Source organism: Alnus glutinosa, chromosome 1 (genome assembly GCF_958979055.1).
Source record: "Alnus glutinosa chromosome 1, dhAlnGlut1.1, whole genome shotgun sequence".
NCBI lineage: Eukaryota > Viridiplantae > Streptophyta > Magnoliopsida > Fagales > Betulaceae > Alnus > Alnus glutinosa.
Window position 1 is genome coordinate 25,087,093 of NC_084886.1, and position 65,741 is coordinate 25,152,833.

Below are 65,741 nucleotides of genomic sequence, written 5' to 3' on the forward strand. Positions count from 1 at the left end.
CGGCCCTAAGGTAAAGGATTCCATTGAAGACCCCTTCAGGTAGGAGACCTGGTTGGGAAGCGTTCGTGTTGGGTTACACGTCAGAGAGCAAGGTACGACCACTGCATCGATACATGTGAGTGTTACTATCTTATATCTAGCTTCGTCTTCTGAATAGTAGAATTCCTGGGTTTGGCTGCCCTGGAGTGGTTTTTCTCTTAATTGAGTTTCCATTTCGTCAACAAAAATCTCTGTCATTTACTTTCCGCTGTGCTTATTTTTGTTGACACTTTGTGCACACACTTGTCTTTTATTTTAGAAGTCAATTTCAATTTTCACTCTCAGGTAAAGAAGGTATGGGTAAGGAAGGATGAGACCATTCACCCCTTGAGGGGGAGTGGACTCACCTAGTAAAGGTGAAGTCACACCATGCATAGGATTTTGGTTCCTAAATCCTAGTACATGTCAAGTACGTTTGCATTGGATTGTTTATCATGTCACATCTTTCATGCCTTGCATTCTCGTTGAGGAACCATATATGTTTTATCCCCTTGATTTCTCTTGTTGCCTTGAGAAACTTCTATAGATATTTATGAGGATGAAAAAAAGCACGTCGGGAAACTGCTTTTCTGTCTTCGTAATTCCAAACCTCTCTCCCTGAGGTTTGGTTTGCTTTTACCTTACATGCTAGGACTAGATATTATTTCTTTTCTACATAAGCATGTTTTTGTTGTTTTTTTTTTTTTTAACATGTTAGTTTGTGATTGGCTGCATTCTGCTGGACAAAATCACTTCTATGTAATGATGCTTATTATACAGGGTTGATGTTTTATTCAGAGTCTACACTTCAATTATGAACTTCAGGAAGACTCTATGCAAGATTCAAAACAATGTAGTTCAGTTCCCTTGCATTTGTATGGACGACGTGGCATTCTGTCCAGAAGCTTATCTGTCAAAGCATCATCCGTTCGGACGACGAGAACTTTCCTTCCAGACGTCCCTCTATGTCCAGAAGCTTTGAACTGTTCTTGGTTGCATCAGTTCAGACATCTCAGCAACACGTCCAGACGCCTTTCAATGTTCGACAAGTAAAAGGATTTCTTTCCAAAACATAGATATGAGAAGACAGTTGCAACCATTTGGACGATGTAGTGTTCCCGTCTGGACGCTATCCTTGATAAGGCAAGTTGTACAGAAGACGTTAAACCATCCGGACGTTAGACTTCGTGGTTCAGATGCTCAGGCCTTAATATAGAAATTGTGAAAAATTGAAATGACTTCTAAGACAAAGTGTGTGTGTGTGCACAAAGTGTTAACAAAATATCAACAATGTGGAAGTTAAATGACACAAGAATTTTTGTGAACGAAGTTGAAAGTCAATATGAGAAAAACCACTCCGGGGCAGCCAAACCCAGGATATCCACTATTCAGAAGACAAGACTAGTTACAAAGTAGTAGCACTCACATACCCCGATGCAGTGGTTGTACCTTGAACTCGAACGTGTAACCCAACACGAACGCCTCCTAACCAGGTCTCCTACCTGAAGGGCTATTCAATATAATCCTTTACCTTAGGGCCAACCCCTAAGATAGACTTCAATTAAGCACACCAACAACACACACAACAACAGCTTTAGAGAGACAACTCAGCTCAATAATCTCACAAAATAACTCTCAAAGCACTAATGGAATTCAATACCGAATTCTTACTGTTCTTAAGCCTAGGGACCTCTATTTATAGGCTGAGGGTTCAAATGAACGTCTAGCTTGATAAAATATAAGTGCCGTCCGGACGGACAACTGTACGATCAACTTCATGAGAATTTCGCTGAAATTCTTACCTGTTTTTGAGTTGCGTACGGACGGTGATGCCCTGTCGTCCGGACGGTCGTACTTCCACTACAAACAATTTCCATATAAAGGCTTCGCGCATCTGGACAGGGGGGATGGTTGTCCGGACCGTTGATTTGATGCACGCAATTTTCATATCTGATGCACGCACGTTCGGACCATGCTGACTGGCATCCGGAGGTCTGGATTTTGAATGCGATACTTGCCTTATGGATAAGCGCGTCCGGGCGAGAATGCATGTCTTCTGGACGGTTGCAACAATCTTCCCATAACTGTGTTTTGGAAAGAAATCCTGAAGCTTGTTGAACACTAAGAGTCGTCCGGATGTGCTGCTGAAACGTCCAGACGGATGCAAGCTGGAGTAGTTTGAATTTTCTCGACACAGAGGAAGGTTCAGACGGGAAGTTCTAGTCCTCCGGATGGATGATGCTTTGGACAGATGGGTGTCTAGATGGTATATCACGTTGTCCGGACAGATGATGCTTTCGGAAGTTAGGCATCTGGACGGTATGTCAAGTCGTCCGGACGGCTGGCAGGGAACCAAATTTTTTGACTTGGAATCTGTGTAGAATCTTCTGGAAGCATTTTGAATAGTGAAATCCCTGATTAAAAAGCATCATTACAAAGAAGTGATTTTGTCCAACAGAATGTGGCCAATTACAAACTAACAAATTAAGTGCAGCAGAAGTGCAACGGTCTGGACGCTAGGGCAACATCGCCTGGACGTGGCCCTATTCAAGAAAGAATATCAATTGAATTTGGTAAGCCGATTGCACAGTTGTTCGTCTGGACTCCCTCAGCCACTGTTCGGACGCCAGCTAGGAAAATTGTATCAGACTCGGTTTTGGTTTTTTGTAGCCTATAAATAGAGGCCCCTAGGCATGTAATTTGCATGAATTTGGAAGTGAATTCCTTGTAGCTTAGAGAGGGTGTTTAGGGAGATATTGAAGATTTGCTAGCTTTCTAGCTTTTTCCAGTGTGTGATTTAATCAGCTGTGAAGTCTATCTTAGGGGTTGGCCTTAAGGTAAAGGATTCCAGTGAATACCCCTTCAAGTAGGTGACTTGGTTGGGAGGCGTTCGTGTTGAGTTACACGTCAGAGTTCAAGGTACGACCACTGCATCAGGGGTATGTGAGTGTTACTGCTTTGTAACTAGCTTTGTCTTCTAAATAGTGGATATCCTGGGTTTTACTGCCTCAGAGTGATTGAAAATAAATAATGACTTCTAAATTACCAAGTGTGTGTTGACGAAGTGTAAACTCTGTGAAGAGAAAAAGCATTTCAAGGCAGCAAAACCCAGGATATCCATTATACCCAAGACAAAGCTAGTTATAAGACACTCGTACTCACATACCTTTGATGCAGTAGTGATGCCTTTAACTTTGACACAAAGCCCATCGTGAAAGCTTCCCAACCAAGTCTCCTACTTGAAGGGGTCTTTAATGGAATCCTTTACCTTAGGGTCGACCCCTAAGATAGACTTCACACGAAACAAAGAGCACACATCGGCAACGGCTAGAGAGCTAGGGGATCTTCAATTCTCCCTAAACACCCTCTCTAAGCACTATGGAATTCTATATTGAATTCTTACAAGTTATAAGCCTAGAGCCACCTATTTATAGGCTTATAGAAAACCTAATTTTGTTCAAATTTGGACTCTAGTGAGTAGTGTCCGGACGGTCATTTAGCTACGTCCGGACGGTCTTCTGCCACCGTCTTTTCAGAATAGCTCAATTCTTCCCAAAATAGGACCGTGTCCGGACAGCTTGTCCGAGTGTCTAGATGGTCAATGTTGTCACTCCTTTCTGCATCTGTAAAGGAGACCTAGAATATTCTGGAACACTGGGTAGCATACAGACGTGTTGCCATGTCGTCCAGACGTCAGACAGAACTTTCCCAAATAGTGTCGTCTGAAATCCAACTTCGTGTCAAACTCAGAGTAGCTTGACCTAGCATCTAGACGGTGTATAACATTGAAGCTTCTAGACATTGCGGGGCATCCGGACGCCTTCAAAGGCTCCTCTAGACGGTTGCACAAGAACTGATTGTTTTGACTTGGAAATTGCATGGAATCTTCATGGACATCTTCTAGAAACTTGTGACCAACACATAGCATGAAAAGAGACACTGTCCATATTACATGAAGACTCTGAATAGATCCGAAAAATCCTGTTTAAAAAGCAAACGTTACATAAAGTGTTTTTGTTAACTCGAATGTTGCCAATATAAAATACTAACAATGGTTTTTCTCTTAATTGAGTTTCCACTTCATCAACAAAATATTTGTCTCTTTTAAATTTCACATTTAATATTTTGTTGTACATTGTTCACACACACACACACACACACACACACACACACACACACACACACACACACACACAGAGTAATTAGAAGTCTCTTTATTTTTCAATTGGTATCAGAGTGGGTACACTCCGTTTAAAGGCTTTAATTCTTGAGTGTGATTCTTATATTTTGTGACTTCTATTTTTGATTACACCTTTTATTATGAATTCTTCTCACTTATCTAAAGAGAATTCTGATATTAAGCTCTTTAAGGTTTTTGACAAATTGAAGAATGCAAAAAATTCTAAAGTTTCTCATAAAGAGCTTAAAAAGGTGAAGCAAGAAAAAGAGTCTTTGGTTGTTCAATTATTTGAATCACATGTTTTGATTGACTCCTTGAAATCTGAGAATACCATGTTGCTTAATACTACTGATACACTTGAGAATAAATTGGAAAAATTCTCTAGTGATAATTTGAAAAGCATGCATTGTATTCATACAGATATTTCTAACAAGCCTAATTCAATTATTGATGATTTGAGTGCTTCTACTTCACATGCTTTTGTTTTTGAATCAGATTCTATTGTTATTAAGCCTGTGATAGTAGATACAGCTTGTTTAGAAAATTCTTGCTTAAATAATCATGTGATGCCAAAGCCCAAGAAATAAGGAGCACAAGGTAAGTTTGTTCCTACTTGTCATAATTGTGGGAAGATTGGTAATATTAGATCAAATTGTTATTTGTTGAAATCCCACAGGCCTTGGATTAAGCAGGATGCTCCGAGGAAAGGTAAAGTTGAAGATTCTTCTTCATCTAAATATGTCCCTCCTCATAGGAGACATATAAAAGGTCAGGGCAATGTTATTTGCAAAAATGCTAACCATAATCCTGCAGAGAATGTCAAGAAGCATTCAAACAAAAGAAGCCTGTCCACCTATCATCACTGCGGCATCACCGATCACATCTGACCCAAATGTCCACAGCTTCAGAATCTGAAGGTTCAGAGGGAGCTGCCAACAAGAGCTACATCAGGCATTCTATCTCCGATGGCACATCAGAGGATGTCAGGTATGCTTGCATTGCATTGTTTATTACGTCACATCCTGGTCATGCCTTGCATTCTATTTGAGGATTTATTTTATTGCCTTGCATTCTATTTGAGGATTTATTTTATCCCCAAGATTTTCTCTTGTTGTCTTGAGAAATTTTTGCAGGTACTATTTTGGGATGACAGAAAAAGCACATCAGGTTGTTGTTTTTCTGTCTTGGTAAATTATGAACCTTTCATGTGAACAGGTTTGATTTTATCACACATGCTAGGAGGTGTTTGTCCATTTATTTCCATCTAGCATGTTTTTGTTATTTTTGTCTTATTTTTCAAAAAAAAAAAAAAAAGGGGGAGAAGATGCGGAATTTTTATTTTTCCTTTTAGTAGCTTTTTAGATATTACATGTCTTTTTGCCTGATACCTCAGTTCATTATGCATTGATTGAATATGCTTATATATGATTGAGAGTTTATGCCTGATATTTGCTAAGTTTTCCTGTGTATCTTAATGCTAGATAGTTATTTTTCTTATGTGATGAAAAATTGTGCACTATCCAAAGCTCCCCTAAGGTACATTTTTTTCTCTCTCTGATTTTTGGCTTTTGAAAATTCTGATAAGAGAGATTTTTTTTTTTTTTTTTGTGTGTGTGCTAAGATGGTCAAATTGACCAACCCACTAGTTGAACCTAGAACCCATAAATTCTGGCATTCTTTCAAGATTGCAGCACCAAAGTGATAAAAAACATTTAAAATTTAAAAAATATGGATAAATAAAGAGATCCACTGCTTTTGTGCTATAAATCTGTTCTTAAACTTGTCCCTATAGAAACAGTTAGTGACTAAATCATTGCGAAAATAGATGGTCACTAAAGGACTAAGTAAAAGAAAAGTGCCGCAGTTTAGGGGGAGTGTATGAGATGAGGGTGGGTAGGCCCTAGTAAAATAAGGTTTGACTTTTGACTGATCCAACATTGAATCCCTCTCTTGTTTAGAAAATTCAATTGCTTTAAATCATATTAGCGAACATCATATCTTATTAAGAAAGCTTTCTCACACACACGCATAACATGAGTTTGGTAATCTATTTAAAATCTCTATCTGCAAGGAAATTTGTGCTTATTGAATACTTATTTTTAATTTGCTATTTGATTATCTTAACAGTTATTTATACATGCGTGTTCTGAAGCTGTCTTTAGGAAATATATTTTTCTACAAATTTTCTTCTAGTTTCAAATTTTCAGTGTGAAGCGTCCGGATGGTCCTCCTTTTGGGTCCGGCCGTGTGTGGCTCAGTCGTTCGGATGGTTAAGTAACACGTCCAGATGCACGTGGTTCTGTCAAACACTGACTTGGCAACCCACGTCTGGACGGGGTAAGTTCCGTGTCCGGACGGGTACCTTACAGGTTTAAGAACATTTTCTTTTCTCCCTAGCCGTTGCACCAATTGTTTTTCTCTTCAATTTTTCTTTTTTATTTTTTTGGTGAGATTTTCTCATGGTTTCTCATGACTTCTCAGTTCCTTTTGTCCTTTTGTGCATTTTCTCTCCATTCCAGGTACTTTATTTGTTCTTTTATATCCTTTTCAGTGATTTATTAACTGTTAGAATATTGGATCTTTTATGGAATATGTTTGAGATGGAATTTACATAGTATTGATTTATTTGCTTTTGAGATTGGGATATTTGTTCGTCTATTATATGGGCTGTTTTGGCATATTAGTGTGTATGTTTTTGGGAAGTCCATTTTGCTGCCGTTATAATGCCAAAATTTTTGGGGACCAATCAAATTTCATTAGAATTATTTTGGAAATATTTTTTTGGTTATTATTTGCAGAATCATGTTTACTATCAGTTCGCAGCAAAGAGTAAGGTAGAGGACATAGGAAAGTATAGTTGCCACTAGGGCCAGGGTAGAGGCCAAACCTGTGATCATTGAGAGAAACATCCTCAGAGTTGACATTATGGTTCCTCCTTTTGACATTATTGATCAGTTGATCTGGGAGAATCATTGGGATTATCTGTATTAGTGCTTCAGTATTGTCTATCCCAGACTGGTCAGGGATTTTTATGGTTTTTTGGAGGTCATTCAAGATGAGCAGGGCAGTCTCACTTTGTAGACCATAGTTAGGGGAGTGACTTTCAGAGTTGATGTTGCACTTATTGCGACTACTATTAGGACTGATCCAGTGTTGTTTGAGGGCACTCCTTTTTTCGGATTTCGTGGTTTCCCCCACCATGGAAGAGTTGCTTATGTTCTTTGATCCTCAGCATCGAGCTCAGGACAGAGTCTTTCTTTCCATCAGGATTGGCGTATTTTCCTCACCGCATCGTATTCTTGCCAAAATTGTGCAGCACAATTTATGGCCTATGGCTCGACGGAGTGAGCTAGTCTACAAGCGAGCAAGATTTCTCTATGCCTTGATCTAGCGAATTCCTTTCTGTCTCTGCAAGCAGATTGTGCTTACTATGCTTGAGATGCGTGATGAGCATCTGGCAGGTCTCCCTTTCGCTTGCCTTGTTACGAGGATTTGTTTGCAAGTTGTTCCTGAATTCTTGCTATGGAACGAAGGGAGAAGACCAAGGATACCCTTGGGAAGCATACCGTGCTAAAATCTAATGCTCAGCTACACTTTTATTCAGAGTCTACACTTCAATTACGACGTGGTATTCTGTTCGGACGCTCATTTGTCAAAGCATCATCCATTCGAACGACAAGAACTTTCCGTTCAGACGTCCCTTTGTGTCCAGAAGCTTCGAACTGTTCTGGGTTGCATCCATCCGGACGTCTCAGCAACACGTTTGGACACCTTTTAATGTTCGATAGGTAAAAGGATTTCTTTCCAAAATATAGATATGGAAGACAGTTGCAACCGTCTTGATGATGTAGTGTTCCCTTTCGGACGCTATCCTTGATAAGGTAAGTCGTGCAGAAGACGTTCAACCGTCCAGACATCAAACTCTATGGTCTGAACACTCAGACCTTAATATGGAATTATGTGCAGTAGAAGTACAACTGTCCGGACACTAGAGCAACACCGTCCAGTCGTGGCCCTATTCAGGAAAGAATGTCAAGCGAATTTGGAAAGCTGGTTGCACAGTTGTCCGTCTAGATGCCCTCAGCTACCATCCGGACGCTGCCTAGGAAAATCGTATCAGACTCGGTTTTGGTTTTTTGTAGCCTATAAATAGAGGCCCTTAGGCATGTAATTTGCATGAATTCGGAAGTGAATTCCTTGTAGCTTAGAGAGGGTGTTTAGGGAGATATTGAAGATTTACTAGCTTTCTAGCTGTTGCCAGTGTGTGATTTGTTCAGCTGTGAAGTCTATCTTAGGGGTTGGCCCTAAGGTAAAGGATTCCAATGAAGACCCCTTCAAGTAGGTGACTTGGTTGGGAGGCGTTTGTGTTGAGTTACCCGTTAGAGTTCAAGGTATGACCACTGCATCAGGGGTACGTGAGTGCTATTACTTTGTAACTAGCTTTGTCTTCTGAATAGTGGATATCCTGGGTTTGGCTACTCTGGAATGGTTGTTATCTTAATTGACTTTCCACTTCGTTAACAAAATATTTGTCTCTTTTAAATTCTGTATTTAATATTTTGTTGCACATTGTTCACACACACACACACACAAACACTTGTTTTAGATTAGAAGTCATTTAATTTTTCACACAATATTCCTCATAATAAACTCTCTAAGCTCTACAGAATTCAATAACGAATTCTTACAATTCTTAAGCCTAAGGGCCTCTATTTATAGGCTGCAGGTTCAAATGAGTGTTTGGCTTGAAATACCTAGGCACTGTCCGGATGGTAGACATAACGCATCTGGATGGACAACTATGCGATCGGCTTTCCAAATTTTGCAGAAATTCTTTCCTGAATTGTGCCGCGTCTGGACGGTGTTGCCCAATCGTTCGGATGGTCGCACTTTAGCTACTCGCAATTTCCATATCAAGGCTTCGCGTGTCCGGACCATTGGATCTATCATCCAGATGGTTGATATGATGCACGCAATTTCCATATATGAAGCTCGAGCATCCGGACCATGAGGACTAACGTCCGGACGTCTTGATTTTTGAATGCACGACTTACCTTATTAATGAGCACATTCGGACGGGAATCCACATCGTCCGAACGGTTGCATCTATCTTCCCATATCTGTGTTTTGATCTACATCGTTCGAAAGGTTGCATCTATCTTCCCATATTTGTGTTTTGGAAAGAAATCACATAGTTGATCGAACACTGAGTGGCGTCCGAACGTGCTGCTGAAACGTCTGAACGAATGGAAGCTAGAATAGTTTGAAGATTCTCGACACAGGGGAAGGTCTAGACGGAAAGTTCTCGTTGTCTGGACGAATGATGCTTGGACCGTTGAGCATTCGGATGGAATATCACGTCTTTCGGACTGCTGCAAGGGATCCGATTTCACTGACTTTTAGACTGTGCAGAATCTTCTAGAAGAACTCTGAATAGCTGAATCCCTATTATAAAAAATCATTACATAGAAGTGATTTTGTCCAACAGAATGTAGCCATAAACAAACAATTAGGGATGTCATATTTTCCAGAGTCTTCATTTCAAGAAAGTGTTTCAAGATGTTCAAAAAAGGATTATGTGCAGATTCCAACTCAGAGAAGTCGGATCCCAAGTTTCCGTCCAGACGACCCAGTCATGCGTCCAGACGCCTATCAGTGTCAAGGAGCTTCGAACAGTTCAAGATGTTCAAAATACTGAATTCTTGCAGTTCTGAAGCCTAGGGACCTTTATTTATAGGCTTCAGGTCAAATGAGTGTCTGGCTTGATAAACCTAGGAGCCGTCCGGACGGTAGACATAAGGCATCCGGACGGACAACTGTACGATCGACGTTCCGAATTTTTGCTGAAATTCTTTCCTGATTTGAGCCGCGTTCGGATGATGTTGTCCTGTCGTCCGGACGGTCGCACTTCTGCTGCACGTAATTTCCATATCAAGGCTTCTCGCATCCGAAACAAGGGAATGGTCGCCCGGACGGTTGATCAGATGCACACAATTTCCATATAAGTAGCTCGCGTGTCCAGACCATGAAGGCTGGCATCTAGACGTTTAAATTTTTAATAGGATACTTGCTTTATGGATAAGCGCGTCCGGTCGGGAATCCACGTTGTCTGGACGGTTGCAGCGATCTTCCCATATCTGTATTTTGAAAAGAAATCCCATAGCTGGTCGAACACTGAGTAGGGTCCGGACGTGCTGCTGAAATGTCCGGATGGATGCAAGCTGGACTAGTTCGAAGCTTCTCGACATAGAGGAAGGTTCGGACGAAAAACTCTCGTCGTTCGGACGGATGATACTTTGGACAGTTGGACGTTCGGATGGTAGATCATGTCGTCCAGACGGCTGCAAGGTATCCAATTTCTCTAACTTGTAGACTATGCGAAATCTTCTAGAAGACCTCTGAATAGCTGAATCCCTATTTAAATGCATCATTACATAGGAGTGATTTTGTCCAACAGAATGCAGCCAATTACAGACTAACAAACTCCCCCTTTGGCCATTCTGTGACAAAAATCACTTGACCGGTTAAAAATACAATCCCGGTCCAATCAAAAATTTACTCCCCCTTTTTGTCACAAAGGGACTGTTAGTATTTTAATTGGCTACATTCTGGATAAACAAAAACATTTTATGTAATGTTTGGTTTTTAACAGGATGGTTGGTTTTCATTTCAGAATCTTCATGTATTCAGACAGTGTTCAAATCAAAGCATGTGACTGATCAAAAGCTTCTAAAAGATGTCCATGAAGAGTTCTTGCAAAATACAAGCCAAATCAACTGGTTCCTGTGCAACCGTTCGGACGCCCCCAATGTTTAGCAGTTTTACGATGAAGACGTCTAGACGACAGAGTAACACCGTTTGGACACTAGGTCAATCAGTATTCAATAAGGAGTTGGATTGAATTCTACACTGTTAGGGAATCTCTGCAAGATGTCCGGACGACGTGGCAACATGTTCGGACGCTATCCAGCATTTCAAAATATTCTAGTGTTCCGTTCGAACGCTACAAGGAGTTATAGCAAAGACCGTCCGAATACTCTGTCAAGCCGTCTGGACGCGAACCTGATAAGGATAGAATTACGTTGTTTCTGAAAGGATATCGCAGAAAACCGTCCGGATGTGTCTAAATTCTGTTCGGACGCTCGACAACAAAAGTCCTTTTTTCAGTAGATTTAGGGTTTCTTTAAGCCTATAAATAGTGGGCTCTAGGCTTGTATTTTGTACAGAATTCGACAGTGAATTTCATAGCGCTTTGAGAGGGTGTTTAAGGAGAATCGAAGATCTGCTAGCTCTCAAGCCATTACCAGTCTGTGCTCAACCGTTCATGTGAAGTCTATCTTAGGGGTCGGCCCTAAGGTAAAGGAATCCATCAAAAACCCCTTCAGGTGGGAGATCTGGTTGGGAAGCGTCCACGATATGCTTCGTGTCAGAGTTAAAGGTATGACTACTGCATAAGGGTATGTGAGTACGAGTGTCTTGTAACTAGCTTTGTTTTTGGATAGTGGAGTTCCTGGGTTTGGCTGCCCCGGAGTGGTTTTTCTTTTCACAAAGTTTCCACTTCGTAACAAATATCTTGTCTTCTTTGAATTCCGCATTTAAGATATTTGGTTGCAAACACACACTTGGCTAAATTAGAAGTCAATAATTATTAACAGGGACAAAGGGTAAAACAGAGTAATGAGAACAAACACACAAAAATTAATCCCCCTAAATGTCTCAGAAGGACAAGGGTAAACAGAGTAATAATATCCAGGAGTTCTAAACAAAATATCCAAAAAACAGAAATCATAAAGTCTCAAAATACAACAAAACAAAAAAATCAGGATGCATCTGCCATCGATGCATCGTCCTCATCATCACTGCTAGATGGATGATGATGCTTGAGACACTCCTGGATGTCTAGCTGGCTCTGCTCCACTCGGATGTTGATCGAGTGAACCTCCTGCTGTAGAGATGAAAGGGTCAGCTACATAGTACTCATGCCGCTCTGAAGTGTAGCTAAAGCCTCCAAAATCTGAGCATAGCTGGCATCCTACTATGGAGGAGCAGTCTGTGAAGAGGATGCCATGTCAGGGATTGCTATATGGATGGGAAGGGTTGTGGAGCATCATCAAGATCATCATGCCTCAGCTGGGCGTTAGACTTCATTAGTGTCAGCTTGCTGATGGGATCCTGAATCTTCATTTTCGACTCTCCAGTGACGCCGATGCCTGACTGTAAAATAATCTGAGTGAGTAGGCAGCCAAAAGAGAGACAGGTATCACTCTCATCACGAGCCTCCAAAATAACTCCCAAAATATGCTTGCACAAGCAGAAAGGCAAGCGAAGACTGATGGCATATACGAACTGGGCCCTCTTCAATATCAGATCACTGCGCCTAACAACGGGCCAGAGGTTGTGCTGGACAATCTTAGCAGGCATGCGGTGTGGGGTAGATAGGGCATCGATCCTGATGGTGGTGGTACGCTCCTTTCCTTGGGCGACAGCATGAAAAAATTCTCTGAGGTCATCCAGAGAAAGAGGTATTACCACCTCATTGTACGGGCTGCCAGAGATCTAGAGAATAGGCACCCCTACGAACTGACTGATGATCTGGGGATCAACAGTGATAGTATGCCCATCCATAGTGGATTGAAGGACCATCCCGCGGTTATCATCCTGAACATCCTCGAGATTGGGATAAAACAATCTGACCAGCCTGGTGAGCACAACACATGCGCAGTTGTGAAGATATCCCTAGTGGTAGGTCTGGATGTTATCATGAATGATGTCTAGAGGAGCCACCATAATGTCTGCACGAACCACATTCCATTCGGCAATGACAAATCTGTTCATAATTTTGGCTCTTAGGGCTGCCAATTCTCCGTCTGTCCTCTGTCGGACTCTGCGTTGTGGACTGCCAGTAGACATGTTTCTGCAAAAATAACCAATAAGATTTGCCAAAAATAATCCAAAAAGATCAGATTCTTGTTAGTTCCAAAAGAAAATCCCGCATTATGATGGCAATAAATTGGACTTTTCCGAAAATTACATCTAGCAAAGACACAATACAGTCCAAAATACTATGGAAACAAAAGATCATAATACAGCAGATATCACAAATATGCAATTTTTTATTCTAAAAAACATTCCCAAAATAATCAATATTCTAACTGTTATAAAAATAGTGAAAAGAATAAAGTTAACTTGAAAAAGTACCTGGCATGAAGAGATTGTTCAGACGCTTCACACTGAAAAGACAAAAATTGAGGAAAAATTTGCAGAAAATATTTTTCCTAAAGTCAGCTTCAGAGCACGTATGTATAATCAATTGATAAGGTAATCAAATGGCATCTCAAAACTATGCATAGATATAAGAGAGAGTTCAGAGTTTAATCAGCACAGAATTTTCTTGTAGACAGAAAATTTAAATAGATTACTCAACTCATGCATTGCGTGTGTGTGTGTGAAGATTTTTCCCTAAAAGGTATGAATTTCGCTGAAATGACAAAAAGCAACCGGATTTTCTAGACAAGCGAGAAAATCAATGAAAGATTAGTCAAAAGTCAAACCTTATAAGGTACTAGGGCCTAGCCACCCTCATTTAATACACTCCCCCTAAGATGAAGCACCTAATTGTTTTACTTGTACCATGAAGGACAAGGTAAAATTTTACTTGCACCATGAAGGACAAGGCTTATTGCTAATTCAGCACAGAAGTAGTGAATACAAGCATATAGCACAGAAAATTGAAGAGTTTCTGCTTGATTCTTATTGCTGCTGCAACCTAGAGAAAAATGATAGAATTTTTAGGTTCTAGGTTCAACTAGCATGTTGGTCAATTTGGCAATCTTATCAAAAACATCTCTCTTATTTAGAATTTCTAGAACCAAAAAGTCAAAGAGGAAAAGATGTAACTTGGGGGAGTCTTAGATAGTGCACATTTTCATCGCACGAGGAAAGTAACTACCCAGCTTTTACATACACAGGAAAGACTTGGCAGAAATAGTCATAAACTCTCAATCATATCTAAGCAAAGTTAATTAATGCATAAAGAATTGAGATATCAGGCAAAGATACAAGCAATATCTGACATGCCAAGAAAAGAAAAATAGATTTTCCTACATTTTCTCCCCAATTTTTTTTTTTATTTTTTTATTTTTTTTTATTATTTATTTTTTAATATGCTATATGGAAATAACATTATACAACAAACATGCAATGCACGATCAAACCTGTGTAAGCTCGATGTTGCCAATACAGAAAAACAGTCGCCCAACTTGTTTTTTCTATCTTCCCCAGATAGTACCTACAATATTCTCTCAAGAGAAATAGGGGGCAAAAATAACATAGGTTCCAAGATTGCACAACAAGTATAAGGTATGACACATAAAGTTCATGCAATCAAACCTGATGCCTTAGGATTAGGAACCAAATCATAGGCATGAATCTCTTCACCTTTTAGGTGTGTCCATTCCCCCTCATGGGGTGAATGTCTTCCTTCTTCTTGACCCTCGCCTACCTTCCGATGGGTGGTTGTTGGCAAGACTTCATTTGCTGATCCATCCACAGCATCATGCTTTGCATCCAAATAGGTGGCTCCCTGTAGTATAGATCATCTTCCACCTTCTGCAGCTTTTTGGAATGCTTGGATTTGTCGGACTTGAATTTTGCCACTATGATTGGCAGGAACAAATCTTTGCTGAAACCACTAATGCTAAGGCACCTGGTGCCTTGGAGCTTGATGCTTGGGGTCTTGATGCCACGGGGCTTGATAAGGAGCCTGATGCCATGGAGTCTGGTAAGGATCCTGATGCCATGGAGTTTGATGCTGGGCCAGAGGTCTTGTGCCATGATTTGCTTGTCTGGGCACCTTTTTCTTGACCTTTGCTCTCTGAGCTTTGAGGAGGGAGCACTGGGGTCGGACATGCCCACCTGGACCACAGTGATGGCACGTGGGATATTTTTTGATGGTAGGAGGCTTATGAGTTCTCAAAAATTCTCCACTGAATTTCCTACATTTAACAAAGACAGTCCTAGAAGTAGAGGGAATATCAGAAGGAGGAGCTACATTCTTGAGACCAATCTTGTCTGATGGACTCTTCTGAATTGACAGCATGTGAGTCAGCTTTTCATTGGTGACTCTCAAATTGGAGTTGTGTCTTTAGTAGCTTATCCTCTAGCTTTTGTATCTTGCGCAGCAATGAACTCTTCTCAGTTTGCAAACTGTTTAGATCATGAATGTGCTGCTTTCGCCCTTCCCTCAGCTTTTCAAACTCTACATAGAGGGTTTTATAAGCTTCCTTGAGTTCTTCCCCATCATCACTGTGCTCTGAGTAAGAATCTTCCTTTTCTACATGCGGAGCCACAAAGGCTAGAAATTTCTCTTGCTCAGGAGCCTCTTCTTCTTCGGACTCATCACTAAGAGTCGTGTTTTATGCCTTCCCTTTTGCCTGCTTGAGTTTCCCACAGTTAGTCCATATATGCCCAAATCCTAAGCATTCAAAACATCTTGGGCCTCTGGGATCTTTCTTCTCAGCTTCCTTAGGTTCAGCTTCTCTGGGGACCTTCTTCATTTTTTTTGGAAAACTTCTTCTTGAACCACTCATTTCTCATTAATCTTCTGAAATTTTTGGCCAGTATAGCCACAGCTTTTTCTTCATCCTCAGAGTCGTCTCCAGATAAGACTTCGACCTTCTTTTTGGAAGTTTTCTGGGCAATGGCTTTCAGCTTCTTAATAGGGGGCAAGGACAGCTCATAAGTTTGAAGAGATCCCACTAACTCTTAAATCTTCATTTCTTCCAGATCTTTGCTTTCTTCAATTGTAATAACCTTGATTTTGAAACACTCAGGCAAAGATCTTAGAATTTTACGAATGAGTTTTACATCTGAGACGGTTTTCCAAGACTCACCATTGAGTTTCTAGGTCGCTCATCTTGGAGTAAAACTTTCCGAATGTCTCATCCTCTAACATCTTAATTTCTTCAAATTTGGAAATCAACATTTGAAGTTTGGCAGATTTAACAAGTTTGGTGCCTTCATATGTTGTTTCCAAAATTTGCCACGCTTCTGTAGCTGATTCACTGTTTGAGATTCTTGCGAACTTAGATGGTGAAAGCGCTTGACATAGAGCATGGAGGGCTTTATCATTGGAAAGTCGTGCTTTTTTCTCAGTGACTAGTTTGAGAATTGTATCCACTGGTTTAGTCCAACCAATTTCAACAATACTCCAACAGTCAATAGATTTTAAATAGAACCGCATACGAGCTTTCCAATAGCCATAGTTTGTACCATCAAAGGCAAGAACATGATTAAGACTTTTAGACATTATGAATAGAAGTCAAGAGGAAAGATAACACTCAAGAATTGAATCTAAACAGAGTGTACCAAGCTCTGATGCCAAATGAAAAATTAAATGACTTCTAATCTAACACAAGTGTGTGTGTGTGTGCCCAAAGTGTCAACAAAATAATATTAATGCGGAATTTAAAAGACACAAGAATTTTGTTAACGAAGTGAAAATTCAATAAGAGAAAAACCACTCTGAGGCAGCCAAACCTAGGATATCCACTATTCAGAAGACAAGACTAGTTACAAAGTAGTAGCACTCACATACCCTTGATGCAGTGGTCGTACCTTGAACTCTAACGTGTAACCCAAAACGAGCGCCTCCCAACCAAGTCTCCTACTTGAAGGGGCCTTCAATGGAATCCTTTACCCTAAAGCCAACCCCTAAGATAGACTTCAGATCAGCACAACAACAGCACACAACAATGGCTTAGGAGAGACTAACTCAGCACAATAACTCTAAAATATAACTCTTTAAGCACTATGGAATTCAATACCGAATTCTTGTAGTTCTCTAGCCAAGGCACCTCTATTTATAGGCTACAGGTTCAAATGAGCATCTGGCTTGATAAACCTAGGTGCCGTCCGGACGGCAGACATAAGGCGTTTGAACGGACAACTGTATGATCGACTTTCCAAAATTTCCCTGAAATTCTTTCTTGATTTGAGCTGCGTCTGGACGGTGTTGCCCTGTCGTCCAAACGGTCGCACTTTTGCTGCACGTAATTTCCATATCAAGGCTTCGCGAGTCTAGACCAAGGGAATGGGCGTCCGGACGGTTGATTAGATGCACGCAATTTCTATATAAGTAGCTCACGCGTCCAGACCATGAAGGCTGGCATCCGGACGTTTAAATTTTGAATGCGATACTTGCCTTAAAGATGAGTGCGTTTGGACAAGAATCCACATTGTCAGGACGGTTGCAATGATCTTCCCATATCTATGGTTTGGAAAGAAATCCTATAGCCGGTCGAACACTGAGTGACGTCCGGACATACTGCTGAAATGTTCGGATGGATGCAAGCTGGAGCAGTTCGAAGCTTCTCGACATAGATGAAGGTCCGGATGGAAAGTTCTCGTCGTTCGGTCGGATGATGCTTTGGATAGTTGGATGTTCGGACGGTATATCACGTCGTTTGGACAGCTGCAAGGGATCCAATTTCTTTGACTTGTAGACTGTGCAAAATCTTCTAGAAGACCTCTGAATAGTTGAATCCCTGTTTAAATGCTTCATAACATAGAAGTGATTTTTTCCATCAGGGCAACACGTCTAGATGCTCGTCAATGTTTGAGAAGTTTCCAGTTTTCCTTTGTAGACACGGATCAAGAAAGATAGCTTGCAACTGTCTGAATGCTAGGGCAACACCATCTGGACGCGGACTTAATAAGGAAAGTGTGAAGCGCATTATGGAAAGGCGGTTGCACAGTTCACCGTCCGGACGCCGCCTAGAGAAATCTGAATCAGTGTCGATTTAGGTTTTCTAAGCCAATAAATAGAAGCCTCTAGGCATGCATTTTTTTACAGAATTCGGTATTGAATTCTCTTTAGCTTAGAGTGGGTGTTGAGGGAGATATTGTGAAGATTCGCTAGCTTTCAAGCTATTGCAGGTGTGCTATTACTTTGTTCATGTGAAGTCTAGTTTGGGGAGGAGCCCTAAGCTAAAGAAATCCATTGAAGACCCCTTCAAGTAGGAGACTTGGTTGGGAGGTGTTGACGTTGGGTTACGTGTTAGGGTGCAAGATACGATCGCTGCATAAGGGTATGTGAGTGTTACTGTTTTGTTACTAGCTTTGTCTTCTAAATAGTAGAATTCCTGGGTTTGGCTACCCCGGAGTGGTTTTTCTCTTAAATTAGAGGTCTCTTTATTTTCAAGATCATTAGTGTTAGTTTTTGTGTTGGCTGCATTCTGTTGGACAAAATCACTTCTATGTAATGATGCTATTTAAACAGGGATTTAGCTATTCAGAGGTCTTCTAGAAGATTATGCACTTTCTACGAGTCAGAGAAATCAGATCCCATGTATCCGTCTGGACGACGTTATATACCGTCCGGACAACGAGAACTTTTTATCCAAAGCATCATCTGTCCGGACAACGAGAACTTTTTGTCCAGACCTTCCTCTGTGTCAAGAAGCTTCGAACTGTTCTAGCTTGCATCCGTCCAGAGGTTTTAGCAGCACGTCTGAACGACACTCAATGTTCGACCAGCTATGGGATTTCCTTTCAAAACACAGATATGGGAAGATCACTGTAACCGGCCGGACGACGTGGATTCCCGTCTAGACGCACTCATCCATAAGGCAAGTTGGGCATTCAAAATTCAAACGTCCGGACAACAGCCTTCATGGTCAGGATGCACGACCTACTTATATGGAAATTGCATGCATCTGATCAACAGTCCGGACGACCATTCCCTTGGTCCGGACGCGTGAAACCTTGATATGGAAATTGTGTGCAGTTGAAGTTCAACTGTCCGGACGACAGGGCAACACTATCTAGACACGACTCAAATCAGGAAAGAATTTCAATGAAATTTTGGAAAGCTGATCACGCAGGTGTCCGTCTGGATGCCTTATGTCTACCGTCTCGACGGCACCTAGGTTTATCAAGCCAAACGCTCATTTGAACCCGCAGCTTATAAATAGAGGTCCCTAGGCTTGAGAATTGTAAGAATTCGGTATTGAATTCCTTAGTGCTTAGAGAGTTATATTTTAGAGTTATTATGCTGAGTTTGTCTCTCTTAAGCCGTTGTTGTGTGTGCTGTTGCTGTGCTGAATTGAAGTCTATCTTAGGGGTTGGCCCTAAGGTAAATGATTCCATTGAAGACCCCTTTAGGTCAGAGGCCTGGTTAGGAGGAGTTCGTGTTGGGTTTCACGTTAGAATTCAAGGTACGACCACTGCGTCAGGGTTATGTGAGTGCTACAGATTTGGTAAATTGGATAAAATTGTGAAGAAAATTATAATATTGAGCTCTCTAAAGTTTTTGCTAAGTTCGATAAAATTGTTTCTCCAAAAGAGCTCAAAAAGGTGATGAAGAAAAAAAGTCTTTGATTATTCGGTTATCTGAATCACATGTTTTGATTGACTCTTTGAGATCTAAGAATACCATGCTATTTGACATTATTGATACACTTAAGAATAAATTAAAAGAATCTGAAGATCTCTTGAAAAAAATTCTCAAGTGATAATTTGAAAAGCGTGCTTTGTATTCATTCAGATAATTCTAACATGCCTGCTTTAATTGTTGATGATATGAGTGCTTCTACTGGACATGCTTCTGATTCTAAATTAGATATTAATCTTGTGATAGTAGATACAACTTGTTTAGAAAATTCTTGCTTAAATAATCATGTGATGCCATAGTCCAAGGAATCAGGAACACGAGGTAAGTTTGTTCCTACTTGTCATAATTGTGGGAAAATTGGTCATATTAGGCCAAATTGTTATCTGTTGAAATCCCACAGTCCTTGGATTAAGCAGGATGCTCTGAAGAAAAGTGAAGTTGAAGATTCTTTCTTATCAAAATATGTCCCTCCGCATAGGAGACATATAAGAGGTAAGGGCAATGTTATTTGTAAGAATGCTAACCATAATTCTGCAGAGAATGTCAAGAAGCATTCAAACAAAAGAAGCTTGCCCACCTGTCATCACTGTGGCATCACTGGTCACATCCGACCCAAATGTCCACATCTCCAGGCTCAGAAGTTGAAGGTTCAAAGGGAGTTGGCAGCAAGAGCTACATCAGGCACTCTACCTCTGATAGTACATCAACCTCCACGGTATCAGCAGCAGTTTGTTCTTGCCAATCAAAGTGGTAAACCAAAGAAGAACAAATCAAGGCACTACAAGTCGCAGAAGCCCATTAGCTACTGTGACTATGAAGGGTTTCTAAGTCTGATGCAAGGTATGCTAAGGAGTATGGCCAACATGGACATGACCCGCAAACCATCTCCATGGGTCAAGCAAGTATGGGTCAAGATTGATGAGACCATTCACCCCTTGAGAGGGAGTGGACTCACCTAGTAAAGGTGAAGTCTCACCATGTCTAGGATTTTGGTTCCTAAATCCTAGTGCATGTCAGGTATGTTTGAATTGCATTGTTTTTCATGTCATATCTTATTCATGTCTTGCATTCCATTTTAGGAACCATTTATTCTATCCCCATATTTTCTCTTGTTATCTTGAGAAACTTCTACAGATATTTTTTTTTGGGGGATGACAATTAAAAGCACGTCGAGGGGCTGCTTTTCTATCTTGGTATTTCTAAACCTCTCTCCCTGAGGACAGGTTTGAGTTTACCTTACATGCTGGGACTAGATGTCATATCCTTTTCCATAAGCATTTCTTTGTTATTTTTCTATTTATTGGTTTTCAACAAAAAATTTGGGGGAGAAGATATGAAATTTTTATTTTTCTCTTTCGATAGCTTTTCAGATATTGTATATGTTTTTGCCTCATATCTTAGTTCATTGTGCATTAATTGAATATGTTTATATATGATTAAGAGTTTATGTCTGATATTTGCTAAGTTTTCATGTTGCATCTTAATGATAGATAGTTGATTTTCTCATGCAATGAAATATTGTGCACTATCCAAGGCTCCCTTAAGGTACATCATTTTCCTCTATAGCTTTTTGCTTCTGGAAATTCTAATGAGAGAGGTTTTTTTGTTTAGATGGCCAAATTGACCAATATGCTAGTTGAACCTAGAGCCTAAAAATTTTAGCATTCTCTCTAGGGTGCAGCACCATAAGAAACAAGCAGTTATTCTTCTGAATTCTGTGTTATATGCTTATATTCACTATTTCTGTGTTGAATTAGCTTTATATCTTGTTCTTCAGGGTGCAAGTAAAATTTTACCTTATCCTTCATGGTACAAGTAAAACAATTAGGTGCTACATCTTAAAGGGAGTGTATCAGATGAGGGTGGCTAGACCCTAGTAATTAATAAGGTTTGACTTTTGACTGATCTTTCATTGATTTTCTCTCTTGTGTGGAAAATCTAGTTGCTTTTTGTCATATCAGCTAAATTTATACTTTTTGGGAAAAGTCTTCACACATACACACACATGCATTGCATAAGTTGAGTAATCTATTTAAAATTTCTATCTGCAGGGAAATTTGTGCTTATTGAATACTTAACTCTCATTTATATCTTTGCATATTTTTGCAATGCTATTTGACTGTTTTATCAGTTGATTATATATGCATGTTCTAAAGCTAACTTTAGGGAAAAATATTTTTCTACAAAATTTTTCTCTAGTTTCAGATTTTCAGTGTGAAGTGTCCGGACGGACCTATTCTTACGTCCGAACAAGAGCAATCTTGCCATATGTTGCCCTAGCAGTAGTCGTCTAGACGGTTAAGTGACATGTCAAGACATGATCTCTACAGGTCTAAGACTTGTGTCTCTTTCTCTGCCATACACACATCTTTGCATTTTTATTGATTTATCATATCATGTTGTGTGTTTTTCTCGCGGATTTCTCCCGAGATTTTGGCATTCTCTGCACATTTCTTCTCATTCTATTGTATTTGCTATATCTTCCTTTGTTCTTTTAAGTTTTTATTCTTTTTAGAATATTGGAATATTTGGTGATTGGAATTTTTTTTGAGATATTGTGCATAAAAATTCTATTCTGTCTATGTGTTGGGTTGATATTGATATATCTGAGTCATTTGGATTGCGATCTTTACTTTTGTAATACTTGGGCATCCAATTGACAACTGTCATAATACCACTTTCTTTTTAAGACTAACAGATCTAATCTTTCTTTGTGGTGTTATTTTTGGAAATATTTCTGTTTAAATCTTTTCAGGAATATGTCGTCCAGCACCTCCCAGCACAATATCTAATAGATGGATCCTTTGGAAAACTGACTGTTGTTGAAGTCGGATTTTCAAATTCCAAAGGTCTCAGGTTTAAGATGAGTCTTTTCCCCTATCTCATGCAGAGCCTTCCGTAGCATTCCCTCATATCTGTATCAGTTAGAGGTTCAGTGGTGAATCTCCTTATTTATCTTGCAGACCAGTTGCTTAAAGGACGTTAATTTGCGGTTAACTAGTTTTAGGCTTTGCAAAATCAAGAGACTGAAGGTTTTTCAGTCCATGGTTCCCTGCTTCCTGAGCTAGAAGCTGAAGTAGTACAAATCTAGCTTTTTATACGGATTTCTCTCCGTTACTTGATTTCAGTGGATCAGTAGGATTTGATACTTGGGGGATTTTTGTTACTCTTTTATGAGCCACTTGCAGACTCTTCTCTATTTTCCTTTTGTTTTGGATTATAGAACGTTTTTGTTTGCGGATTTTGTACACTCTTTTTACCCTTGTCCTGTTGAGTCACCAAGGGGGAGTGTTAGTATTTTGACCTTATTCTGTGTTTGGACAAAATCACTTATGTGTAAAGATGCTGTAAACAGGAATTCCACTTTCAGAGTGATGTTAGAAGATTCTGCCTGTGACTCAGAAGAATTTCAAGTTCCTTGTCAGTCGTCCGGACGATCGAGCCATCCCGTCCGGACGCCTAGCTTGCATCCGTCCGAACGTTTCAGTAGCACGCCCGAACGCCTATCAGTTCTCGAACGGTTCGCTAATTCTTTCCAAGTTCCAAGAAAGGGAAGATCAATCAACCGTCTGGACGATGTGGTATCCCGTCCGGACGAGTGTCTCCGTAAGGCAAGAATCGCAGTTTAAAATTGACTGTCCGGACGTCTGACACCTATGGTCCGGACGCTGGTGCATCAAATATGGTAACTGCCGATTCGACTTCAGTCGTCCGAACGTTTGCCCCTCATGGTCCTGATGCACGCGCATCAGATATGGAAATTGTGTGTTAAAGTTCAGTCGTTCAGACACTCCTGCCCCATGGTCCGGACGCGCGAAGCCTGTTATGGAAATTACTTGCAGCGGACGTGCGACTGTCCAGAGATCGAGCCATCCCGTCCGGATGATGTTCTTATACAAGAAAGATTTCTCCACGGAAATTTCAGAAAATCCTGTCGAACAGTTGTTCGTCCGGACGGCTCCCAGGTATATTTTGCCTGACTCCCATTTTGACCCCCAACCTATAAATAAGGGCCTCTGGGCGCTTAGAGCTGCAAGAATTTGGTATTGTATTCCACAACTGCTCAGAGACGTGCTATTTCCTCTGAAGCCCTCTTCAAGTGTGCTGTTGCCGTGCTACAACCGAAGTCTATCTTAGAGGTCGGCTCTAAGATAAAGGATTCCATTGAAGACCCCTTCAGGTAGGAGAACCTGGTTGGGAGGCATTCGTGTTGGGTTACATGTCAGAGATCAAGATACGACCACTGCATCGGGTATATGTGAGTGTTACTGTCTTGTATCTAGCTTTGTCTTCTGAATAGTGGAATTCCTGGGTTTGGCTACCCCGGAGTGGTTTTTCTCTTAATTGAGTTTCCACTTCGTCAACAAAAATCTGTGTCATTTACTTTTCGCTGTGCTTTAATTTTTGTTGACACTTATGCACACACTTGTTGTTTAAATTAGAAGTCATTTCAATTTTCAATTGGTATCAGAGCTTGGTACACTCTGAGAAGATTAATTTTTTGGGTGTTTATATATTTAACTTCCATATTTTGATATGTCTCAAACTCTTAATTCTGTTCCTACCTTTGATGGTTCGAACTATGGCTATTGGAAAGCTCGGATGCGATTCTTTTTAAAATCTATTGGTTGTTGGAATATTGTAGACTCTGGTTGGACTAAACCAGAGGATGCAACTCCCGAGACAGTCCCTTTAAAAAACGCCCGACTTTCCAATGATAAAGCCCTCCATGCTCTATGCCAAGCACTTTCTCCATCTGAATTCACCAAAATTTCAAACTGTGAATCAGCCAAAGAAGCATGGCAAATCTTGGAAACAACATATGAAGGCATGAAATTAGTTAAATCTGCCAAACTTCAAATGTTGATTTCAAGATTTGAAGAAATTAAGATGTTGGAAGAAGAGACTTTTGGAGAGTTTTACTCCAAGATAAATGACCTAAGAAACTCCATGGTGAGTCTTGGGAAGCCTATCTCGAATGTAAAACTCATCCAAAAAATTCAAAGATCTTCGCTTGAGCGTTTCAGAATTAAAGTAACCACCATTAAAGAAAGCAAAGATTTTGAAGAGATGAAGATTGAAGAGCTGGTAGGATCTCTTCAAACATTTGAGCTGTCCCTACCCCCGGTCAAGAAGTTGAAGACCATTGCTCTAAAGGCTTCCAAGAAAAAGGTAGACGCATCATCGGAAGATAACTCTGAGGATGAAGATAAGGCTGTGGCTATGTTAGCCAAAAATTTCAGAAGACTTATAAAAGATGATCGGTTCAAGAAGAAGTTTTCTGAAATAATGAAGAAATCTCCTAGAGAAGCTGAACTTGAGGAAGAAGAGAAGAAAGATCCCAAAGGTCCCCGATGTTTTGAATGCTCAGGCTTTGGGCATATCCGGGGTGATTGTAGGAATCTCAAAAAGGGCAAAGGGAAGGCATACAATGTGACTCTCAGTGATGAGTCTGAAGAAAAAGCTCCAGAGTCTGAGAAATTTCTGGCTTTTGTAGGCCCTCATGTTGAAGAAAAAGACTCACATTACTCGGAGAATAGTGACAATGGGGAAGAGCTCAAGGAGGCCTACAAGACACTCTACATAGAGTATGAGAAGCTAAGAGAAGGCCAGAAGCAGCACCTGAATGATCTGAACAGTTTGCAGACTGAGAAGAGTGCATTGTTGCTTAAAGTACAAGAGCTCGAGGAAAAGCTGCTAGAGACACAGCTACAACTAGAAAGAGTTACCGATGAGAAGCTGACTCGTATGCTATCCATCCAGAAGAGCCCAACTGACAAAACTGGTCTCGGGTATGTAGCTTCTCCTTCTGATGCTCCCTCTTCCTCAAAGACTGTGTTTGTGAAGCCTACAGTCTCAGAGCCTCCTCCCACTGTTGAAGATAAAGGGAAGGACAAGGTCAATGGTGATGTTCTAGGCACTCAGGAGCCTCATTCCACTAGAAGACCTGGAATATGCCATCACTGCGGTCTCAGTGGGCATGTTCACCCTCAGTGCTCTCTCTTGAAAGCACAAAAGGCCAAAGCCAAGCAAGAAGTGCCAAGACAAGCTCATTATGGCACTAGACCTGCGGCTCAGCATCGGAGTCCTTGGCATCAGGCACCAAGGTATCAATATCAAGCCCCTTGGTCTCATGCTCCCTAGCATCAGCGGCCCCAGCAGCGGTTTGTACCAGCCAATCACAGTGGCACTTACAAGAGCAAACCCAAGCAGTTTAGAAGGGCTCAGAAGATGAAAGAAGAGAAATACTCCATTGAGCCTCCTGTCTGGATGTAAAACATGATGGAGTGGATGATGCAGTCCTGCCAGCAATCACCCTCTGGAAGGCAGGCTTGGGTCGAGAAGAAAAGTTACCCCATGAGGGGGAACAGGTGCACCTAGCAGACTCGGGTGTTCATGCCTAGGTTTCTGTTCCTAATCCTATGGCATCAGGTTTGATTGTTCATTTTATTTGTTATATTATATGCAATCTAGGAACAAGTTGTGTTTGCCCCTTTGTGTTTTCTTGAGAAAACTTTGTAGGTATTTTTAGGGAAGACAGAAAAAGCAGGTCGAGCGACTGTTTTTCTGTAGTGGCATCATTGAGCGCACACAGTTTTAATTTTACCTTAGCATATGATGTCTTTTTTCCATATTGCTTGTTATGTTTGTTTATTTCTTTAATTAAAAAAAAAAATCTGGGGAGAATTTGCAAGATTTTATTTCTCTTGGCTTATTAGATATTGCATGCATTCTTGTCTGATATCTCAATTCGGTATGCAGTGATTAAATACGCTTAGATATAATTGAGAGTTTTGACTATGCTAGCCAAGTGTTTTTCCTGTTTATGCAAAAAGTAGGATAGCTTCTTTCCTCATGCGATGAAAAAGTACAATATCCCGGGCTCCCCTAAAGGTACATATTTCCTCCTCTGACTCTTTGCTTTTGGAAATTTGGATAAGAGAAGAAGTCCTTGATAAGATGGCCAAATTGACCACAAGCTAGTTGAACCTAGCATCTATAAACTCTGGCACTCCCTACAGTTTGCAGTACCATAAGATTTGAGCAGTAATTCTTAAAAAGTTATGTGCTTTAAATTTGTTTATTCACTGCTTATGTGCTTAAACTTACCTTGCCCTCTATGAGCAAGTAAAAATTATATGTGCTGTATCTTAGGGGGAGTGTATCAAATGAGGGTGTCTAGGCCCTAGCAAGCTATAAGGTTTGACTTTTGGCTAATCTATCTTTGATTTTCTCTCATGTCTAGAAAATCTAGTTGCATTTTGTCATGTCTTGGAAAGTCTTAGCTCGTGGGAAAAGAGTCTCCACACACACACGCATTGCTTGAGTTGAGTTGCCTATTTGATTTTTATATGATCAGGAAAAATTATTTGTGCTAATTGAAATATCAACTTCCTTTTATATCTCTGTTTATTTTTTAGATGCTCTCTGATTGTGTTATCAGTTGATTATGCATGTGTATTCTGACACTGACTTGAGAAAATTTGATCTCTGTAAATTATTCTCAGCATTTCTGGTGTTTCAGTGTGGAGCGTCCGGACGGTATCCTTTGGCGTCCGGACGGGTGTAGCATGGTAGTCCAGACGGTATTCTCTAGCAGTCCGAACATGTGCAGTACCTCGTCGTCCGGACAGGTCTTGTTGTACTTCCGGACTCACGTGCGCTGTCACCATCATTCGAACAGGTAATTTATTTAGTCTGGACGAGTGTGACCGTTACGCACGTTCCCGAGGTCCACGCGTTCGGACGTCTTGAAAACTCTTTCCAGACGGGTGACCCACAAAGGCTATAAATAGCCCAGTTCGGCCATTCTCTCCATACCCCACAAAATCTTCTTTTTGGCTCTTTTGTGAGTAATTTTCTTTGGAGTTTTTGGAGTAATATCATCCCTTCTTGTCTTTTTGCATTCTCAATCACTCTTCAGGTATTTTTCTTGTCCTATTCTTTTCAGTTCTTAAACTGTTAGAATTTCAATATTTGTTAGAAGTGTTTTTGAGAGTTTGCATTGCATATACCTATCATGTAGGGATTATTAGTAGGACTATGATTATTTTTGTCTAATTTATAATAGTCCTTTTCCTGCTGTTATTCTGCCAAAATTTTTGCTAACCTAATAAGAATTCTTTTTGGATTATTTGTTTTGGAATATTCTTGTTGGTTTCCTTTTTGCAGAATCATGTCTACCATCAGTTCTCAGCGCAGGGTCCGTCAGAGGACAGAAGCGGAGCAGAACGAACTACAGGCAAAGATCATGGACCGAACTGTCATTGCTGAGCTGAACGTGGTCCGTGCTGACATCATGGTGCCTCTCCTGAGTAGTATCCATGAGACAATACAGCATTATCAGTGGACCTACCTCTACACTTGTGCCTGCGTTGTCCTCACCCGGTTAGTCAGGCTATTCTATGCCAACCTGGAGGTGGTTGAAGATGATGTGCGTGGGACGGTACTGTAGTCCACTGTTGATGGACACATCATTACTGTTGATCCCCTGATCATCAGTCAGTTTATCAGGGTACCAGTTCTCGATCTGCCTGCTAGTCCGTTCAACGAGGTGGTGCTTCCTTCCTCTATGGACGAGCTCTGAGAGTTTTTCCATATGGTTCCACAGGGTGAGGGGCGTCAGACTTCCATCAAGATTGGTGCTCTAGGTCCAGCCCATCGTATGTTGACCAAAATTGTTCAGCACAATCTGTGGCCAGTTACCAAGCGCAGTGATATGATATTGAAGAAGGCTTAGTTTGTCTATGCTGTTCACGTTCGCTTGCCTTTCTGTCTCTGCAAGCATATTCTGGGAGTCATGCTCGAGGCTCGTGATGAGGGCACTGCCGGTCTTCCTTTTGGCTGCCTCCTCACTCAGATCATCCTCCAGTCTGGAATCAGTATTGATGGAGAGCCTCGGATGAAGATCAAGCAGCCCCTCAGCAAACAGACGTTGATGAAGTCCAATGCGCAGCTACGAAGAGATGAGTCCGATGATGATATGCCTGCTGCGATGCATGTTGCTTTTCCGAACGTGGCTTCTTCCTCTCATACCGTACCGCCATCTGAGCTGAAGGTAAATTTCTCTCAGGTCATGGAGGCCTTAGCTGCTATTCAGGGAGGGATGACCACCATGCAACAATCTATCTTCTCCATGCAGCTGGAAATGCGGTCCATAAGCAAGAGGGTGGAGCAGACCCATCTGGACCTTCAGGAGTGCCTCCAAGTCCATCATCCGGATAGTAGTGATGATGAGGCTACTGCACCCAAGGCTGCACGTCGAACTCTTAGAGCTACACCTATGGCAGAGGATGTTTGATTCCCTCTTGTTTTTGTCGTTGACTTTTTATTGTCTTTTTGTTATTTTGAGACAATTTGTTGTTTAAAACATTTGGATTTATATTACTCTATTTCCCGGGTCCATCTGAGACCGTTAGGGGGAGTAATTTTTATTACTCTGTTTTACCCTTTGTCCCTTTGTGACAAAAAATCGGAGTAATTTTTTTTTGGACCGGGAATGTATTTCCAAACTGGTCAAGTGATTTTTGTCCCAAAATGGCCAAAGGGGGAGTTTGTTAGTATTTTGGCCTTATTCTGTGTTTGGACAAAATCACTTATGTGTAGAGATGCGGTAAACAGGATTCCACTTTTCAGAGTGATGTCAGAAGATTTTGCCTGCGAGTCAGAAGAATTTCAAGTTCCCTGTCAGCCGTCCGGATGATCGAGCCATCCCGTTCGGACGCCCATCTGTCTACTGTTCCATATGTCCGGACTACGTGTCATCCCGTCCAGACTCCAGACAGTCAAGCATCATCCGTTCGGACGACGTGATCCTTCCGTCCGGATCTCTTCATTGTATCGAGAAGTTTTTGTTCTAGCTTGCATCCGTTCGGACGTTTCAGCAGCACATTTGGACGCCTATCAGTTCTCGAACAGTTTACTGATTCTTTCCAAGTTCCAAGAAAGGGAAGATCAATAAACCGTCCGGACGATGTGGTATCCCATTCGGATGCGTGTCTCCGTAAGGTAAGAATCGCAGTTCAAAATTGACTGTCTGGACGTCTGACAGTTGTGGTCCAGACACTGGTGGATCGTATATGGTAACTGCCGATTCGACTTCAACTGTCCGGACGTCTACCTCTCATGGTCTGGACGCACGCGCATCAGATATGGAAATTGCGTGTTGAAGTTCAGCCGTCCGGACTCTCCTGCCCCATGGTTCGGATGCGCGAAGCCTGTTATGGAAATTACTTGCAGCGGACGTGCGACCGTCCGGACGATCGAGTCATCCCGTCCGGACGATGTTCTTATACAGGAAAGATTTCTCCTTGGAAATTTTGGAAAATCCTGTCGCACAATTGTCCGTCCTGACGGGTCCCAGGTATATTTTGCCTGACACCCATTTTGACCCCCAGCCTATAAATAGAGGCCCCTGGGCACTTAGAGTTGCAAGAATTCGGTATTGAATTCCACAACTACTCAGAGACGTGATATTTCCTCTGAAGCCCTCTTCAAGTGTACTGTTGCCGTGCTACAACCGAAGTCTATCTTAGAGGTCGGCTCTAAGATAAAGTCTTCCATTGAAGACCCTTTCAGGTAGGAGAACCTGGTTGTGAGGCGTTCATGTTGGGTTACACGTCAGAGATCAAGATACGACCACTGCATCGGGTAGATGTGAGTGTTACTGTCATGTATCTAGCTTTGTCTTCTGAATAGTGGAATTCCTGGGTTTGGCTGCCCCGGAGTGGTTTTTCTCTTAATTAAGTTTCCACTTCGTCAATAAAAATCTGTGTGTCATTTACTTTCCGCTGTGCTTTAATTTTTGTTGACACGTATACACCACTTGTTGTTTAAATTAGAAGTCATTTCAATTTTCAGGGAGTATATGTTAGTTTTGGACCAGAAATGTATTTTTAACCCGGTCAAGTGATTTTTGTCCCAGAATGTCCAAAATGGAAGTTTGTTAGTTTTTGTGTTGGCTGCATTCTATTGGACAAAATCACTTCTATGGTATGATGCCATTTAAACAGGGATTCAGCTATTCAAAGGTCTTCTAGAAGATTCTGCATTGTCTACAAGTCAGAGAAATCGGATCCCTTGCAGCCGTCCGGACGACATGATATACCGTTTGGACACTCATCTGTCCAAAGTATCATCTGTCCAGACGATGAGAACTTTCCGTCCGGACCTTCCTTTGTGTCAAGAAGCTTCAAAATGTTCCAGCTTGCATCCATCTGGACATTTTAGCAGCACGTCCAAACGACACTCAGTGTTCGACCAGCTATGGGATTTCCTTCCAAAACACAGGTATGGGAAGATCATTGCAACCGATCGAATGACATGGATTCCTGTCCAGACGCTCTCATCCATAAGGCAAGTTGGGCATTCAAAATTCAAATGACCGGACGACAGCCTTCATGATCCGGACACGCGAGCTACTTATATGGAAATTGCGTGCATCTAATCAACTGTTCGGACGACCATTCCCTTGGTCTGAACGCGCGAAGCCTTGATATGGAAATTGTGTGCAGCTGAAGTGCGACCGTCCAGACGACAGGGCAACACCGTCTGGACATGACTCAAATCAGGAAAGAATTTCAGCGAAGCCTTATGTCTACCATTCGGACGGCGCCTAGGTTTATCAAGCCAGACGCTCATTTGAACCTGTAGCCTATAAATAGAGGTCCCTAGGCTTCAAAAATTGATGTGGTCTTTTGTTTACCAAAATATATCAATAATAAAATTAACTACTCGCAATAGTACGAATCCTTATAAGATAGGGCTAAATTGAGGGTGTCGAACCTCAAGGACTGCGTAGGTGTTATTATCAAGCTTTTCGAGATTAAATATAACTTAATTTAAAAGATGTTTGATTTTTGTTTTTTTTTTAAAAAAAAATACATAAAAGTAAAAGAATAAATGTAAATAGAGTATGGATGAGATAAAGAATAGGGGATTGATTTCACCACTCACCATATAACAATGATCAATAATAAATTAACAAGGAAAATTCATACTATGCATGATATAGGGCTTGTCTCACTGGAGTAGTCAAGAAATTACCTCTAAAGAATAAGTATAATCTATCTTCTGTTGGCACGAACCGTCCACCTAACCACTAAGATTAGTATGACCCATCGTCCCTAGGTATGGATTAGCTACGTCTTTAACAAGATACACACAATCAATGGAATAGTATAACCCATCTTCGGCTGGTACGAACTCTCTACCTAAATTACACTAAACTAGGGTATAGTACAATCTGTCTTCCCTAGGCATGGTCTGTCTAACCCTCTTGATCATATGTCAATTAAAACTGTTGTATAACAATCATTCACATAATCACAGAAAATATGAAGGATTGAGTTCAATCAATATAAAAGACTTTCTAAGACAAGATAAGAAATTCATAATGATTAAATATAAACATTAAGATCAATTCTCACAGTTATACAACCATCATGCATATAGAAAATTCCAAATTAAAATACAATCAAACCATTGTTACTTGGAAAGGGCTACATCAACACCCTTGTAAGAATTTAGCCGATCATCGTGGTGCTGGGATGGCCTCCTGCCATGATCTTTTCATCCTCAACTTGTCAAGCCTCCAAGAAGAATTTTTTGTCTAAAGCTATGCACAAGCACAAGCACAAGCATAAGCACACCTTCTCTTGAAGCCTAGGGGTCTATTTATAGAGACTAGGAGAGGCCTAGAAGCTCTTGGAATTCAAGAAAAATTGTTTCTTGAGTCTTCTTGTCCAAGTAGGAGATTGAAACTTCAATCCAAGTAGGAAAAGGATTCCAAATTCATCCAGAATTGCGGCCTTTTATTGTGGGGCAATGTTGACATAGTAAACATTCGAATTGGGAAAAAGCAATTTCTGACATATTTATTGAATTTTTTTAGTAGCTTTCCAATGCCACCAATTTTATTACAATCCAATATCTGACGCAAAAGTTATGATCCAAACACTGAGACATGTGCAGAATCCAAATTTGAATCCAATCCGATTTTGAGTCTTATTGGAGAAATTTCGATTTAATATTCTCTTGATTTGATTAAACTTAACCACATCATAGAAGTCTTCTATTATGATTGGTTAAGCTTACCAATATCTTCTAGGTCTTCTCAAAGTGTGCTTTAAGCCCAAAATCAATGGAATTAATTGTATCTTTATTTAAAACTTGAAAACATTAAAACAACACAAAATCAACCAAATAACAATGCTAAGGAATTAACATATATAAGTTGAGGGGCTTGAATGTGCTACATTCGACGCTTATCACTTGAGAATTGCAATAATTCGGTATTGAATTCCTTAGTGCTTAGAGAGTTATATTTTAGAGTTATTGTGTTGACTTAGTCTCTCTTAAGCTGTTGTTGTGTGTGCTGTTGCTGCGCTGAAGTGAAGTTTATCTTAGAGGTTGGTCCTAAGGTAAAGGATTCCATTGAAGACTCCTTTAGGTAGGAGACCTGGTTGGGAGGCGTTCGTGTTGGGTTACACGTTATAGTTCAAGATACGACCACTGCATCAGGTGTATGTGAGTGCTACTGCTTTGTAACTAGCTTTGTCTTTTGAATAGTGGATATCCTGGGTTTGGCTGCCCCGGAGTGGTTTTTTTCTTAATTGAATTTGAACTTCGTCAACAAAATATTTGTCTCCTTTAAATTTTGCATTTAATATTTTGTTGTACACTGTTCACACACACAATTAATTAGAAGTCCAATAATTTTCAATTTGGAGATGTATCCCTGAGCATGACCAATCCAATGTCATCTCCTTTTGTCATGATCATGGGTGTAGAGGCTACTTCAGTGCGAAGAAGACCGCTGCAAAGATTTTGTAGTGTGGATTTTATTGGCCTATCCTATTCAGAGATGCTCACACCTATTGTACCTCGTGTGAGCGTTGCTAGAAGCTAGGGGGTATTTCAAAAAGAAATATGATGCCCCTCAACTCCATTCTGATTGTTGAGATTTTGTATGTTTGGGGCATTGATTTCATGGGACTTTCCCAAACTCCTTTGGCTATCTGTACATTCTGATTGCTGTGGACTATGTGTCCAAATGGGTGGAAGCTATCATGCAAGACCAATGACCATAGAGTTGTGGTTCAGTTTGAAAATTGAAATTTGACTTCTATCTTTAACAAGTGTGTGTCAACAGTGTGCAACAAAATATTAAATGTGAAATTAAAGGAGACAAATATTTTGTTGATGAAGTGGAAACTCAATTAAGAGGAAAACCACTCCAGGGCTGCCAAACCCAGGATATCCACTATTCAGAAGACAAAGCTAGATACATGATAGTAACACTCACATATACCTGATGCAGTGGTCGTACCTTGCTCTCTAACGTGTAACCCAACATGAACGCTTCCCAACCAGGTCTCCTACCTGAAGGGGTCTTCAATGGAATCCTTTACCTTAGGGCCGACCCCTAAGATAGACTCCACAGCTGATCAAATCACACACTGGCAAAGCTAGAGAGCTAGCAGATGTTCAATATCTCCCTAAACACCCTCTCTAAGCTGTAGAGAATTCACCACCGAATTCTATATTGAAAGCATGCCTCAAGCCTCTAATTTATAGGCTTTGGAAACCCAAAATTGAGTCAAAAATGGAGTCTGAGGCACGCGCGTCTAGACGGAATCCAGGGCCGTCCGGACGGGCTAAGTTTTTCTTGTCCGGAAAGTAGTTCTGGAATTTTCTGCAGGGTCGTCCGGATGGGAAAATATTTCCTTCCGGACGCTTCTAAGGGCCTTCCAGATGCTCAAATTACAGCTTTTTTTCCAAGCTTTCCAACGACACCAATTTCGTCCCAATCCGATATTTGAATAAAACGTTATGACCAAAATACCGGAAGGTGTCCGGACGGCTTGACAGAGCGTTCGGACGGTCAACTGCAACCGCCTCTCCAAGATAGCGCTAAAAGCTTCCATAACAAGGTCGCGTCCGAAAGGTGTTGCTCTAGCGTCCGGACGGTTACACTTAGGTTGCACGTAATTACCATAATAAGGCTTGGAGCGTCCAGACCAGGAGGATGGTCGTCCGGACGGTTGAACTGGTGCACGCAATTTCCATATATGAAGCTTGATCATCCGAACCATGAAGGCTAACGTCAGGACGGTTGAACTTGGTATGCACGTTCTTGCCTTATAGAGGACATCGTCCGGACGGTAGCAGCCATCTTCCCATAACTGTGTCTTGAGTCAGAAACTCTAATGCTTCTCAAACACTGAATGGCGTCCGGACGATATAGCCACGTCATCTGGACGGATGCACTGGAACACTGGGATCTTCTCGAACTTTGAAGAGCGTCCTGACGATTTACCATTACGTCCGGACGGATGCAATCTTGAACTATTCAAAGCTTCTGGACACTGATGGGCGTCCAGACGGAAAGTTCTCGTCGTCCGGACAGATGTTGCTGACCGATGAGCGTCCGGACGGAATACCACGTCGTCTAGACAGCTGACAGGGAACCGAAATAAACTTCCTTGAAAACTTCACAGAATCTTCTTGAAGAACATAGCCGAAGAATAGACTCTGGATAAAGAAGCATCCCTGTGAAAGCAGCAAAATTACATAGAAGTGATTTTGTCCAACAGAATGCAGCCAACACAAAAACTAACACAGTTTTTGAAAGACACTATCTTTGCTAGTTTTGGTACCCCTCGAGCAATTATTAATGATGGAGGTAAGCATTTCTGCAACAAGATTTTTGAGCAGTTGATGAAGAAGTATGTTGTAAAGCCCAGTAATTTCAAGCTCTTAAGAAATCATTGATGTTATTGAGGAGACAATATCCACAGGTTTTTTATAAGTAAAGCTAAAGTTGTTTTGAAAAATTAAAAGATCAAAACCTAAAAATCCTTAAAAACCTAAAAGTAACATTTAAGCTTTAAACTTTGATTGAACTGAAAACAAGTCAAACGAACTCAGATTTAGATAATTCAAAAACCGTTGTGCTTACAAAAGAAAGATCTATCGTGTGACAAAAGTTAGTAAAAAGTCCACCAGTTTCTTTTTGACTCGAGCCTAAATGACCCAACTGTCCATATTAAATGAAAAACTGTCAAGAAAAATATCTCCATGCTTCTAGAAACATTTATGTATAAAAAACAAGAGTAATGATGGAAGGATAGAATATCTCAAGAGTAATCATGAAAAGAAGAAAAAATCAATAAAGCAAGTGTGAACGCAGAAAGTGGATAAAAGATATTTTGGCTTTATAGACAGAAACTTTGACTTGATTAGAACTAAGTCAAAACGAACTCGAAATGGGATGAACCAAAAGAGAAAATGTTTCTCATGAAGTCCTCTATCTACCCTCAAAATTTCACGTCAATCGGAGTCGGTTTGACTATTGAAATAATTCTCGGAGTAGGCTGCCCTCTAGTTGGACGAAAATTCTAAAATCCAAATAAATAATAAAGTAAGGACTAGTTTGCAAGACATTATCCAATAAGCTAATTCTTTTATTACATTTTGCACCTTAATACCCCTACTTTCCCCCTATAAATAAGCATGCAAGGCTCTTTGTTTTTTCACACAAATCCTAGACAACTTTCAAGAAAGCTTTGGTTTGGTTTTCTCTCCCTTTTTCTCTCCTTCTACCACACAACCACTTTGGTGTTCTTGAAGTTATTTTTCTCTTCAAAATCAAATTGGTAAGTAAATCTTGACACCTCTTCCTTCCTATTTGATTTCATTACTTGTGTATTTATTACTATAGAGTTGGTTTGACCACTCATATTTTATTATTTATTTGCACTCCTACAAAGTGGCTCTGCCGCTAATTTTCCTATTCTTTTGTATATTTATTTTATAATTTATTGCATAGTTACAGTATGGTATCAGAGCAGTTCGCTCAGGTGACCATCAGAATTGACCTAGTTAGAAACTAGGGCATAACCAAGAGCTACTTTTAATAAACGATTTTATAAGCCACATAAAACTTTGTTTGAAGAATGTAATGTTAAGTTAGAAATAATAGTAAATGAATAATTATAGAACTGTAGAAGCATCAGTTTTGTTTAAATATGCTATGTACCCTAAGTGAAATAAAAACTTTTGTGTGCAATATCTCTTTGTAAGAATTAGAGAATGATTAGCTTTTGAAACTAATCAATATGTATCTATGTGATTAGATGTGTTGTATTGTATTTAAATTAATTATATTTTTTAATTAATCTAATGCGATGGTACAGAATTATGGCACCTCGACGTTACCCCGTTTGTAACGAAACTACGGAAACCATCGTCAAGGCAACCGTGATGACGAATTCCCACCTCCACCTCCACCATTTAATGATGGAGTGAATCCGGCCTTAGCTCAATTTATGGCTGAAACTACTAGGCAGTTTGCCGAAGTAGTGGCAAGAATTCCACAGCCTGCTGGCAGATTGGAACAAGTAGGTTGCTCTCTACTTGATTTTGCTAGCCAGCAATTTCGTCTATTTGATGGAAAACAAGGATCGTTAGTAGCTGAAGCCTAGATTACGGATATCCAGCTATTGCATGAGACACTTGGCTGTACTAATGAGCAAAAGGTTAGGTATATAGGACTAAGGATAACTGAAAAAGCTACAAGATGGTGGAAGTCTAAGAAAGGACTCTTAGGAATAGAGTTGGGACGTGGAGTTGCTATCCCTTCAGATAGGTTTGTAGAAGAATTCAATGGGCGCTTCTTTCCAAGGGCACAAAGGCAATTGCGGGCCATCGAATTCCAGAATCTGGTACAAGGCGCTATGACGGTAGAGCAATATTCCTCTAGGTTTATTGAACTAGCAAGGTTTGGCCTCAACCTAATCCTTGATGAAGAAACAAAGGCAGAACGTTTCGAAAATGGCCTTAATCCTCGTATTAAGGAGAGAGTCATGTGTCATGAAATTAGAGACTTTGCCAAATTGGTCGATATAGCATCAGTTGCTGAAAAAGGAATGCGCGAATCATCCGCCGCTTACGAACTGAAGACGCGAGCAGCATCACAGGTGTCATACGCATCCAAACGACCTGCACTTGGTAGTGGAAGCAGGCCAGCTGAGAAGAGAAATTTCCCTCCTACAGTAGGGAATCAAACGCTTACATGCCATAAGTGTGGGAAGGTGCATGTTGGAGAGTGCAAGGCTAATGAACCAAACTACTTCAGGTGTGGTCAATTTGGCCACTTCAAGAGGAATTGTCCACTAGATGCCCCAGGAGGATCCCGACCTCCAGGAAGCAACTTCCCACCAAGGCAATCTGCCCAAGTGAGGGTGTATACTTTAACTCCGGTTGAGGTAGACGAAGAAGAAGAACGAGGTTTTAACGATGTTGTGACAGGTACCATCTTTTTGTTTGGTATCCTTGCGTGTACTCTTTTTGATTCAGGAGCTACACATTCATTCATTTCTGAAGCATACATTAAATTACGTCATGTTAGCACACGACCTTTAGTACAAAATCTTACGGTTGAAACCCCTGGACGAAAGAAAGTCGTATGCGATAAAATGGTAGAGAACTGTCCAATCGTTATAAAAGGAAGGAACTTACCCATCAATCTATCAGTGTTTAAATCTCTAGGATATGATGTAATCCTAGGCATGGACTGGTTATCAAAGTATTATGCAAGTATAAATTGTAGAGAGAAGGTAGCCGTTTTTCAATTGCTAGGTGTTGAAAGATTTAAATTCAACGGATCTTCTACGTGAGCCACTCCACTACTACTTTTCGCAATACAAGCTACAAGGAATATACGACAAGGAGCATCAGCGTTCTTAGCTTATCTGACGGTAAAACCAGAAGCTGTGCGTACGTTGGAAGATATTCCAGTGGAGTACGATTACCCAAACGTATTTGCCGAGGTTGTGATAGGATTGCCACCTGATCATGAGATTGAGTTTACCATTGACTAGATCCCAGGAACTCAACCCATTCACAAAACACCTTATCGCATGGCGCCCGATGAGTTGAAAGAGCTAAAGAAACAACTCCAAGAACTTTTGGACAGAGGATTCATACGCCCAAGCTTATCAACATGGGGAGCACCAGTATTGTTCGTTAGGAAGAAAGATGGGACTATGCGGCTATGCATAGACTACTGGGAGCTGAATTGCGTTACCATAAAGAATAAATATCCTCTACCAAGGATTGATGACTTATTCGACCAACTAAAGGAAGCCAAGGTATTCTCAAAAATCGACCTTCGATCGGGATACCATCAACTTAAGGTAAAGGAAGAAGATGTACAAAAGACGGCGATTCGAACGAGGTATGGCCATTACGAATTCCTAGTCATGCCTTTTGGGGTGACTAACGCACCTTCGGTATTTATGGATCTAATGAATCTTGTTTTCCATATGTACTTCAATTTGTTCGTAGTTGTGTTTATTGATGATATTTTAATTTACTCGACTAATCATCAAGAGCATGGAGAGCATTTGAAAACAGTACTAAATGTTCTAAGGGAAAAGCAGTTATTTGCTAAACTCAAGTAGTGCGAATTTTGGATGGAGAAAGTTTCATTCTTAGGGCACGTTATCTCAAAAGATGGTGTGGCAGTTGATCCTAGCAAAGTTGAGGTTGTCGTCAACTGGGAGCAACCAACCAACGTCCATGAAATCCGTAGCTTTCTTGGATTGGCAGGTTACTACCGAAGGTTTGTAGAGGTTTTTCCAATCTTTCTGGCTCTTTGACTGCCCTTACTAAGAAGAATGCTCATTTTCAATGGAACGATAAATGCAAAGCAAGCTTTCAAGAGCTGAAAAAGAGGTTAGTATCTGCACCTGTCCTTGTACTACCAAGAGAATCTGAGAAATTTGTAGTTTTTAGTGATGCATCTCTTAAAGGGCTAGGGTGTGTGCTAATGCAGCAAGATAAAGTTATAGCTTACGCCTCTAGACAGTTAAAGGACCATGAGAGAAACTATCCCACTCATGACCATGAACTAGCGGCTGTAGTTTTTGCTTTAAAAATTTGGAGACATTATCTTTTTCGTGAGAAGGTAGAAATTTATACTGATCATCAAAGTCTAAAATATATCTTCTCGCAAAAAGAATTGAACATGAGGCAGCGTAGGTGGTTAGAATTGTTAAAAGACTACGATTGTTATATTCCATACCATCTAGGGAAAGCAAATGTAGTTGTTGACGCTTTGAGTAGGAAATCACTGAGCGCATCGACAAACTCAACGCCTACCCCTAATCAACTTGCCAAGCAATTGGGAATGATCCAACTGGATGTAGCGCCAAGCGTGAAGGATGCCTTACTAGCAGCTCTTATTATCAGTCCGTTAACTACTGACAGGATTAAGATTGCTCAAGAGAATGACCTAGGGTTGCAACAACTGAAGGAGAAGGCGAGCCAGGGTAAAGCTCCAGGTTTCTATTTCACAGAAGATGACGTTTTAAGAACAGGTGATGACAGAATTGTCATACCCAATGATCCAGAATTGAGAAGGGACATACTCAATGAAGCACATAAAACTAGGTACCCTGTACACCTGGGAAGTACAAAAATGTACCAGGATTTGAAAAAGGGATTTTGGTGGCAGGGAATGAAGCATGATATCGCAGAATATGTAGCGCAATGCCCTACTTATCAACAAGGAAACGCAAAACACCAAAGACCAGCCGGTCCACTCCAACCTCTCAACGTGCCAGAATGGAAATGGGATCAAATTGCAATGGACTTCGTTGTAGGTTTGCCAAAAACACTCAATGGGCATGATGATATTTGGGTTGTTATTGACAGACTTACGAAAAGTGCTCATTTCATCCCTATCAAAGTCACTGACCCTGTTCCTAAGTTGGCAGAATTATATATAAGAGAGATTGTCAGACTACATCGAATACCTGCATCTATTGTATCTAACCGTGATGCGCGATTCACCTCTCGATTCTGGCAATGTTTGCAAGATGCAATTGGGACAAAGCTAACTCTTAGCACGGCATACCATCCTCAAACTGATGGCCAATCGGAAAGAACCATTCAAATTTTGGAAGATATGCTGAGACTTTGCGTGTAGGACTTTAAGGGTAAATGGATTCAATATTTACCGTTAGTTGAGTTTGCCTATAACAACAGTCTTCAGGCAACTATTGGAATGGCTCCATACGAAGCGCTTTATGGACGGAAATGCAGATCACCACTATATTAGGATGAAGTTGGGGAAAGGCAGCTAGTAGGACCGAAGATAATCCAGGATACTAAAGACAAGGTTACCCTGATTCGAAAACGGATGCTGGCTGCACAGAGTTGCCAAAAGAGTTATGCTGATACAAGACGATGTAAGCTAGAATTTGAAGTTGGTGACCAAGTATTCCTGAAGGTATCACCAATGAAGGGAGTCATGCGGTTCGGTAAAAAGGGAAAGCTAAGTCCAAGGTATGTCGGTCCCTTTTTAGTGACGGAAGTCGTATGTCCGGTCGCCTATAGAGTCAAATTACCATCTAACCTAGCCGGTGTACACGACGTATTCCATGTTTCCACGCTACGAAAATACGTGCACGACCCGTTACACGTGATAGACTTTGAACCTTTACAAGTTCAAGCAGATTTGAAATATGAAGAGAAGCCGGTGCAGATCTTGGATCGGAAAGTACAACAACTGAGGACAAAGACAATACCACTAGTAAAAGTTCTATGGCAGAACCATGATGTAGAAGAAGCTTCTGGGGAGTTAGAACAAGAGATAAGAAGCAAATACCCGTATCTATTCCCGTGAGCCATTTTGAAGTAGGTATGTTTAATACTTTCGTGATTTATGACGTAGTATTTATAATTAAATAACTTTTACTTACTATACGGTAGTAATTGTCTTTAATACAGTTTGCGAGTAGTAACTATGGAAACATGCCGTAGTCGGTATGTCGAGCCAATAAAATAGATCATGGTACTATATAAAACCAAATACCCAGGTAAAGATAGTATGATTTGGAAAACATTATTTTCTTACACCCCTTTTTATAATTGTCAAAAATCATGGAGTTAAAATAAAGTTGAAAACTCTGTACATCAAACCGTACCTTAAGATCAACTAGAGAGAGAGTTACCTTAGTCTTCCACTAAGCCATGTCTCAGTGACTTTGAAGATGATTAAGGTAAGTAACATCTCTGCTTGAAATTTTTCTTACTTAGTGTAAATTTTTTCTTTTGGCATAACTTAGTTTACAAATTTCGGGAACGAAATTCCAATAAGGTGGGTAGGATGTAACGCCCAATAATTTCAAGCTCTTAAGAAATCATTGATATTGTTGAGGAGACAATATCCATAGGTTTTTTATAAGCAAACCTAAAGTTGTTTTGAAAAATTAAAAGATCAAAACCTAAAAACCCTTAAAAACCTAAAAGTAACATTTAAGCTTTAAACTTTGATTGAACTGAAAACAAGTCAAACGAACTCATATTTAGATAACTCAAAACCCGTTGTGCTTACAAAAGAAAGATCTATCGTGTGGCAAAAGTTAGTAAAAAGTCCACCAGTTGACTTTTTAACTCGAGCCTAAATAACCCAACTGTCATTATTTAACGAAAAACTGTCAAGAAAAATATCTCCATGCTTCTAGAAACATTTATGTATAAAAAACAAGAGTAATGATTAAAGGATAGAATATCACAAGAGTAATCATGAAAAGAAGAAAAAATCAATAAAGCAACTGTGAACGCAGAAAGTGGATAAAAGATATTTTGGCTTTATAGACAGAAACTTTGACTTTATTGGAACTAAGTCAAAACGAACTCGAAATGGGATGAACTAAAAAGAGAAAATGTTTGTCATGAAGTCCTCTATCTACCCTCAAAATTTCACGTCAATCGGAGTTGGTTTGACCATTGAAATAATTCTCGGAGTAGGCTGCCCTCTAGTTGGACGAAAATTCTAAAATCCAAATAAATAATAAAGTAAGGACTAGTTTGCAAGACATTATCCAATAAGCTAATTCTTTTATTACATTTTGCACCTTAATACCCCTACTTTCCCCCTATAAATAAGTAAGCAAGGCTCTTTGTTTTTTCACACAAATCCTAGACAACTTTCAAGAAAGCTTTTGTTTTGGTTTTCTCTCCCTTTTTCTCTCCTTCTACCACACAACCACTTTGGTGTTCTTGAAGTTATTTTTCTCTTCAAAATCAAATTGGTAAGTAAATCTTGATACCTCTTCCTTACTATTTGGTTTCATTACTTGTGTATTTATTACTACAAAGTTGGTTTGACCATTCATATTTTATTATTTATTGCGTTACTACAGAGTTGGTTTGACCACTCATATTTTATTATTTATTGGGTTACTTCAAAGTTGGTTTGACCACTCATATTTTATTATTTATTTGCACTCCTACAAAGTGGCTCTGTCGCTAATTTTCCTATTCTTTTGTATATTTATTTTATAATTTATTGCATTCCTACAAAGTGGCTCTGCTGCTAATTTTCCTATTCTTTTGTATATTTATTTTATAATTTATTTCATTCCTACAAAGTGGCTTTGCCTCTAATTTTCTTATTCCTTTGTATATTTATTTTATAATTTATTGCATTCCTACAAAGTGGCCCTGCTGCTAATTTCCCTATCTCTTTACATATTTTAGCATTTGCATTCCTACAAAAGACTTATAAGTAATTACCTTTTAATTGATAACTAAAAACGATGAGTAAAGTGATGTAAAAATATACACAGTTTTTAATATTAGAAAAATGACTGATGTATATATCATCTTCTTTGAATATATTTGTTACAGAAAAAGAGCTAAGAAACTGCACCAAGGAGAGTAAGTATGGATGTACTTACTGAGGAATGATTCTATGTTTCATTAGGATTGTGTGGTGTGTGTTCATTGCATGTGGTTGTTCATGCATTGCATATTGTGTCCAATTAATATAACGGCTGATGAGATAGCCATCAACAAGCTGATGTAGTAGCAAGTGGAAGGAAGGCTAATCAGTGGATCCAGGGGGTTCGTAGTGACCCAGGGGAGTCCGAAGTCCTAATATATAACTAATGCTAGAACTGCTAAGATTCCAGTAAAAACAGGTAAGACTTTAAGTGTGAGGCAAAGGACATGAACGGGTTCGGATAACCTAAGAACGAGAGGTCTAAAGTAAGATGATCATAGAACAACAAACTAAATGGTTACTACGATGCATATTCATACAACCTTTGCATTTGTATTATTTATGAACTGTTATTAATCTGATGGAAACTTAGTTATGAAAATGGATGACTCACTTGTTTGTCTATGTAAATATGATGACGTCATATTTGCATAGTTACTGATGCAGATCTGGAGAATGAAGGCATGGACCCATATGCTAGTTTTGATGGTTTTTGAAACCATTATCGAACTATTATGTGCTAGCATAGAAATTACTAGTTGTATTTATGTGTGTCTTGTTTTATGGCATGTAAGTATTTATAATGATGTCATGTTTGGCATGTTTTATGTTATATGCTTATGTGCCGTCTTTGGCACTAATTTTGATGCACCTAGTGTGCATATGGCATGTAAAGATAAACCTAAGTAACTTTTAATAAACTACCGAGGTATTTCAGTCAGCTCTAATGTGTTATGCTATCAATTCCTAAGTCTTTAGAAGAAAAAAATATATTCCGCTGCGAGAGTTTATCTCTGATGTAGTAATGTCACGTGGAAACCGGAGGTTTCTGCTTACGAATTTGCATGCTCAAATTCGGTGCATTACATATTTCACCACACATAAGGTTGCCACTCCATATCACCCTTAAACGAGTGGTCAAGTGGAGATTTCAAATCAAGAGATCAAGAGGATTTTGGAAAAGACTTTGAACCCTTCAATGAAAGATTGGTCTCTTCGTTTGAATGATGCACTGTGGGCTTATCATACAGCTTTTAAGACCTCGATTGGTATGTCACCTTATCGTCTTGCGTACAACAAAGCATGTCATCTTTCAGTGGAGTTAGAGCATAGAGCATACTGGGCCATCAAGCAGTTGAACTTTGACCTCAAGAAGGCTAACTCACAGAGGAAGCTCGAACTCAATAAATTAGAGGAGTTGAGGAATGATGCTTATGATTGTGCAAAGTTGTACAAGGCACAAATGAAGAAGGCTCATGACCAGAGCATTGTGAGACGATCTTTTGAATCGAGTCAAAAAGTCCTTTATAATTCACGTTTGCATCTTTTTCGAGGGAAGCTCCGATCTCGATGGACAGGCCCATTTACTGTTCAATCAGTTTTTCCTCATGGGGCCATTAAGATTGAGGATCCAAAGAATGGTACTACTTTCAAGGTTAATGAAAAAAAACTGAAACCATTCTTGGAGTTGCAGAGCCCGGAGGTAGAGACGACCATTTTGGAGGATCCAAGTTGCACGTAGTGATTGTTGTCAGTTGTGGAAAGTTTGGCTGAAGACTAAAAACTTAATACTTGTAGGAGGCAACCCTCATTATTTTCCTTATCATTTGATCATGTTTGTTGTGATTTTCAGGATAGTGTCTACCGTCCAAGTTTGGGGGAGCGTTCTCTTATGTTGTGCTCGACTTGCATCGCCCATTCGATATTGTATTTCTGGTCACATTGGGGACAATGTGTCGTTTTAGTTTGGGGGTGGGGTAGACATTTCTGTTTGTTCTTTTTGTTGTTATTTTTATTGTTTTTGTGTATAATTAAAAAAAATTAAAATTGTGTTATGTTGTTGATTAAGCATGATTACATCTTACTGTGGTTTGCATCTCATTGGTTTGTTTAACATGTTAAACATTGTATGTCGTTAAAAATCTAAAATCTTTTGACCCATTTGTTGGATTAGAGAGACTTCACGTGTTTGAATTGTTTATCACTAGCACTTTAGCATAGGGTCTGTGAGGTATGAGATTTAATTTGAGAATGTGTCTTGAGATTAGTATGATGACATATTGATGAAACCTTGGCTTAATAATAATAATAATAATAAATTAATAGTAATAACAATAATATAATATAGAATAATATTATCAATTTGAGTTCTCATTGAGTGACCAGGCCTCTTATCTCACTAAGCATTAAGTGTTTGCGTAAAAGGATGAGAATTTCAAGTTGGTTGATTGTATGGCTAGTTTGGCTTTGTAACCTTTTTGACTTGAGTAATTAAGCCCTTAGGGATGTTTCTACATCTAGTGCCCTAAAACCATCTGGTTTGGGAGTCACTGACCCAATACTCGTTACATAAGTCAATCAGAAAGCTTAGGAGAGTCAAGTGTTGCACAACCTACACAATATATATATTGCATATTTTGATTTAAGCCTTGGTTATTTTCATCTAATAGAATTCTTGTAAGTCTTTGGGTACACATGCTTTGAGAAAAGTTGAAACCTCACGAGTCTATGTTAATCACACCTTACACTTATTTGAACAAGTGTTGTCTCAATATTCCAGCTATGAGTTAATTGATTATTTTTGTCCTCTTGATGTGATGTTCATTTTGTTAAACATGCTCATGATGTATGAATCATGTGTTTGTGTGGAGATTTTTGCTTGATTGACAATATAGTACTTCAATGTTTGTGGGTATTATTTCTGGCAAACCCTTATGAGACTTCACTCGCCACTAGGGAGTGCTAAGGGTTTAAAAGGCTTCTTAAATATGCTAAATGCAATCGTCTCTCCCACGACAGTGGATTTATGTTTTATGTTTTGATTTTGTTTTATTAAAGGACTAGCAAAGTTTGGGGGTATTTGATGAGTGCCAAACAATGTATATTTGAACCCCTTAATTTGCACTTGTTAAGATTTTAGTTTTGTTATTTTCTAATATTTTTGGTTAGTTTTGGTATTTTAGTATTTTGTAGATCATTGAAAGAAAATGGCGGTATTTTTGTGGATTGACAAAGGAAAGAAATATTGGGGAGAAGAAAATATAAATGAAGAGGAAATAAGAGGAGCAAATTTGAAAAGAATATTTTGTCTTGAATAAGCGCAGTTCCAGTAGCTCTTTACATGTTATTTTCCAGCTTGGCAACACAATATAGACCAAGGCGATTTTCTCTAAGAAAAGAACCGAACATACTCGATCTAATTAGCGCAAATGGAGTGCGTTACTTTTAGGACCAAGCCAAGACATTTTTTCCATAACTATAGCATCAAGAAGTGAGAGGAATTTTCCTTGCACGTGGTTGTGCAGAACATAAAGAGAGGGATTTTATTTCCTTAACAAAGAGACATGCAAACCTTAAGAACCAAGAGACATTCAAGTTATTCCCTTAAGGGTGGCACCAAATTGACCAAAAAGGACCATCAATTCTCCAAGCTATCTAGCGTGCACCGAATCCATGCAAAATGGGGTAGCACACGTCTTTCTCAAGGATTGAAGCAGCACATTAATTCCTTAATAAGGAAAAATGTAACACTGGCTGGCTCTTCCCCAAAAGACAAAAAAATAGGAAGACAAGTTCTCTTTCTTTTGGAAGGCAATGCCCAAAAGTCTTTGCAAGCAAAAGGAACATATATATATATATATAGAAGACACAAGCTGACTTGCAGGATTCAGTAGAAATTTCGAAAATTTGAAGACCAGAGGCACCATTTTTTAGCTTGTTTTAAAAACGTAGCTTTTCTTAATAAAAGGGTAGAGACACCTGTAGAATAGAAGTTCTTTTCTTGTAAAAAAATTAGTCCAGAACATGATTGGAGGGTAGATCCAGTTCATTCTGGTTTTGTTCTTATTCAAGTTTTATTTTGCAAGTTTCTATTCTTTTCTTTTTTTTTTCTTTTTTTTTCTTTTTTTCTTTTAGAACCCAGTTCTTTTCTGTTGAAATCCAGTTCACGCTGGTTTGTTTCTTCAGCAATCAGTAGTTTTTTTTTTCTTTCATTTTATCTTCTGTAGACGTGCATGGTGAGAGGCATAAAACTCTTGAGTTTTGTTTTGTTCTTTTCGTCCCAGCAGTAGAATAGATATTTTCCCCTTTTCTGTAACTAAGACTAGCAACTCTTTTCCTTTTGCAACTTTTACTTAGTAAGTCTCTTTAAGATTTATGCTTTGAATTCAAGGATTTGTGGTATTTGTAGTCACGAGAGGTGAACATCCTCAACTAAGATTGAGGATGAAACCTCACCATTGATAACACACACATTCTTGTTATGCTATTTGTACAATCCGATGTTTATTGAAGTATTATTCAAGTCTTATTTATTTTACTGATTTATGTCTTTAAATTGAATGTTTATTTATTGAAAAAGTTAGATATTTAATGTGTTTCAACCGATGGACACATCGATTTATTTGATTGAGAGAGGATATCCATTGTGATTTGTTTAGCAAACGGATATGATGAATGATTTGATTTCAAATGGGTACTCATTGTGATTTATTTTTGAGTTAGATTCATTAAATGATTTAACATATATTGTTACGAAACTTAGATAATGAACAAAGTTTAAATGTTTATCGGGTGTACAAATAAAGTTCAAGAGTGTGTTGTTTGATTTGGTTAGGTGGATTCTAAAACCTTAGTACTTTTTTATCATTTGTTCTTTATCAGCTTTAATTTTAGTTCGTTATTATGCACAAAAATTTGGAACTAGGTTAACATAGGATTAGTTTAAATAGAGATTAATTTTTGCAATACAATTCTCTATGGATTCGACCTTGTAATTGCACACACTATATTGCAAACGATTTGTACGCTTGCGAGTACTTTAAAACACACAACAATGCACCCCAAATAGAGAGAGAATAGAGCTTCAGATTATGAAGAGAAAATAGAGAAGAGAGAGCAAGAGAACCAAGAGAGAGTTTGAGAGAATTAAGAGAAAATTGAGGAAGAAAGAGTTGTGAAATGGACGTGAGGTTGGGTTCCTATTTTATAGGTTTTTGGATGGTCAAGATCGTCCCATTTTGATCGCATCTAATGGTTAAAAATGATTGGAATCATATATTTTGATAAAAATTGAAATACAGGTGTTCGGGTGATGTTACTACCATTTGATGAAGAAGGTTGATTGATCGATACACTGTTCACACAGGGTTATCTTTTATTTTGTGTCCATCGATTGACACACTGTTCATCCAAATTTTCTTTTATTTAAATCTCTTAATAAATTAGACCTATTATTATATTTTATTTTATCTCTAATAAATATTCATATTTATTTTATTTCTACTTCCAGGTCTTAAATTCTATTTTCATACATAATATTTTATATCTTAAAATTTGGGGGTGTTATATCCCTCCCCCCTTTGTAAACTATGCTACACAACATAAAACTTAATTTCTAAGTTCCTAGTAATACAGATTTAAAGTGTGTCAAATTATTAACCATAAACCATTCCAACTTTTGATTAAAAATAGTGGAAAAAAAAAAAAAAGACATAAGAAAATCATGTATATTTCATTTCAATCAATTATCTCAACGGAGGTCTCTTTTGTTTTATCTCCTATTATTGAAATTCCAGCTACATGTTTTTGAGGTTGGATTTAAGGTATGGAGCTTGGATTTTCATAGATCTAAGGTTTTCTATGAAAACCCTAAGAGAAAATCGTGTAAAGGGGAAGAAATTTGGAGAAAATGAGCCAAATCAGCTCTTTCTCGTATTTATCTCAGGTATTGTCCGAACGAGTTAAGTGAAAGTCCGGACATGCTTACGAAATGCTGCGGAATTTCTTCTCTATGGCTGCCGTCCGGACCCAAACTCCAAAGAGCAAACATTTGCCCTCTGTAGCTCCTATCCGGAGCCCATCTGAAGCCTGTTCGGACACTGCGTCCAGAAATTCAACTTCTAAGGTTTTCTATGTGTTTTCTTGCATTTTCTTGGCATCTTTTTAACCCTAATCATTTAATCACTTAATTTTTATACTTTAAACATTAAATAATGTCTCGGATATTACAATAGGTAGCCCTTGTCCAATTTATCCAACCTAGTCAAAATATCCCTCATCATGTAAAACAACCCCTCACAGCTTTTCCTAGAATACGAACGATCATGCTTATACTCATGGAATTTTTTCAAGGGAACATATTTAGGCATGAAAGATTTTTACCAGTCTTAACTTTTTTGGGATCATGCTTCTTGGTCCAAGGCTTTTGAGAGTGAATCTGATGACAGTATGGTTGAATATGACCAATAATACCATAGTGAAAGCAAGTAGGAATGACTTTAGATTTAGATTGCTTCTTAACAGGTATTTCAGATTCAGTTTTAACTGCATGCTCATTGTTGGGCAAATATTCACCTAAATAAATAGAAAAATACTTGTACGTTTCACTCGCAAGTGTACAAGATCAAAACAATAGTATAACAGGCAAATACGAGATCATTCCCATGAGGATTGGTATAAATTGTACTTAAAGAGAAATTCCTAAAAGAGATATGCTGAATGAAATGAGATGAAATATTAAATTAAAATAATGAGAAGAAAAGATAGGGCTTCGATATCCACTACTAATCATATTCAAATTAGATTCGCAATATGCACATTACTACAATCACAACATGATGTTTAATGTTTACCAGCTACAACGGAATGGCATCTGCTCCTAAAGCTATTGATTTCCCTAAGCAATGATATAAGCATGGTATCTACTCTAACTCATTTCTTCTTTGAAGGATTTAGCATAGTATCTACTAAATTGTTCTTCAAGAAAGCATAAATCTATGGAAATCAGTAAACACACTCAGATTGGAACATGATATCTACTCCAGTTGTCTTTATGTTGATTAATCCAAGAACTTGTGGTTGGGTTCTTTTGTTACTCTATTATGCCAAAGAATTTGTGATGACTTTTTTATTTTATTTTATTTTTTTATTTTTTTATAAACACACAAATGAGTCATCACAGTGGCATGACTACGTTTCACTAAGCCAACTCATAGTACACATTCCTTAACATGTATCGGATATATCAGAGTTACATAATATATGCTACGGAATACAAATCTAATTGCGGAAGTCAACATCATAATCATAAATTGTCCATTACACAAAATAGCCTATTAATGTCTATCTGTTTAAGGCTTAAGCATAAGTTATGCATACAAAAGAATGGCTACATTTACGTGTTACAAGTCACACTAGCCATATACAAAATACACAAAAGGGACTATCCGAGTCAGACACCCCTACGACTCAAGCGACATGCTTAGTCGTAGTACTCCACGTAGTGTGCAACGGAGTCGTCCTCCACATCACCAATACCTACATCCAAAGAAGCTCCATCTATACGATTGTGGTGGTAGCCACATCCGTATAGGTGAAAGTGTAAGTTCACCGCTTCAATAAGAAGTGTCGAGGCCTCAGTAGTATAAAACTCACTAAGTATACAATCTACACAAACATAAATGCATGCAGGGTTCAACAACATTATTCACAAATCATTAAGTTCACACAACAACACATTATAGAGTACAAGTCACGCTGTTCATCACACAATTGTATATTAGCACGGTTTCTACTAACAATATTCCGCGTGTACCATAAACAAAATTCAACACATCTCACTAGTGCTAGCCCCACAATGATAGGCTTATCGTCAACATTGCCCATAAAGCTACGATCCGCAGGGCACACTTCTCACGTGAGCTAGCACTTCAATGCTAGGCTTATCACATATCTCACAAGTGCTAGCACTTCAATGCTAGGCTTACCATCAACACCCCTTGTAAAGCTACGACCCGCAAGGCACACATCTCAAGTGAGCTAGCACTTAAATGCTAGGCTTACCACATATCTCACAAGCGCTAGCACTTCAATGCTAGGCTTACCATCAACACTACCCGTAAAGCTACGACCCGCAGGGCACATATCTCAAGTGAGCTAGCACTCCAATGCTAGGCTTACCACATATCTCAGCCAAGAGCTACTACCCTCTGACATACCACTGTGCCCGATACTACCACACTAGACTTACAATCTATCAACTACAAGTTCTCATTATACCAAATTACCTCATCATACCCCTGTTGTTGCACATGTTTGTCAAAACAATTTTTCCTTCTACAACCATCCACAATTCCACCACATACATCTATATATATATATATATATAAACATAATTCTTAATTCAACACTTCACAACTCAATCGTCAATATATATATGTCAGCATCAAAATTTCATAACCATATACAACCAAGATTCATCAACATCCATTTATCTATACAATTGACAATCCAATATATCCCAACTCAATCACAAACAATTTTATCAACAATTTCTATAATCATAAACATCCAAGATTCACCAACATTCATTTACCCATACAATTTACAATCCAATATATCCCCACTCAATCACAAACAATTTTATCAACAAATTCCACAGTTATAAATACAACCAAACACTATCAATATCAACTTATCATCACAATTCCCAATTCAATAACTCACAATTCACCAACAAATTCTATAATCATAAATGCAACCAAACACAACAATACGTAAATCTAAGTTCCTAGGGTTCCTCAATGAGTAAAGTACTCACCTTAGGCCGTTTGCACACCAATTCTGATGACTCTCGGTTCAACTCGCAAAGCGCCACTAAAATACAATATAATGCACTAATTTAGCTTCGTTTTTATTAATTGCACTAAGTAGCACTTTGAATCATTCAAAGGCTATGTTATAAATTACCCATAAGATTCTAGGGTTTCTAAACACATACTCATAATTTAAAAATGCTAATCTAACCGGAATAATATTAACCGTAATAATATTAACCCATGGGTATTCACTTAGGGTTAATCACATAAAACACTACTTAAAATAATTATACCCAAAAGTTAGGGTTAGAGAAATATTTGAGATTAGGAGCTTAGATCTTCGTAGATTTGAGAAAAGCCTTAAAACTCTCCTCCTCTCTTCTCTCTTCTTCTTTTTTTTTTTTTTCTTTTCTTTTGAGGCCCTTCTTATTTTCTTCACGTGGGGCGTAGGTGTGTGGCCCACGTACTTCAAATGAAGGGACGTACGACCCTTCATTCTTTTTTTTAAAATTTTTTTTTTTCTATTTCTTTATTTTCTATTATTTTCTATTTTATGTTTTCTTTGCATTTTTAATAACTTTAAATTAACTTCTATCACTTATTTACCTAAATTTTTGTATTTTAATTACTACAAAATATTTCGGACGTCACATCTTTCCCACCTTATAAAAATTTTATCCTCGAAATTTGAATGTTAAGACACCTAACACATGTAATCTAGCATTTTTTGTTTTTTTTAATTCATAGATTAGCACGGAGATGATATGTATCCTTCGTTCATACCTAAGTTTACACAAATAGGTGGGGATATTTCTCTAGCATCTGTTGTTCTAGCTCTCATGAGGCTTCCTCAACTCTGTGATTCCACTATAGATGGTTTGGTTCTCTGCCGTTGCTCATTGTGATCCAACACTTGCACAGGCATCTCCTCGTATGTCGGGTTCGGCTGAATATCAAGAGGCTCATAGCTTATCACGTGCAACGGATCATGAATACACCTTCATAGCTGAGAGACATGGAATACATCATGGACACCCGACAAATTTGGAGGGATTTCGATCTTGTAAGCAAGCGGGCTCACACGTTTCAACACTTGGAACAGTCCAACATATCTTGGACTAAGCTTTCCCTTGTTGCCGAATCGCCATACATTTATCATTGGTGACACCTTGAGGTATACAAAGTCGCCAACCATGAACTCCAACTTACGGCGATGCCTGTCCGCATAACTTTTCTGTCGACTTTGAGCTATGAGCATCCACTTCTGAATGAGTGTAATCTTCACCTTCATGTCTTGCACCATTTCTAGGCCTAGCAACTGTCTCTCACCCACATCATCCAATACAACGGTGACCGACATTTTCCCCCATACAAAGCTTCAAACGGCGCCATACTAATAGTAGCTTGAAAGCTGTTGTTGTAGGCAAATTCAAACAAGGGTAAATAGCGTATCCAATTTCCCTTAAAGTCCAAAACACAGAACCTGAGAATATCCTCAAGAGTTTGAATGGTTCTCTTGAATTGGCCATCAGTTTGTAGGTGGTAGGCAGTACTGAAGTTCAATTTAGTCCCCAACGCACTCTGCAATCTGTCCCAAAACTTCGAAATGAACCGTGGGTCACAGTCTGACACAATGGACACAGGCACTCTATGTAGCTTCACTATCCCACGTACATACAACTCAGCCAGCTTATCCGATCTGTTTGTAACTTTGATGGGGAGGAAATGAGCACTTTTTGTCAATCTGTCAATAATCACCCATATAGCATCTTGACACTTGGTGCTTTTGGAAGACCAACAATGAAATCCATGGCAATTTGATCCCACTTCCACATAGGCACATCAAGCGGCTGAAGTTCCCTAGCTGGTCTTTGATGTTCAGCTTTCACAAGCTGGCAAGAAGGATACTGTGCAACATACTCAGCAATATCCCTCTTCATGCCACACCACCAAAACTTATTCTTCAGGTCCTAATACATCTTGTTTTTGCCTAGCTGAACAGTGTATTGTGTCTGTTGTGCCTCATCAAGAATGTCTCTTTTTAACTTCGCATCATTAGGAATGTCTGTTCTTCCATTACCAATGTTCAATATCCCATCCTCAGCCAGGTAGTACCTAGATGATTCACCATGTCTGGCCCCATCAATAATGTCTTGTAAATCATGATCATTCTCTTGCGCCTTTCTAATTCTGTCATTACATAGAGGCTGAATCACGAGTTCCGCCATAATCGGAGGTCCACCAATCATTACCTCACTAATTCGCACAACGACAAACTGTTGCGACATCTGTTCCATAAGCTCCTGAGGCTCGACCTCACTACCACAAGACTTCCTACTTAGAGCATCCGCCACCACATTAGCTTTAACAGGATGGTAGAATATCTTGCTATCATAGTCCTTCAACACCTCCAGCCATCTGCGCTGCCTCATGTTCAAGTCTCTTTGTGTGAAAATATATTTAAGGCTTTGATGATCAGTGTGAATTTCACACTTCTCACCATAGAGGTAATGTCTCCAAATCTCCAAAGCATACACAACTGTTGCCAACTTCAGGTCATGAGTAGGGTAGCTCTTCTCATGTTCTTTCAACGGTCTAGAGGCATAGGTCACAACCCGGCCTTGTTGCTTAAGAAAGCATCCTAACCCTTTCTTTGATGCATCTGTGTATACAACATATCCAACAAATTCTATGGGTAGTGTAAGTATGGGTGCGGTCACAAGTCGTCCCTTCAACTCTTGGAAACTCTCTTCACACTCCACACTCCATATGAACGGGGCATTATTCTTTGTGAGAGCGGTGAGTGGCCCTGACAGTGAGGAGAATTTTTCAATGAATCTTCTATATTACCTAGCCAGCCCCATGAAACTACGGATCTCCCGAACATTTGTCGATCTTTCCCATTCAACCACTGCCTTCACTTTGGCTAGATCAACTGCTAGTCCATTCTTGTTAACATCATGACCCAAGAAGGACACTTCTTCAAGCCAGAACTCACACTTCTTCAGTTTGGCAAACTTCTTTCCCTCAGCTTTTCCATCACTGTCCTTAGATGTTCTTCATGGTCGACACGATAAGCCAAATAAACTGAGATATCATCTATAAATACCACCACAAAAAAGTCCAAGTACTCGTGGAATACTCGGTTCATCAAGTCCATAAACACTAATGGAGCATTAGTCAACCTAGATGGCATTACCAAGAACTCATAATGGCCATACGTTGTTCAGATTGATATTCTTGGTACGTCTTCATCTCGCACTTTCAACTGGTGGTACCCCGAAAGAAGTCTATCTTCGAAAATACTGAAGCTCCCATGAGTTCGTCAAACAAATCATCGATTCGGGGTAGGGGATGCTTGTTCTTGATAGTCACCCTATACAGCTCACGATAATCTATGCACATTCGTATATAGCCACCCTTCTTCTTTACAAACAACACTAAAGCTCCCCAAGGTGAAACACTAGGGCGAATGAAACCCCTATCCACCAACTCCTGCAGCTGCTCCTTCAATTCTCTCAATTTTATAGGAGCAATATGGTAGGGCGCTTTGTGAATAGGCTGAGTTCCCAGCACCAAATCAATAGAGAACTCGATTTCCCGATTCAGAGGCAGCCCCACGACTTCAGATAAAACATTTGGATAGTTACATACCACCAAAAAGCCTTCCAACTTATGCTAAGTTTCGGGTTTGGATTGAACATAAGCCAAATAAGCTTGGGTATCCTCTCTAACACTCTTTATTGCTTGAATGGCAGAGAGAAGTGGTGGTGTACCATTTGCCGTGACGAACTTTTTTTTCTTTTTCTTTTTTTATTTTAATAAACATACAAACGAGTCATCATAGTGGCATGAATACGTGTCACTAAGCCAGCTCATAGTACACATTCCTTAACATGTACCTGATATATCAGAGTTACATAATATATGCAGCGGAATACAAATCTAACTGCGGAAGTCAACATCATAATCATAAATTGTCCATTACACAAAAGAGCCTATTAATGTCTATCTGTTTAAGGCATAAACATAAGTTATGCATACAAAAGAATGGCGACATCTACGTGTTACAAGTCACACTAGCCATATACAAAATACTGAAAAGGGACTATTCGATTCTGACACCCCTACGACTCAAGCGACGTGCTTAGTCGTAGTACTCCACATAGTGTGCAACAGAGTCGTCCTCCGCATCATCAATACCTGCATCCAAAGAAGCTCCATCCATACGGTTGTGGTGGTAACCACATCCGTATAGGTGAACGTGTGAGTTCACCGCCTCAATAAGAAGTGCCTAGGCCTCAGTAGTATAAAACTCACTAAGTATACAATCTACACAAACATAAATGCATGCAGGGTTCAACAGCGTTATTCACAAATTATTAAGTTCACTATGTTCATCACACAATTGTGTATTATCACGGTTTCTAGTAACAATATTCCATGCGTACCATAAAAAAAATTCAGCACATCTCACTAGTGCTAGCCCTTCAATGCTAGCCTTACTGTCAACACCGCCCATAAAGCTACGATCCGCAGGGCACACATCTCATGTGAGCTAGCACTTCAATGCTAGGCTTACCACATATCTCACAAGTGCAAGCACTTCAATGCTAGGCTTACCATCAACACCGCTCTTAAAGCTACGACCCGCAAGGCACACATCTCACAAGAGCTAGCACTTCAATGCTAGGCTTACCACATATCTCACAAGCTCTAGCACTTCAATGCTAGGCTTACCATCAACATCGCCCGTAAAGCTACGACCCGCAGGGCACAGATCTCACGTGAGCTAGCACTTCAATGCTAAGCTTACCACATATGTCACAAGCGCTAGAACATCAATGCTACGCTTACCATCATCACTGCCCGCAAAGCTACGACCCCGCAGGGCACACATCTCACGTGAGCTAGCACTTCAGTGCTAGGCTTACCACTACCACTGTGCCAAATACTACCACACTGGACTTACCATCTTTCAACTACAAGTTCTCATTATACCAAATTACCTCATCATACCCCTATTGTTGCACATCTATGTTCAAACAATTTTGCCTTCTACAAACATCCACAATTCCACCACATACATCTATGAAAATTGAAATTGACTTCAAAAATAAAGTGTGTGCGCACAAGTGTCAACAAAAATTCAGCACAGCGGAAAATAAAAGACACACAGATTTTTGTTAACGAAGTAGAAACTCAATCAAGAGGAAAACCACTCCGGGGCAACCAAACCCAGGAATTCCACTATTCAGAAGACAAAGCTAGATACAAGACAGTAACACTCACATATACCCGATGCAGTGGACGTATCTTGATCTCTAACGTGTAACCCAACATGAACACTTCCCAACCAGGTCTCCTGCCTGAAGAAGTCTTCAATGGAATCCTTTACCTTAGAGCCGACCTCTAAGATAGACTTCAGATGTAGCACTGCAACAGCACACTTGAAAAGGCTTTAGAGGAAATATCACGTCTCTGAGTAGTTGCGGAATTCAATACCGAATTCTTGTAGTTCTCAATGCCTAGGGGCCTCTATTTATAGGCTGGGGGCTCAAATGAGCGTCAGGCAAAATATACCTGGGCGTCGTCCGAACGGTGGACATGGGTCATTCGGAAGGACAACTGTACGACAAGATTTTTTAAAAATTTCGCGGGGAAATCTTTCCTGTTTAAGAGCCTTGTCCGGAATGGGATGGCACATCGTCCGGACGGTCGCACGTCCGCTGCTAGTAATTGCCTTATAAGGCTTCGCACATCCAGACCATGGGGGATGAACGTCCGGACGGCAATTCTTCAACACGCAATTTCCATATCTGCAATGTGCGCGTCCAGACCATGAGGGGTAGTCGTCCGGACGGTTGAAGTCGAATCGGCAGTTTCCTTCTTTGATGAATGCACATCCGGATCAAGGCTGTCAGACGTCCGGACGATGATATTTGAATTGTGATTCTTGCCTTAAAGAGACACGCATCCGGATGGGATACCACATCGTCCGGACGATTGATTGATCTTCCCTTTCTTGGAACTTGGAAAGAAATCAAAAATTGATCGAGTACAGAGAGGCGTCAGGACGTGCTGCTAAAACGTCCGGACAGATGCAAGCTGGATAGAACCTTCTCGATACAGTGGAGGGGTTCGGATGGAACGAACACTTCGTCCGGAAGAATGATGCTAATCTATCTGGCGTCCGAATGGGATGACACGTCGTCTGGCCGGATGAAATAGTGAACAGATGGGCATCCAGACGGGATGGCTCAATCGTCCGGACAGCTGACAGGGAACTTGAATTCTTCTGACTTGCAGACAGAGTCGTCTGATATCACTCTAAATAGTGGAATCCCTGTTTACAGCATCTTTACACATAAGTGATTTTGTCCAAACACAGAATGAGGCTAAAATACTAACAAACTCCCCCTTTCGCCATTTTAGGACAAAAATCACTTGACCGGTTTGGAAATACATTTCCGGTCCAAAAATAAAAATTACTCCCCCTTTTTGTCATAAAGGGACAAAGGGTAACATAGAGTAATAAAATAATCAACTATAAGAAAAATTACTCCCCCTAACGTTCTCAGAAGGACCCAGGTGAACAGAGTAATATAAGTTCAACAGTTTATCAAAAACAAAGACTGAAAAATTGCTGAAAAGAGAGTAAGCAGCAAAGTTAGGCCTCCACAAGTAATGTAGCACACACATGTATTTCTGTCTGAAAAACTAGTCATAGAGCAAGTCAGAATTATGAGAACATGGAGATGATAGACCAGTATAACAGAAACAAAGGTTACCCTGCCAAAATAATGAAGATAGCTTGCTCAACTCATGCAATTCGTGTATGTGAGTGAAGACTCTTTTCCACAAGGTTTGTATTTTACAGATATGACCAAAAACCACCAGATTTTCTAGACAAGAGAGAAAATCAGTGATTGATTAGCCAAAAGTCAAACCTTATACCTTACTAGGGCCTAGACACCCTCATCTGATACACTCCCCCTAAGATACAACACCTAATTGTTTTACTTGTACCATGTAGGACAAGGTAAATTTTTTACTTGCATATATAGGGCAAGGCAAATTTAAGCACATAAGCAGTGATTAAACAATTTAAAGTGCAGAACTTTTATGAATTACTGCTTGATTCTTATGGTACTGCAAACTGTAGGGAGTGGCAGAGTTTTTAGGTACTAGGTTCAACTAGCATGTGGTCAATTTGGCCATCAAAGCAAAAACTTCTTCTCTTATCTAAAAATTCTAGGAGCAAAAAGTCAAAGAAGGAAAAATACGCACCTTTGGGGAGTCTAGGATAGTGCACAAGGTCATCACATGAGACAAGCGACTATCAAACAGAACAATGAGCAGGAAAAACTTTTGTACATGTCAGACTGATGTTTTCACCCACATGTAAGCATAATATATCAATGCTCAACAAACTAGTAAACGAGAAAGAATACATGAAATAGATGACATACCTTGTGAAAGACTTACCCTGCTATGAAGACTACCTCTTTTTTTAAAAAAATAAAAAATAAAAAAACAACACATGCAATATGGAAATGACATCATATGCAAAGGCAAGATCAAACTTGTGGACGCACAATGATGCCACTACAGAAAAACAGTCGCTCGACCTGCTATTTTTGTCTTCCCCAAAAAGTACCTGCATAGTTCTCTCAAGAAACATAAGGGGCAAACACAACTGGTTCCTAGATTGCAGATACCAATATGTCAAGTAAAATAAGCAATCAAACTTGAGGCGATAGGATTAGGAACCAAATCCTAGGCATGAACACCCGAGCCTGCTAGGTGCGTCTGTTCCCCCTCTTGGGGTAACTGTCCTTCTCGACCTAAGCCTGCCTTCCATTGGGTGGTTGCTGGCAGGACTGCATCATCCACTCCATCATGTTTTGCATCCAGATGGGAGGCTCACTGTAGTATTGCTCCTCTTGAGGCCTTCTAGACTGCTTGGGTTTGTTCTTGTAGGTGCCACTGTGATTGGCTAGTACAAACCGTTGCTGAGGCCGCTGACGAGACCCAGGGGCTTGACTGATACCTTGGTGCTTGGTGAGGTGCCTGATGCCATGGAGTCCGATGCTGAGCTGCAAGTCTAGTGCCATAATGAGCTTGTTTGGGCACTTCTTTATTGGCTTTGGCCTTTTATGCTTTTAGGAGGGAGCACTGAGGATGAACATGCCCGCTTAAACAGTAGTGATGGCATATAGGAGGTCTTCTGATGGAATGAGGCTCCTGAGTGCTTGAAACATCAGCATTGACCTTGTCCTTCCCTTTATCTTCAACAATGGGAGGAGGCTCTGAGACTGTAGGCTTCACAAACACAGTCTTTGAGGAAGAGGGAGCTACATACCCGAGACCAGTCTTGTCAGTTGGGCTCTTCTGGATGGACAGCATACGAGTTAGCTTCTCATCGGTAACTCTTTCTAGCTGGAGCTGGGTCTCTAGTAGCTTTTCTTCGAGCTCTTGTCCTTTGAGCAACAATGAACTCCTCTCAGTCTGCAAACTGTTTAGATCATTAAGGTGCTGCTTTCAGCCTTCCCTCAGCTTCTCATACTCTATGTAGAGTGTCTTGTAGGCCTCCTTGAGCTTTTCCTCATTATCAATATGCTCCGAGTAATACGAGTCTTTTTCTTCAACATGTGGGGCGACAAAGGCCAGAAATTTTTCAGACTCTAGAGCTTCTTCTTCTGACTCATGACTGAGAGTCACATTGTATGCCTTCCCCTTGCCCTTTTTAAGATTCCCACAATCAGCCCGGATATGCCCAAAGCCTAAGCATTCAAAACATCGAGGACCTCTGGGATCTTTCTTCTCCTCTTTCCCTGGTTCAGCTTCTCTGAGAGGTTTCCTTACTTTATCAGAAAACTTCTTTTTGAACCTATCATCTTTCATCAGTCTTCTGAAAATTTTGGCTAACATAGCCACAACTTTGTCTTCATCCTCAGAGTCATCTTCAGATGAGGCTTCTACCTTCTTCTTGGAAGCCTTTAGGGCAATGGTCTTCAATTTCTTGACCGGGGGCAGAGACAGCTCATATGTTTGAAGAGATCCCACTAGCTCTTCAATCTTCTTCTCTTCAAGATCCTTGCTTTCCTCAATTGTCGTTACCCTGATCCTGAAAAGCTCGGGCAAAGATCTGAGAATTTTTCGGATGAGTTTTACATCCGAGATCGGTTTCCCAAGACTCACCATGGAGTTCCTTAGGTCACTTATCTTGGAGTAAAACTCTCCAAATGTCTTTTCCTCTAACATCTTAATTTCTTCAAATTTTGAAATCAACATTTGAAGTTTGGCAGATCTTACAAGTTTTGTGCCTTCATATGTTGTTTCTAAAATTTGCCATGCTTGTTTGGCTAATTCGCAGTTTGAAATTTTGACGAATTCAGAAGGAGAAAGTGCTTGGCATAGAGCATGGAGGGCTTTATCATTGGAAAGTCGGGAGTTTTTCAGAGGGACTGTCTCGAGGGTTGTATCCTCTGGTTTAGTCCAACCAATTTCAACAATACTCCAACAGTCAATAGATTTTAAAAAGAATCACATCTGAGCTTTCCAATAGCCATAGTTCGTACCAACGAAGGTAGGAACAGAATTAAGAGTTTGAGACATAGTAGCAAATAGAAGTAAAAAATAAATGACACTCAAGAATTTAATCTTCTCAGAGTGTACCAAGCTTTGATACCAATTGAAAATTGAAATTGACTTCAAAAATAAAGTGTGTGTGCACAAGTGTCAACAAAAATTAAGCACAGTGGAAAATAAAAGACACAGATTTTTGTTAATGAAGTGGAAACTCAATCAAGAGAAAAACCACTCCGGGGCAGCCAAACCCAGAAATTCTACTATTCAGAAGACAAAGCTAGATACAAGACAGTAACACTCACATATACCCGATGCAATGGTCGTATCTTGATCTCTGACGTGTAACCCAACACGAACGTTTCCTAACCAGGTCTCCTACTTGAAGGGGTCTTCAATGGAATCCTTTACTTTAGAGCCGACCTCTAAGATAGACTTCAGATGTAGCACCGCAACAGCACACTTGAAAAGGCTTCAGAGGAAATATCATGTGTCTGAGCAGTTGTGGAATTCAATACCGAATTCTTGAAGTTCTCAATGCCCAGGGGCCTCTATTTATAGGCTAGGGGCTCAAATGAGTGTCAGGCAAAATATACCTGGGCGTCGCCCGGACGGTGGACATGGGTCATCCGGACGGACAACTGTGCGACAAGATTTTTCGAAAATTTCGCAGGGAAATCTTTCCTGTTTAAGAGCCTCATCTGGACGGGATGGCACATCGTTCGGACGGTCGCACTTCCGCTGCAAGCAATTTCCTTATAAGGCTTCGGGCATCTGGACCATGGGGGATGAACGTCCGGACGGCAATTCTGCAACACGCAATTTCCATATCTACAATGTACGCGTCTGGACCATAAGGGGCAGTCGTCCGGACGGTTGAAGTCGAATCAGCAGTTTCCTTCTTTGATGAACACGCGTTCGGACCAAGGCTGTCAGACGTCTGGACGGTGATATTTGAATTGCGATTCTTGCCTTAAGGAGACACTCGTCCGAACGGGATACCACATCGTCCGGATGGTTGATTGATCTTCCCTTTCTTGGAACTTGGAAAGAAATCAGAAACTAATTAAGTACTGAGAGGCGTCCGGACGTGCTGCTGAAACGTCCGGACGGATGCAAGCTAGATAGAACCTTCTCGACACAGTGGAGGGGTCCAGACGGAACGAACACTTCGTCCGGACGAATGATGCTGATCTGTCTGGTATCCGGACGGAATGACATGTCGTCCGGACGGATGAAACAGTGGACAGATGGGCGTTGGGACGGGATGGGATGGCTCGATCGTCCGGACGGCTGACAGGGAACTTGAATTCTTCTGACTTGCAGGCAAAATCGTCTGACATCACTCTGAATAGTGGAATCCCTGTTTACAGCATCTTTACACATAAGTGATTTTGTCTAAACACAGAATGAGGCCAAAATACTAACAATCTATATATATATATATATATTTAACATAATGTTATTCAATCCCTATTAATTCCAACATATCAAATTCAACCATCTCAACATAATTCTTAATTCAACACTTCACAACTCAATCGGCAATATATATATATGTCTTCATCAAAATTTCATAACCATATACAACCAAGATTCATCAACATCCATTTATCCATATAATTTACAATCCAATATATCCCAACTCAATCACAAACAATTTTATCAACAATTTCCATAATCATAAACATCCAAGATTCATCAACATCTACTTATCCATACAATTTACAATCCAATATATCCCAACTCAATAACAAACAAATTTTATCAACAAATTCTATAGTCATAAATACAACCAAACACTATCCATATCAACTTATCATCACAATTCCCAATTCAATAAGTCACAATTCAATTACATATATCTTCACCAACAAATTCTATAATCATAAATGTAACCAAACACAACATTACGTAAATGTAAGTTCCAAGGGTTCCTCAATGAGTAGAATACTCACCTTAGGTCGTTCGTACACCAATTCCAACGACTCTAAGTTCAACTCGCAAAGCGCCACTAAAACACAATATAATGCTCTAATTTAGCTTCGTTTTTATTAATTGCACTAAGTAGCACTTTGAATCACTCGAAGGCTATGTCATAAGTTACCCATAAGATTCTAGGGTTTCTAAACACATACCCATAATTTAAAAATGCTAATCTAACCTCAATAATATTAACCCATGGGTATTCACTTAGGGTTAATCACATAAAACACTACTTAAATAATTATACTTAAAAGTTAAGGTTAGAGAAATCTTACCCAAAGTTCACCAAACCAAAATCCAAGGTTTGGGTAACCTCAAGCAACCTACTAGTAGCCCAATACTTGAAGAACAATAGGATTAAACTCATATTTTATGATATTTTACCCAAAAATATATACTTAGCAATTTACCTCAAAACAATCGGCCAAAACGTAAATCTACACGTGTAGATCACGTTTCCAAAGTTAGATTTGAGGTTAGGAGCTTAGATTTTCGTAGACTTGAGAAAAGGCTTAAAACTCTCCTCCTCTCTCTCTCTCTCTCTCTCTCTCTCTCTCTCTCTCTCTCTCTCTCTCTCTCTCTCTCTCTCTCTCTCTCTCTCTTTTTTTTTTTTTTTTTTTTTTCTTTAAGGTGAGGCACCAGTGCGCCTCCTTGTCTTTTATTTTTTTATTTCTTTTTTCTTTTGAGGGCCGAGTGGCCCTCCTACTTTTCTTCACGTGGGGCGGAGGTGTGCGCCCCACTTGCTTTAAATGAAGTGCCGTAAGGCCCTTCATTCTTCTTCTTGTTCTTTTTTTTTTTCTTTTTTTTTTTCTTTTTTTCTATTTCTTTATTTTCTATTATTTTCTAGTTTATATTTTCTTTGCATTTTTAATAACTTTAAATTAACTTCTATTACTTATTTACCTAAATTTTTGTATTTAAATTACTACAAAATATTTCGGATGTCACATCCTCCCTCCTCATAAAAATTTTATCCTCGAAATTTGAATGTTAAGACACCTAACACATTTAATCTAGCATTTTTTTTTAATTCATAGATTAGCACGGAGATGATATGAATCTGACGTCCATACCTAAGTTTTTGCAAATAGGTTGGGATATTTCTCTCGCATCTGCTGTTCGAGCTCCCATAAGGCTTCCTCAACTCCGTGATTTCGCCATAGAACTTTCACAAGTGGGATGGTTTTGGTTCTCAGTCGTTGCTTCTTGCGATCCAACACTTGCACAGGCATCTCGTCGTATGTCAGGTTCGGCTGAATACCAAGAGGCTCGTAGTTTATCACATGCAACGGATGATGAACACACCTTCGTAGCTGAGTTGAGAGACATGGAATACGTCATGGATGCCCGACAAATTTGGAGGCATTTCGATCTTGTAAGCAAGTGGGCTCACATGTTTCAGCACTTGGAACGGTCTAACATATCTTGGACTAAGCTTTCCCTTGTTGCTGAGTTGCCATATATTCCTCATTGGTGACACCTTGAGGTATACAAAGTCGCCAACCATGAGCTCCAACTTGCGACGATGCCTGTCTGCATATCTTCACGACTTTGGGCTGTGAGCATCCGCTTCCGAATGAGTGTAGTCTTCTCGTTCATGTCTTGCACCATTTTTGGGCCAAGCAACAGTCTCTCACCCACATCATCCCAATACAACGGCGACCAACATTTTTGCCCATACAAAGCTTCGAACGACGCTATACCAATAGTAGCTTGAAAGCTGTTATTGTAGGCAAATTCAACCAAGGGTAAATAGCGTATCCAATTTCCCTTGAAGTCCAACACTCATAGCCTGAGCATATCCTCGAGAGTTTGAATGGTTCTCTCGGATTGGCCATCGGTTTGTAGGTAGTGTAACGCCCCGAATTTAAGCTTGCAAATCCGTAAGCAGAAACCTCCGGTTTCCACGTGACATTACTACATCAGAGATAAACTCTCGCAGCGGAATATATTTTTTTCTTCTAAAGCCTTAGGAATTGATAGCATAACACATTTAGAGCTGACTGAAATACCTCGGTACATTTATTAAAAGTTACTTATGTTTATCTTTACATCCTATATTCACACTAGGTGCATCAAAATTAGTGCCACAGGCGGCACATAAGCATATAACATAAAACATGTCGAACATGACATTGTTATAAATATTTACATGCCATAAAACAAAAACACATATAAGCG

At 39.8% G+C, this 65,741-nt stretch overlaps 2 protein-coding genes across 2 annotated transcripts; both read left to right on the top strand.

The window, feature by feature from the left end:
• Nucleotides 1-40,797: 40,797 nt before the first annotated feature.
• On the top strand, nt 40,798-41,283 carry LOC133858254 (uncharacterized). The gene has a single exon (XM_062293686.1). The coding sequence runs from the start codon at nt 40,798-40,800 to the stop codon at nt 41,281-41,283; it is 486 nt and encodes a 161-aa protein (XP_062149670.1).
• A 3,082-nt stretch (nt 41,284-44,365) lies between these two features.
• On the top strand, nt 44,366-44,908 carry LOC133858264 (uncharacterized). Its single transcript, XM_062293697.1, has one exon. It carries the CDS (start codon nt 44,366-44,368, stop codon nt 44,906-44,908), a length of 543 nt encoding a protein of 180 aa, XP_062149681.1.
• The last annotated feature ends 20,833 nt before the right edge of the window (nt 44,909-65,741 follow it).

Excerpts from the sequence above, each read along its gene's own strand:
- LOC133858254 (XM_062293686.1), top strand. The coding sequence starts at position 40,798 with ATGCTGGCTGCACAGAGTTGCCAAAAGAGTTATGCTGATACAAGACGA.
- LOC133858264 (XM_062293697.1), top strand. The coding sequence starts at position 44,366 with ATGAAAGATTGGTCTCTTCGTTTGAATGATGCACTGTGGGCTTATCAT.